This window comes from Podarcis vaucheri (genome assembly GCF_965113315.1).
Source record: "Podarcis vaucheri genome assembly, chromosome: 6".
Lineage (NCBI taxonomy): Eukaryota > Metazoa > Chordata > Lepidosauria > Squamata > Lacertidae > Podarcis > Podarcis vaucheri.
The window spans coordinates 56107834-56177507 of record NC_138764.1 but is presented as its reverse complement, the minus strand read 5'-3'; the positions used below and the strand labels follow the sequence as shown (position 1 = coordinate 56177507).

Genomic DNA, 69674 nt, shown 5'->3' with positions numbered 1-69674 from the left:
GAACTGCAAACAAAGATGTTCAGTTCTTTCCCCCTGATTGGCTCTGATTAATTTAGGACCCAGTGATGCACATGAGTAATTCTTATTATGTTCTCCAATGTGCATTTACTCTGTATTAGTTGACACTGATTTGCATTTGTCAGCATACAACTCATTCCCTGAGCTTGTTTAGGTCCCTCTGAAATATATCTCTCACAGAAGTTGCACCCCTGCTTTATCCATCTCAGCTCATTTCCATCATCTGCCTAGCTCAGTCACACTGCTTTCTGATTTGTGGTGGCTGCTGCAAAAATAGAAAAGAAAGGAAACTTCTGGCTTTTCTTACCCAGGAAAATGGGTAATGCTCCATTGCAACAGAATGGGATCTGTGTGAAAAGGCAGACACAGTTCCTGCACCTTCAAAAGTTGTGTAGCAGAGGAAATTTCTCCTACAGGCTACCATCCGCTGAAATGTCTGCACAATTAAAGGTGAAGGAGCCCTAGTCCCCTTTCTTAGACCTAGCCACCCTAGAGCTGTGTGATCATATTTCTCCCAGCCTCCCTAGCTCTTTGGGAATGTTTCTGTACAGGTGAGATCCTAGGTTTGCCTCCCACTTAATATTTGTGAACACAGAGCCAGGAATTCTAGTGCTCCACCAATCAAAATGCTTTGTGCAGAGACCATAGTGGCTGGTGCCCATCACCCCAACCTGATCAGAAATCAGATAGGCTGATTTCTACTTTTGGAACTACAGTAGTTCCTAAATGGAGGCTTTGTGAGATGCAGCTCTCAGGCATGCCCACAGTAAACAGTTACTACAAAAAGCAAAATTCATGCTGAGGCAACAGCCAGTTTGAATGAAATTACATAATTTTAGTTCTTTTTAAAGTCTCAGACCACTCAATCCTTTTAATGGTCTCTCATGTAGAGACTTGAGGCTTTCTTAATTGGAGTACAGGCATGCAGAACAGGACAGAACTTCCCCTTCTGGACTGGGCATAGTCATGCTCCCCCCCCCCCCCAGTCTACTTTACGGCTTCCCTACAGAATTACCAGCTTTCATTCTTTTGGGAGCCCCCCCCTTGTGGATTGTTAAACTACTGGTTTTAATAGAAATGTCAAGTTGTGGTGTGTGTGTTTTTTACTGTAACAGATTTTTGCGCTCTTCTCTCTCTGCTTGCAGCTGTGACTGATAACTATCGCCAGAAATATGGAATGCCAGTAGTGATTGCTTAATTCTGTCAGGGGCCCAGAAGTATCTATAAATCAGTCAGGAAGCAGGAAGTTACCCAAGACTGGGGATAGGGAAAACACAGCCCTCCATATGTTGCTGGACTCTAAATCCCATCAGCCCCAGCCAGCATAGCCAATGATCAAGAATGATGGGAATTGTAGCTCAGCATCTTCTGGAGGGCTTCCCATCCCTGCTCAAGAGCATGGCCAGGAGACTTACAGCACAATCCCATACACATCTAAGTCCCATTGAGTTCAGTGGGACTTACTTCCTGTTCCAGGTAAATAAGGATGCTAGGATTGCAGCCTTGGTATCATAAGAAGTTCAAGGGAGGTACAGACTCCAGAGTGGGTGATGGAGGCAAAAATCCTATACACACTTACACAGGGAGTAAGCCTGATTAATCTCACTGGCGTTTACTTAGGAGTAGATGTGCATAGGATTGTGCTGTGAAGCACTGGGTAAAAGTGGAGGCAAGCAAGGTCTAAGTACTTGCAAGCCAAGTAGACTTCTTTAGGCTACGTGCAAATAGAGAGTCATGAGACCTGGTCTAACAAAGGTGCCTGTAGACTCAAGCAAAATGAAACCAGTCATTTAGGTGAGGTGACTAAGGTGTATAGGAGTAGGAATCTGGGCAGCATGATTTAACATGGCCTCATGAGAGGAGCAGAAAGCTCCATTGCCCCAGTGGACATAGACTAGTTGTTGAGCAATTCAAGCTCTGTTCCTACTGGAGATACCAGAATAGTGTAACTCAGGCTCAATAAGATCTAAGCCGAAGAAAACATCAATCCCAACTCACAAGCTCATATATGAGCAGCAGATTGGCTTTGTTTCCTTCTACTACTCTTGCAATATGCCAGACAAATATTTCCCAATAATAAAAGAAGTAACACTGTTATGCTGTGTGCTCAGTACACTTCCTCTCCCCCAGCCCTTTCCTTTCATCAGGGACAGGGACAGAGACTGCAGCAGCACTGTGAGACTCTTTGGAGGAAGAGCCGTGAGAAGGAGCAGAGAAGTTTGTTTATCCAGCTAGCATAGACATCTGGAGAAGAGGAAGGGAGCCAACATGGTGCCCTGCAGATATTGCGGGCGATTCACTCCCATCATCCCTAATCCTGCTGGCTGAGGCTGATGAGTGTTGGAGGACAGTACATTGGCCATCCCAGGGCTAGATTAGCCAGGGGCAAGCAGACTTCCCTGATTTCATTGTTATTGGAGCCCTTCCGAACCCAGCAAATGCAAAGCATTTCCCCATATGTTGAATAGTGAGATTGCTACCTCTTTTCTGATGGACCTTTAAGTGCTGCATGTTGTGCAGAAATATAACATGTGCAGTTTCCCCCTCTGTCCTGTCTCTGTGCCTAGGGGAGATGCCCCCTGCTGTATTTCTTCCTACCAGGCAGCTGATAAAGGCACAGGAGCCTGTCCTGGTGGTATACTATTTCATCACTGAACAAGGCTCTGTTTTGTAAGCTGCTGAGATACACATGCACACATTATTATAATCCTGGTGCTGGAGTAAAGATATGCATGTGGTCACAGGACAAACATAACTGTATTTTGTCAGCATGGTGAAGGCACATGGCTATGGGAAGTTTGAACAAAATCTGTATCCCAACCAAAAATCGTCCAGTATTACTTGCTCAAGCTTTTTTGCAAGCACCAATGGCCATAACGCCTACTCTATTTACCCCATGATCTCAGGTAGAGGCTCAATTGTAGCTTGATGTTCTTTGCTGCCCTCTGCTGGCAAAGTGAATAGAATTATTGACTCAGAAAGCGGAAGATAAGCACTCTGCATGGGGGTCACCATTGGGAGCTTCCAGTTGGGAACCATCATTCAAGAGGATCCACCATACCCTCATTTTCAAGCAAGGCAGCCATATGCTAAGTGTCATATTCAGAGCCATAATAAATAACAAGATGAATGATTTAAAAAAAATATTAAAAGATGATCCAAAAAGAACTCCCTTAAGAGAATCAAGTCTTTTTGTCTTAGGACAGTCTTTAAAAGAATCTTTCAAAATAATCTTAAGACTTGTTATTTTGTTATTTATTTATAAGACTTATTTTGTTATTTATTTGTAAGACTTGTTATCTTGTTATTTATTACGACTACAAGTGACCAACACGGCTACCTACCTGAATCGATAATCAGAGCCAGTCCATTTTTCACCGAATGGACAGTTATGAAGGGGCATCACACATGATGCCTTGTCTTGTCTAGAACTGTCTTTTTAGATTTCTACAAGGTCCTGCAGCTACTAATAGGTATACAACAAACACAAAATCAACAAGTGTAGCTAGCTTAGCTACTGCTTCCTCAGCAGTCACAGCAGCACCTCATGGAAAGCTCTATCTGTTAAGCTGTTTCCCTTGTGTCTGTTAAAAATGTATTAGACTTGTGTTTGTGTAGCAAGACTTAAAATTGAAACCCTCCCCCCCTTTTGCTTGTAGCAGTTTTCTATTCCCATCAAATGGATTGGCTTTTTTCATGTACTATGAGCACATAGTCCTTTCCAGTTTGTAGAGCACCTCTTAAATGTGGATTGAATAGGTAGCCAGCTGACTAGTGTTCAGCAGAAGCAGGGAGCTACGCTACCACAGAGGAAAAATTGAACACCATGTGCAGGATGATTGTGTGCTCTGGTGCTGAAGTGAATGACAAGATCTGTCATCCTACAAGCGCTAAGAAGGCAGTGTGAGAGATCTTGCACTTACCAGGAACATGCCCAGCGCCAATAAGAACAAGTGAAACTGTCCCTCTCTATGGTGATTCCACATCGAGAGCAGCTTTGCCTCCTGAATCCTGCAGTTCTGCAGCTATTAGAACAGGGTTGGGGAATCTGTGGCCTATCAGATGTTGGAGATCACCATTAGTCATGCTGGCAGGGGATGAAATCCAACAATACCTAGAGGACCAACACAGGTTCTCCAGCCCTGTATTAAAGGCATAAGGAGCTTGCCAGAAAGAAAAATGGCTAACAGGTCTAATGGAGATCAGAAGCAACCAGATCAAATATTTCCCTCCCCCTTCAGTTCCGCGGTTGTGTTAGCAGAAATGCATCCCATCTCTTGCCTTTCTGTAGACTGATTTGATGAGTCCCAGGCAGTAACTGCAGCAGCCTCAAGTGTGATGTGAAGTGGAGTTATTCTGGAGGCAGGAAGGCTGGGTGCCATTTGTTGGGCAAGGAGATGAACACACACAGGAATGTTCCATACATCTGGAAAGAGATATGTGGGGTGCTGCTGCTCATATGGGGGACTGACTCATGAGCACAGCAATGATGCACATCATCCACACCGTTCACATGGGGAGATGGTATGACTGGGGTGTCCTTGGTTCCATTTTAGACACTAAATCACTAGGGAGCCTTACACAGCAATTCTATACTGTACTGACTTACCCGGGAGTAACTCAATGAGAGCTCACTGAAGCTTATTTCTAAGTATCTAAAGGGCTGTCACATGGAAGATGGAGCAAGCTTTCTGCTGCTCCAGAGGGTAGGACCAGAACCGATGGATTCAAATTATAAGAAAGGTGATTCCAAGTAGACATTGGGAATTTTTTTCTGACAGTCAGAGCTGTTTGAGAGTGGAATAGACTACTTTGGAAGGTGATGGGTTCTCCTTCATTAGAAGTTTTTAAATAAGGTGGATCTGTCAGGGTTTTTTTTTTTTTAATAGCTGTGATCTTTCATTGCAGGGGGTTGGACTAGATGACCCATTGGGTCTCTTCCAACTCTATAGTTCTAATATTCTAAATAAACATGTATAGGATTCTGCTGTTAGGCAGATTCTTGTTCATTTCAGTCACCCACCACCGTTATGAGGAAAATAACATTGGCCTACTTGGAGGTTGTAAGAATTACAGAGATTATGTCATACAAGATCGGGGGGGGGGGGGGCTGAAACCACCATGTTATCTGAGCAATTGCATTCACTGAAATATTGCATAATATTTGTATTGAGCTGGCAGTTTCCTTTTCCAGAGATACATACAGATTATCCTTGTATTGTTTTCTTCTTGATAGTCAGTCCTTCATTATTCTAGGCACTGTCATTCTAGCAGCTTCAAAACACTAGCTTTAGAGCACTGGATAAGTGCTGTGATTTCTATAGCAATTCCAAGGAGCCCGTGGGTGAAGGCACAGAGCCTAACCCCCTCTGCTCCTGGATGGCTTTGCTCATCCTTTGCAACCCCTTCCCATTACGATGGGCACAATATGAAGAGCTTCCAGTCAAGAGGTTCTTGCTCTGCTTGCAGTGGGGAAGCTCAACAGCTGAGCTGTCTGCAGCTGCTCAAAATAACCTCCAACCAGTGAGGCACTATCATGTGACTGGGCCTCAAAAGGGGCCTCAGCAGCTGGGGTGAAGGCATCTGAGCTGGGCTGGCAGCTGGCACCAATTACTTTGAAGGATTTATGGAGTCCACGGGGCTAAGTATAGGGAGGGGGTCTCCACCCATGCAAGGAGGCCCGGTGGGTAGACCTGCCGCTGGATCATCCTGGGTCTCTCTTGGGCGGTTCTTTTGTATCAGAATAAACAACCCGGAATAAGGCCGTGTACACACTGCCAGTTTCAAATGCTGCTAGGTTGTTCCTTTCCTCAATTTGCATTGAAGGTGGTTCACAGAAAAGTGCACCCAAATGCAGAATTTCATAAGAAATGATGGGATGGATACAGGATAGATATAGATTGTGGTTAATATGATGTGTGTACACCACTGCCCAAACCAGCAGGGGGAGCACACAAGATGCAGAGTAAACAGGATTGCCTCCACCACCCAAATCCACTCTCTGGTTCTCTTCTTGCTGACATGGGTTTTTATTATAACACCCGCACATTTAAGGACCTGCTCTCAAGATAATTCAACATACACTGCATGTTTTTAAGGGTTTTTAATGATCTAGTTAGGATGGTTTAAATTACAGGGGTGAGCAAACTTTTTCAGCAGGGGGTCGGTCCACTGCCCCTCAGACCTTGTAGGGGGCCGGACTATTTTTTTTTTTTGGGGGGGGAGAATGAATTTATATGCCCCACAAATAACCCAGAAATGCATTTTAAATAAAAGGACACATTCTACTCATGTAACAACACGCCAATTCACGGTCTGTCCGTGGGCCGGATTTAGAAGGTGATTGGGCCGGATCCGGCCCCTGGGCCTTAGTTTGCCTACCCATGGTTTAAAAAAAGATGACTCCGCTGCTTCAAGGAGAAGTTAAGGGATAATTGTCCAAAATCTATATAGTTCAGGATTCATGAACTATCTTGAAGACACTAGTATGCTCCTGAAAGCAACAGTTTGAAACTACTCTCCCATCCTTTAAGTACTTCAAAACCAGTGTCTTACTATTCTAACTGTGCAAACAGAAAGGCAATCAAAATATACTTGTGATGATTAATACTTATAAAATCCTTGCAGGTTCTTTCTCTCTCTCTCTCTCTCTCTCTCTCTCTCTCACACACACACACACACACACACACACACACACACATATGGTACATACAGGTATCTTACACCTGTATATCAGATCAGGGTGGATCTCTGAAATATCACTGCTCTCCAATAGGGGGAGGTATCTCCACACGCCGCAACAGAGATAGCAGGCTACAAACCTTTCCCTGCAGAACAAATGGCTGACAGATTGCAAATGAGGACAAAATAACTGTGATTTTGTGATAGCTGTGTTGAAGGGGGAAGTTTGGAATGTTCAGCTTGTCATGGAGGGATAAGAAAAGCACCATCAGTCTACACAACTCTCCTTTGCTGCCCAGTATGCTTGGAACTGCCTTCCATATTATCTCTGCGATGCCACCTCTCCCTTCCATCAAATTCCTCTTCAAAACACACTTTTGCTGTGAAGCCTTTTGCATAACCAACAGGCTCCCAGGCCCTCCTGAAACTCAGCCTAGTACACAGAGAACTGGAACCACTGCTTGCCTGAGTACATCTGTCTCCATTTCCTCCCTCTGTTGGCTTCACCTGTGTCAGATTTTAGACTATAAGGTCTTTGGGGCAGGGACCTGTTCCCTTGCACTCTGTAAAGCACTATGCACACCGAGGGCACTCTCTTAAATTAGTTTTGAATCCAAGATGGGCAGCTGTGCTAGCCTGCTACAGTCAGAAGAAAAACAGGAATATTGTGCCTCAGACTAACACATTTATTGTGGCACAAGCTTTTGTCTACAGGAGCCCACTTCACCAGATGCTACGTGTGCACACTCACACATATATATAGGGGTGAGGGGAGAATCTTGTAAACCATGGAGCCAAAAGGCCATGGAATAAAAAATATAAAGTGCGTAACATTTCTGTGCAAAACACAAATAGCAGTGTGATTATTTACAACAGCAGTTACAGAGGTACCTCGGGTTAAAGACGCTTCAGGTTACAGACGCTTCGGGTTACAGACTCCGATAACCCAGAAATAGTACCTTGGGTTAAGAACTTTGCTTCAGGATGAGAACAGAAATTGTGTGACGGCGGTGTGGCAGCAGCAGGAGGCCCCATTAGCTAAAGTGGTACCTCAGGTTAAGAACAGTTTCAGGTTAAGAACAGACCTCCAGAACAAATTAAGTTCTTAACCTGAGGTACCACTGTATAGTGTTCCTTGCATTTTGCAGTCTTTTGGTTCCATAGTTTGTTAATTTCCCCCCATGTTCCCCATGGGTACACTACTGAGGAACCATGCATCTGATGAAGTCGGTTTAGGACACAAGACCTTTGCCACGATAAATCTGCTAGTCTCTAAGCTGCTATAAGAATCTTTGTTGTTACATCTATTAATGGCACAGGAGCCTTGTCCTTGGGATTTGGTTACCCTCATAGTACCTGCCTGCTCAGGAAGACCTCATAGGAACTTGGCTGGAAGCCAGAAGAGTTGGGTGCCTCAAGGACTCTTTCATTCGGCACAGAGAAGCAAATACAAAAACTGTCTGTGAAATACAGACAGGTTAATTTTAGGAATATCCTGGTTTCTTTTAAAATGGAGGCTGCTTTAATCATCTGGCACAACAGGCCCTGAGATGGGAGGGATTCTGAGTTTTGAAGTCTCCACGTTCCCATGCCTTGTCTCTGTAACAGGAGAAGCACAAGTGCAGTTGGCTGTGCAAAAGTGGGCCTCATCCAGCAGTGCTAACCAGAAAGGACATGAATTGTAAGAAGCTGTCATATTATCAGGTCAGATCACATTTAGCTCAGAATTGTCATCACGATGGCAGTAAAGCTTCATACTACATGCAACCTTGTCCTTTTTACAGGAGATGGCCAGGAATCGGACTCGGACTGCCAGCATGGTGTAGTGATTTGAGCATGGGTAGGCAAACTAAGGCCCGGGGGCTGGGTGCAGCCCAATCACCTTCTAAATCCGGCCTGTGGATGGCCCAGGAATCCGTGTGTTTTTACACGAGTAGAATGTGTCCTTTTATTTAAAATGCATCTCTGGGTTATTTGTGGGGCCTCCCTGGTGTTTTCACATGAGCAGAATGTGCCCTTTTTATTTGTGGGGCGTAGGAATTCGTGGTTATTTGTGGGGCGTAGGAATTCGTTCATTTTCCCCCCTCCCAAAATATAGTCCAGCCCCCCACAAGGTCTGAGGGACAGTGGACTGGCCCCCTGCTGAAAAGGTTTGCTGACCCCTGGATTAGAGTGTCACCCAACTAGGACTAAGGGGAGTTGGGTTCAAATCCCCCTGAGCCATGTGTTTGGTTTTTTGTATGGTTGAAATGTTCTGAATTTATATGAATTGTATTGTTTGTATTTGCATCATTTTGTATTGACATTGTTGTATTTGTATGTATCTGTTGATCCGTGAGCAGTGCCTCCCTGGACAAGGGTCCCTCTGCCTTATCTTAGTTCCTAACTTAAACGGCTCAGGACTGCAATACCTCAAGGGCCACCTCTTTCCATATGAACCTACCTAGACCCTGAGATCATCTTCTGAGGCCTTCCTTTGTGTGCATTCTCCTCGAGAGGTCCGGCGGGTGGCAACACGAGAATGGGCCTTATCTGCAGTGGCTCCCTGTCTGTGGAATGCTCTCCCCAGGGAAGTTCACCTGGCGCCTTCATTGCACACCTATAGGCACCAGGCAAAAATGTTCCTTTTTAACCAGGCCTTTGGTTGATCTGTTTAACATCCTATACCCTTTTAAAATGTGGCTGTTTTCTGCGGGGTTTTTATTGGGTCGTTGTTTTTATTCTGATTATATATGCTGTGGTCTTTTCTGTGAACCACCCTGAGACCTCCAGGTATAGGGCGGTATATAAACTCAATAAATAACTGCTACTACTACTTTCTCCTCCTCTGACTGCCTATGAAATCAGCAGTTCAAAAAGGCCGCCTCCACCTTCTACTCTGCTTGAATAACTTTCCTCATCCTCCAACTTCTTTCTTTTTGCAGATTGGTATGATTTGGCAATGGCGGGATTAACCCACAGGACTAAAGGGAAGTCTTCTTTCTGCACATAACTGTTAGTCTCTTTCTGCACAAAACTGCTCCATTTTTCATTTCTACACAGGACAATGTGTTTCCAGCTTTCTCCTGGGCTGGCATCCGTCCCCTCCCCCTGGCTCTGTTCCCAAGGGGTGAACTGCACATGCTGCAGCTGTGCTTTTAGAACATACACGCTGTGGCCCAAGCAGAGGAGGCTCCTGCAGCAGGAAGAGTGAAGGATGCCTGGCTTCACTGTCCATATCTGTGGCACATTCCCTAAGCTCTTTAATTCCTGACTCTTTTGATCCAGGAGATCCTAGCAACCCTTGCAATGTGTATCTTCTCTCCTGGCAGTCCTCCAGTGTTGGGGAAGGACCATAGCTCATTGGTAGAGCATCTGTTTGGCAGGCAGGAATTTCCAGGTTCAATTCCTAGCATCTCCACGTTGAGCTGTCCCCTGCCTGAAATCCTGGAGAGCTGCTGCCAGTCCGTGTAGACAGCCCTGAGCTAGATGGCCCAGTGGTCTGACTCATAAAAAGGCAGCTTCCTTTGTTCCTAGCATCTTCCGTGATCCTCACATCCAGGATCCACACCACTGAGTATTAAAGCCAGATCAGCCCCTCACTCAAATGCTGTTTTCCCTCTCTGCTCTCAGCAGGACTATTTAGGACAGGGCTTGTGGAACAATTGCCCAAGCTTCTCGCATTATTCAGGGCTTTTCCAGATGATCGGACTGCTGCACAATATATTCACAGTAGTTAGCTGCTTTGCTGTGCATGGTCCAGACATCTTGCCTCAAGGTAATACTTCTGTTGTGGGAGAAATACCACATTTTCAAAGCATCCGAACAGCAGCATTTTGTTCTTAGCGAAACACGTTTGTTTTCCAGCTTTTCCATCCATGGCCATTGTGAATGCTGAGTGTGATGTGGGTTGCACAGGAATTTGGGGTGGGGGCGGAGGTGTCACCTACAGGATGATACCCCCCACCCACCCATCCCAGATGGTACTGCTACAGGATGGTACCAAGAGCCAGCCAGGAGGTGAAACACAGCCTTTTCCCTCATACCTTTCTATCAAATTGGGCCAATGTAAGGCAGAGTTTCAACAAATGTTGAGTTGGTTACCCCAAACTCCCAGGGAAAATCGGGGTGGGTGGGCAGAAGACATCCAACTGGAAAAAAGTGACTATGGCCAACATTTCAAGGGAGAGAATGAATCAGGGTGGGGTGGGCAGAGAAAGTTTCTACCACTGCAAGGCTAGTATTTGAGGCTTGCAAGTATTGTAGTGCCTAAAATAATTAAGGACTAAGTGTCCTTGTGCTCACTGCAAGATGAAGAACTCGAACTCCCAGCTCTGTGTTGTTGTTTTTTGCCACAGGTTTTAATTTGTAAATCAGAATGGGTATGCAGGCCAGACACAGGTTACAAAGTGTGGCAGGTACACAAGAGGTGGCTAAGTGCAAAGTAAGACATTGATCCAACAAGCAACACACTCTGTCTGCACCTTCCGCTTGAAGAGCAGGACAGGCCCAGCTCTTAGGGTGGCAAGCAGCCAGAGCCCCAGAACTGGTCAAGGGAACAGGCACGCTTTGAGTGGGTTGGATCTGTGAGCTTGTTCATGCCATCACTGGCGTCTCTGTGTCCCTGGAGGCAGAGGGGTGTCAGCAACTGATTTATTCTGTCACCTCTTTGAACACATAGACTGCCTATGTTAATCTGTATGTTTAAGTTAGGATTGATGCAATGCTTTTAATTGCTATCGTCAGTGTTTATTTGCCCCCTGTTATATTTGCAAAAACAAAGTGTGTAAGACAGAGCTTGATAGTAGCTGCTAGTTTGTTTACCTGTGAGATGCTGATTTGGGAATAGCTTCTGATTGTATAACTCAAGTGATCACACCACACGGTGCATGCACACCATTTGAATGGCAACGTTCATTGACTTTGGGGGCAGTGGCCCCCTCAAATATTTTCGGGGGTGAGCGAAGGGACCTCCGCCCCAAGGAGCTGGCCCCTATGTTTGGGGCTATACAGCACTGGGAAAACCCAGCCCGTCCAACCTGGCCAGAGTGGATGATATCCAGGGTGGAAGTAACAGCTCATGAAATGTGACTTGTAGTCGAATTAGATCGCTTGTAATAAAACATGGAGCAGTTTCTTATAACTTTGAGTAAGGGACGTTTTCACTTAAATGTCTGTGTCTCCCAGCACCTGTGAAAAATAACCACTACAGTTTGACTGTAACACTGTGTCAAAGCACGGAGCAAAGGTTTGCAGGAGGCCAGAGCTGGGATTTTATTTTATTTTGTACGCTTGCATTGTCGCAGGATTGAAAACCAATAAAAATATATGCTTTAAAAAACTGAACTGGAATGGACGGAGCTGCAAAGCATAAGGGGAGGGGGGTTGACCAGAAGCCTGCGCCAGCTGGCATTCCCTAGCAAGCGCTGAAAGCCACGCGGAGCGCAGTGCGAGCTCCCGGGTTACGTAACTCCGCGCTCCGGCAGCCTTACCAGCCGCGTCGACTCAAAAGGAGCACAGTGCCCTCTGGTGGTTGCTCTGGATAACTGAGCATTTAGCAAGAGGCTGCGCTCCTTTGGTGCTCCTCCACATTCCTCTCTGCCCGACCGTTTCTGTACATTACTAGAACTAGATACTCAACGGGCCATGTAGCCAGATCTGACGCTGGTGAGAGCAAGGCGGGGTAATGTAAGTGTCAGGACCCCGTGGAGCCTTAATGCAGGCAGAGGCTCATGTTGACAAAGAGCTCGTTGCAGGAATCCTCAGGCTCCTGGGAATCCAAGGAGAGGTGTCAACAGGGCCCCTTCAGCCAAGCACTTCTGGTTGTCAGTTCTTGGAAAATCAAGACAAATATTGATTGATTGATTGATTGATTGATTTGATTGAATTTAACTTCTTCCCTCTCAAAGGAGCCCAGGGTGGCCAATACATCAGTGTTAAAACCGTACATTTTTAAAAATAATTTTAAAAATAATTAAATAATAAACATCTAAAACAATTGCATACTTCCACAGCAACTGTTTCAAGGTTGCAAGGAACAGAAAATGTTGACCTTCCCGTTCCCCCTTATGTAGCCTACGATACCAAGGTCCCTAATTCCCAGACAACTGTATATGGAAATTCATTTCTCAATGCAAACCTCTGTAGGACAAACATGCCAGTTGCGCAATCTGAGCGTGTGGCCATGTTTTTCCTTTGCTATTTGCCCAGTGTTACAGCTCTGATCAGATTACAAATTGAAGGCTGAGATCATTAAGCCATGGGTATCACACTCGTACGCACGCACATGGAGATGCAGGCCGGCCTCACCCTTAGGAAACATTTGCCTTTGGGCACCAGAGTCCACAGGGCAGTGATAATTCCCAGCTCTCCCTTGCTGCCTGATGTTCACATTTGGTGCTATCAGATCTTAGCTGCACTCAAATAAAGATTGCCTTGTGGATGGTCACATCATAGCCTTCCTCTGCCTTGCTAGCATCACATCACAATTTGCACCCAGTCTGCTCTGCTAGCAGGGCAGAGGTCTCAACTTGGGGAGGCATGTTAAAGACCCCAGCAGAGAAAGAAGATACTTTGAGCCCAGTGAGGGTAGCTAGTGCAACACCCCAAGAAGAAGAAGAAGAGTTTGGATTTGATATCCCGCTTTATCACTACCCGAAGGAGTCTCAAAGCGGCTAACATTCTCCTTTCCCTTCCTCCCCCACAACAAACACTCTGTGAGGTGAGTGGAGCTGAGAGACTTCAGAGAAGTGTGACTAGCCCATGGTCACCCAGCAGCTGCATGTGGAGGAGCAGGGACATGCTTGTGTTTTCAGCCTGCTTGTGTTTTCAGTATCCCAAATAATGTGAAAATTGAGAGGCCACAGATGAAACTGTGTGGCCAGATGACTCATGGAATTTGGAAGTTAGGGCTATCATGCTGTCTATGTATTACCTCCAGGACCAGAGTCCGTAAGCCTCTGAATCCGCAGTGTTGCTGGGGAACACAAGCAGGAGATGGCTGTGGTGTGCTCATGCCCTGCTTGTGGACTTCTCAGAGGCACCTGGTTGACCTTTGGAGGACCAGAATGCTGATGGAGATGGGCCTTTGGCCTGACCCAGCCCAACCTTGTTGATTATGTCCCTTTACTCCCATACCTGGGGTGTATGGAGTGTTCGGGCAAGGGTAGTACCTCTGGTGGGGGACATGTCATGTTCCTTTTGGGGTAGTTTGTCCACCTTTGGTTCCCATCCAACGCAGCTCTCACCTTCTGGGTTCTGGAAACTGTCAGCAAGTGACAGCAGCCACACCCTGGTAAACGGTTTTGACTGGCTGGCTAAACCGGGTAACAGTAGCCAATGCTTAAACCCTCAGTGAGTAAGGGACTTACCCCTGCATGTGAAGACAGGCTCCAGCAGATTGAGTGGACAAGACCAACAGTGGGCCCAACACTCAAGAAGGTGGTTTCTGCATGTGCCGTAGAGGGAAGCGGGAGGCAGAGGGGGCTCATCAACCTCGGAACATAACCCATCTAAGAGGAGGAAAACTCTGATCCTCTGCCTTGTGGGATATCGTCGGGAGAAGAAAAGGCTAAGGAGTAAACCCTATACAAATCCGAAGCGGAGTCCCTAAGAGGGTTGGATGGTGCCTTGTATGCCTCCTTCCAGCAACTCTTGCAGCCAAGCTGATGCCAAACATACTGCTCTGCTTTCTTTTGGACCACATCAGCGAGACTGAGGGGGGTGGGTCTTGTCATCTGTGCAGCCCAGGACCTCCATGTATACCGCTCAGGCTTGTGCCCCAGGGAGGCCACCGGTGCTTCTAATGCAGTGGTTTGACCAGAGGTGCACTCCAAGGTCTCTTGAGACAGGCGGGTGCCAACAAACTCCCCTATGTGAATTTCTTATTCCATCTCAGGACAGTTATTTACAGTGCAATCCTATACATGACTACTCAGAAGAACTAAGGCTGTCAGAATTAAATAGGGCTTGCTCCCAGGCAACTGGGGTAATGCACTGCCGACTTGTTTTTGGAAAGAAGAAATACATACAATTCTAGCATTCTTATCGAGCTGTGTTGATAGTACACTATACAAAGTCTTCACAAGGGGGCATAATTCTACTTTGGAAATGTAACTGAAGTTAGGACAAGATACAGTACAGCCTCTTCGCATCAAGACCTGCCAGGGACTGAGTTCTTCTGAGAACTCTGACTCTAGCTTTTGTTCTACAAGTGCTGCTCCCTGGAGGCTACCTGGCATGCAGGCATACAGAACTGCTACACTAACTCCACCCAAAGCAGCTCATGTTTGTGATTTTTACAAAGCTAACACAGAGAACACCAGCCACTTCATGATTTGCACTAAGGGCCTCATTCACTTCCAATGGTTGGACCATCACGTAACGTATGCAAGCAGGCAGGATGAGCTGGTTCCACTCGAATTACACACCCCCAGCAGTTCAGTGAGCAACACCTCAGAGGCCAAGTATTGTGATTCTTTCTGCCCTGTTTATAGGATCAAGGCCTCATCACAATATCCAGGTGATTCATGTTTTCTGTCATCTTAGGGCATTGCCGTGCTAGTTGCGTTTTCATTTTCCCTTACCCCACAGAACAGGAGCTTATATTATCACCAAAGATGGTGGAGATGAGGAGCCTGTAGGCCCTTCCTCTTGGTACCGTCTTCTTTCCCCTCCATCTTTCACATCTTGCATAGCTGGACTCAGTCCACCCCCCCTCCATCCGAACACATAACATTCCCATTAGTACTGCTTTTTCTTTAGATAGTATCATGCCATCTGAGCATTAGACTTGTATCCTATTTCCAGGTGTTGAATGGTCTCTTTAAATGTGAAGGTTCATTATTGTTCCACAAGATGTGTATGTCTTTAAGGGCCAGAGCAAATAACGAGACCCAGTTTTACAGCTGTGAAACAGTATAGCAGGTGCTGCTAAGTTGTGTTAATTAAGCTGTGTCAGCAATTGGTTATAGTATATAAAGAGCAGCACCTAGCTCTCTCAGTACCCTGGGGGATGGGCTGGTGGTTGGGTCATGCTTGTTGATATATTTAGTGTAAAAGGAGTTTTTATTTTTATTATTAAAACCTTCTTAAAGTTATTTCTGAGTTCCTTGTAATGCGTGGTCGCCCCAGCAAGCTTTCTGCAGTGCAACTAAACTGCAAATAGCAATAGCAGCCTAGGGGTTGGCAAAACCAGCCCCAACCAGGGACTCAAGCCAGGGGTGGGACAAGAATCACTTATCAGATCATGGAGTGTATGATGTATATGTGCAAGATCAAATGCGAGAGAAGTTTCCCGTCCTTGTTGCACCATGGCACAAAGGTGTGCATTTTATTTATTTATTTATTTACCCTTTCTACTCCCCTCGCCCTCACTCTGAATGCTTTGAGTACTTGAATCACGTAAAATGTAGTAATTTCTACAGTAGCTATTGTGGTAAAGTGTTTTTTTCTGGCACCAGTGCAGATACAGCTCCTTGCCAAAGGTGCAAAGGACCCTAGGTAAACCGCTGCCTATTTCAGTTTTAGAAGCTGTATAAGGAGTTTCAGAACAATAGACGCTCCAGCAGCTGAAGCTTAGGGAGTTTTCACCTGACCATCTTGCCTAAAGCAGTAAATATTTGTATCCCACTCATTTTCGGTTTTGTTTGGTACACCACCTTCTCTCTAGTAAGCTATAAACACTATGTGAACAAATGCTTTATTCCCTCTTGCAAAATATATGAACAGAGCAATACACCCCAAAGATCTAAGTAACAGTGCTGTGGAAAGTAGGGTGTTGTACTCATCTTCAAAAAGGGGGGAAATTAAAGCTCATTTAACTACCAACTGGTAAGCTTGACACTGATACCAGGAAAGGTCCTAGAACAGTTAATTCAACAGTTGGTCTGTGCACACTTAGAAAAGGATGCTGTGATTATAAAGACCCAATGTGGGTTTCTCAAAAACAACTCATGCCAGATCATGGGTGTAGTCAAGCTGGGGCAGGGAGGGGCAGCTGCCCTCCCCCCAAATCAATAAAAAATACATAGGAAAGGTTCTTCCCTGCTCCCCTACGAAAAGGCTTGCTTCCCCCAACAAAAATCCTGACTATGCCCCTGTGCCAGATGAATCTCATTTCTTTTTTTTATAGTTACAAGCTTGGTAGATCAGGAGAATGCTGTAGACATGGTATATCTTGATTTCAGTAAGGCTTTTTGCAAGGGCCCCCATGATAGTCTTGTGGAGAAGCTGGTAAATGTGGAATAAACAAGGTAATTGTTAGGTGGATTTGTAGCTGATTGACTGACCAAACCCAAACAGTGCTCAGTAATGGTTCCTCATCATCCTGGGGGGGGGGGGAAGTGACAAGTGGGGTGCCACAAGGTTGTCCTGGGCCTGTTGTTGTTCAACATCTTAATAAATGACTTAGATGAAGGTATTCAAGGGATGCTTATCAAATCTGCAGTTGACACCAAACTGGGAGGGGTAGTCAATGCCGCTGAAGACAGAATCAGGATTCAAGATTACCTTAACAGATGGGAGAACTGAACCAAAACTAAGAAAAAGAATTTCAACAGGGACAAATGTAAGGTTCTACACTTAGGCAGGAAGAACGAGCTCCACAAATTATAAGATGGGGAACACTTGGCTAGCCAGTAGTAGATGTGAAAAGGATCTAGGGATCATAGTAGACCACTAGCTTAACAATGTGATGCAGAAACAAACAAACAAACAAAGCTAATGTTATTTTAGGCTTCATCAACAGAACTATAGTGTCCAGATCAAGGGAAGTAATAGTTCCGTTCTATTCTGCCTTGGTCAGACCACACCTGGAATACTGGGTCCAATTCTGGGCACAATTTCAGAAGGAGAGCAACCAAGATGATCAAGGGTCTAGAACAGTGTTTCCCAACCTTTTTTGGGCAAAGGCACACTTGTTTCATGAAAAAAATCTCGAGGCACACCACCATGCCAGATGGGGAAAGGTCACTTTTTACTTATGTAAAAAAAAATAAAAAAATAGTAACAGCATAGAAGGTAATGGTTAGGCTAGCATCCCTCTTCCAAATATGCTAGGTTTTTATTTGCAGGGACTGTTCTACATGGGAAAGCATTCAGCACTGTCATTCTCCCATCTGCCATCTGAGTTGGTACTATTCTGGGTCAACTTACTCTGCTGCATGTGTAGATGAAAATGGCACCAAGTGTGGGGGAGGGGGCAAAACAGGTTTCAGATACAGGATATTAAGCATACACGTACTTCAGATTGAACTGGTTGCTTGCTTTGCAAGTTTTCATTTCCCAAATGACTGCCTTGGCAAGCGCAATACCTACCAGGCTCAACGCCAGTCTCGCACTGCCGCTTCCTGCGCTCTCAAGGACCCGGGAGGAGGAAGGCGTGAAGGGAATCCCGAAGGCGCGAAAACCTCGCGCATGCGCAGGCCTTCCGCCTGCGACAGCCCAGTAGGCCGGCCGATCGAGCGGCGATGGGATGTGGGAGGGAGCTCGCTCGCCGCCCCGCGTGTGCCTATGTGGGGCACGTTACAGCCCCGTGACGTCAGCGCCACGCAGGCAGCCAGGCAGGCAGACGGCGAGAGCCCTGCGCTGGGCGGCCTCTCCTCGCTGCCGCCGCCCCGCCTCTCACCGCCCGACTCGCCCTCCTCCCTCCCACGGCACACCAGGCAACGTCTCGCGGCACACTAGTGTGCCACGGAACACCGGTTGGGAAACACTGGTCTAGAAACCAAGCCTTGTGAGTAGTGGCTGAAGGAGCTAGGGATGTTTAGCCTGGAAAAGAGGAGACTGAGAGGAAGTATGATAGCCATCTTCAAGCATCTGAAGGGCTGTCACATGGAAGATGGAGGAAGCTTGTTTTCTCCTGCTCTGGAAGGTAGGACTTGAACCAGTAGCTTCAAGTAACAAAAAAGGGTATTTCGACTAAACATCAGGAAGAACTTTCCGACAGTAAGAGCTGTTAGACATTGGAGTGGTCTCCGTTAGGAGGTTGTAGACGCTTCATTTGAGGCTTTAAAGCAGAGATTGGATGGTCATCTGTCATGGATGCTTTAGATGAGGTTCCTGCATTGCAGGGGGTTGGACTATATGACCCTTGGGGTCCCTTCCAACCCTAAGATTTTATTATTCTATTATCTGTCATTCCACATAATTTCCTCCCCACAATAATCGCAGGCCGTGGATATTTGCTGAGAGCAGGGGAGGTAAACTCTGAATCCAGCTTTTCCAGTGTTACAGGATGTTTGTAGGAACTAAGAGGCTTAACTATATCAAGAGCAGTGGTGCTCTCTCTCTCTCTCTTTCTTTCACAAACACACACATACATACATACACTTGCCTGATTAATCAGGTATTCAGCTTATCTCACACCTCTTTCTCTGGTCTGTAAACAAAGACACTCCTTAGAGAAGTATCACACACACAAACCTGGATCTATTAGAAAATCTAATTTGAGGCCAAGATCATCTTCCATTTATCCAGCCAGACAAGCATATTTCAAAATTCAAGCAGAGGCAGCCAAGCTTCACACAAGGGACCAAATTAGTTTATCAACACACAAGTATAAAACCCAGCCATCTGCACACCAAATTAGCTAGTTTGAAATCAGGTTATGCGCTAGCGATTAACCAAATCCAAAATCATGTCAGCACTAGATTTAGTGAGTCACAACTAGTTCAAAGGCTTCCAGCAGGGCGAAATAAGATTTACACCGTCAGCATGAGCAGAATCTAGCTCTCTGTTACAGCAAATAAGTGAATAAAAGTTATCCTTTCTGGTAAGATGCACACAACTAACTGCATGCTTTCTTCAGATTTCGCTACCAACCAGCGACCCTAGAATACCCCCCACAGGATAGCTGCCCTGCCATTTTAAACCCCTTAATAAGTCTGCAAAGTTCTCAGATCGCTATGTACACCCTCCCACTCTGCACCTAGCTAAGTAATCTACAACAGAAAAGCTCCCTCCACCAGATGACTGAGTGGATGGCCAGAGCCCATCATCCCTACAGATTCCTCTGTTCAGATGTAGCCTCCAGTTCCAGCCCCAGCTCATGAAACCCATCTTGTTTGGGACAGTCATTTTGCCTGTGCCAATAGCTCCGCATCAAGTTTGCACAAGCCCAGCCCTTAAAATGAGTATGAGTGCCTGTGGGAGGGAGGGAGAAAGACCTGCTTGTTGGGCTTGGGACCTGCCAGAACTTAGTCACCCTTATTAATTTAAAGAGGAAGCCTTCGTGCCTAGCAAGGAGTGAAACTACCAGTAGATCCAGTGCGGGAGCTCAGCTGAGCCAGAGGGATGGGTCATGCCCAGCCTTGATAGAATTTGTGGAGGAACCTGTCCTCTAGCCACCTGGCATCACAGAGACTCAGAAGTCCTTGCTTCCTTTTAATACAGCTGCAAACACAATCCTGGTTCCTGAGTAGGGTGGCCAGCTACAGACAATGATGGGACTCCTGCGCCTTTAACAAGTGTGTAAAAGTGGGGATTTTAGCAGGTACATAAACACCACTTACTTCCACACAACTATTAATGGCATAGGACCCCTATCCCTCTTTGCACCTGGCCATCTCATACCTGAATTTCCGTCTGTGTTAGGCACCCAAGCAAAATGGGGAGGAAACTGAAACTGGCACATCTGCAGGTTTCGTTAGTCCAAGTGTTACTGAACTCCCAACGCGTATCAGCCACAAGGGATTGGGAATGACAAGAGTTGCACTCCAACCACTACTTGTTTTTAAACCTAACTTGTGAAACAAAGAGCAGTTTCCTATTTTAAAAGATGTCTACCTCGCCATTTCAGATGCCGTCCTCCTGCCCACATTTTCTTTTGCAATTAAATTAGAAATAAACTACTTTAGTTCAGATTTTTTATTATTTATCTGCATCAGATCAACAATCTTTAAAAGGTATGCATATAGAGAAAACTAACATTTTGCACGGTAGATTGCTCGATGGGCCCAAGCCAAACACACACACAATATTAACAATATAATACAGACAGGTGCAGTGCACATACCAGGGCTGAGGTCATTTACCCAGCCTATAAAAAAACAACAACAAAAAACAACAACAATACATTTACAGCATTTTTAAAAAGAATTACAACTTGTTTGCAGGAGCTACATATTGAGAGGGTCCTTTTCTCTTCGGAAAGAAAGTTTCAAGTATAGCAGAAATGGACAAAAATGCCCTTTACAAAAAAATGAAAAGTAAAAAAGCTGCCATGGCAGTTGTAGGAGAGGGGTTGCAGCTGCAGCAGTACCTGGCTTCATGATCATCCTTTGGAAGGAGACACCAAAACATATTTTTAAAGGTTATCAGTTAATCAACCAAATCGTTAGCCTTGTAGAACAGATTGCTTTCATGATCCAAACAGCATCTTTGCTTTGAGCAAAGGAATAGGCAGTTCAGGACAAATGATTGCAAGAACAGAACCATAGTTTTCAGTTGTACTTTTACAAAAATGTCGCTAGTTAAATTCATAAATCTACAAGAGTCTTGGAGCATTCGTTGCCTTACACATTTGTGTAAGAAGCAAGCAAAGATGGCTTTCTTTCCCATTTACGAAGACAATAGGTTGAAAATCATGTTACATTCTCACAAAGCACCTAGAGGTATTGCAACTAAGCAGATGTACAGACATCTTCTTGTCAGTTAAAAGCTAAGACAGTTTGGTTGCAGTACTATGCACACTTATCTGCGAGTAAGCCCTGCTGAAGAAAAGTGGGATTTATTTTTCAGTAAACATATAGGATTGTACAGTTAGCCAGCCAAAGCACAATTCTATATAAACTTATTTAAAAGTAGCTCCCACTGCATTCAGTGTGACTTGTTCCCTTAAAAGCAAAGATTGCATCCACAGGAATTTTAGCTGGTTGACAGCACCAAAGTAGTACACATTTATACGGCAACTTTTTAAAGGTTTCGCCTATAAATATGCGGTATCTCAATTTTGCAGGAAAAAAGTGTATTTGAATGTTAAGGCATTTTTGGCAATGCTTTAGCAGCATCCCTGAGCAGGACAAGGGTGGGGGGAATTAACATTGCAACTCTAGGCATACTTTGGGGTTAATGGCTGAAAAAAAAGACAGAATTCCTCTGCTTAATAGAAGTTGTGTAGAAGATGTAAGCCTGCGTGACAACTTACAACTATTAAACTATACAACTAATTAAAAGTGTCGGAGTCTTGTCCTCATTTTCAGCTTGGCCACCTTAGAACACTTGCTTAACTCAATGGTGCTTTTATTGAATGTATGGATTGTGCTGTTAGTCCCATTAAACTCAAATGGGACTTGCTTCTGAGTTAAGGATCAGCAGGATTGTCCTGCACTACATTGGTCCTTGAAACCCTTCAGCTCACACAATCTTCCAGAGTAAGTTTTGCCTTTTGTTCAGGGTTTATATTTTGGTTTTGCAACCTGTTCCAGAAGTGACCGTTTTAGAAAAAAGAAAAAAGTTGACTTCCCCCTAGTCCCTTCCCTGGTCATTATATACATTGGCAAAACATGAGGTAACCCCCCCCCCATCTATCTTTGATTTAAAAAAATTGGTATGAGATGCAGATGTTTTAATTCACTGGGTTAACTTATTTCAAGCCAACCTTTTTGGATCTGTCCCTTTGAACAAAAGGAGCCAGCAAGTTTAAATTTGTCCCTCTTTTCCTCAAGGATACCTACTATAAAAAGGTAGTTCGACAAGAGTAAGCATTTTACATTACAAGATAAAAAATAAAGACCATTGTACAGAGCAAAACATTAAAAAGTTAAACTCGCTTGAGGCAATTGACATAGTCTTTGAACTATGGCTGTGTGCGCACTGAAGATTTGGAATGGGAATGGCAGAGATATGCTGCCACAATTATAGTGCCCACACACAAATATTTCCAGTGCAATTTTTCATATACTCTGCTGCAGTTAGATCTGTGTAACTATTCACTCTTAAATACACAAACATTTTCCATATTGCCATGGAAGAACCAACTGGGTTTCCTCTTTAAATATTAAAATGTTTTACTAATATATACATAATTTACCTCTTCCAATAAGAAAATATTCCATCCCTTCATAAATAGAGTTCAGAGTCTCTTTGCGTCCCTGTCCCATCCCCCTCTTCTTCATCCCTACCACATCCCACCCCGGTGCCCCAGCAGGCCATGCTTCACACATGCCTCTTCATGTGCAGGGCCAGGTGATCTGATCGGGAGAAGGCACGGTCACAGAGGTGGCACTGGAAGGGCCGGACACCAGTGTGTTTGCGGTAATGGCGTGTTAGTTCATCTGACCGTGCAAATTTCCAGCCGCAGCCTTCCCAGTTACAGTGATAAGGCTTCTCACCTGGAAAAACAGAAAAGGAGAGAAACGTGAACTTTCTAGCCTGGTGAAAAGGAGTGCAAATGGCTCTGTCTCCACCCACCCTGGGGCAAACACTTGCCCAAATAAAAGATCAAGTGAGTCTATTCCAGGGAATGTGCTCTCAACTGATCTCACAACCCTGGTGAAAACTGGCCCCAACGATGTCCTACATTGGACGTAACCGCTTTTACATCAAATTCGCATTAGTTCAACCTAGTCAGCGGTCTGAACTGGAGAGTTCTGTAAACAAACTTCCGGGCAAACAACATGCACAGGATTGTACTGCATGCGCCTTTCCAGAAACGATTTAATTCGCGGAATAAAGCAACAAGGCGCACTGGCGCTGTCCTGCCAAGCTCTGCTCCTGCAGCGTCCCCTGTACACAACCGGCACATTCCCGGGAAGACATGATTGGCCAAAGCACGCCCAGGTGTCATATAAGATCAGCCTGGCAGAGTTTGCTGCCAGTTTTCGCACAGTCGGCGAGTCTGCCCTGCGTCCAATTCTCCACATTGCTACACCCTGTGCGCCCACGGGGGGGGGCTTCCCCCGCCCCGCTCCTCCTCTTGGGGAGCCCTTCTCCGCGAACCCGCTTCCCCACATCCACCCACCCGAGGTATCCGCGTCCCTCCCACCCCCAGCGACCCTTAACTCCACTCCCAGCCCCGCGCCCTCCTGCCCGGGCCCCGCGCCCTCCTTACCCGTGTGGGTCCGCATGTGCGCCTTGAGATGTGAGCTCTTCGTGTAGGTCTTGCCGCAGCCGGCGAACTCGCAGTTGTGGGTGGCCGTGCGCTTGCGCGCCCAGGACCTGCGGCCCCTCTTCGGCTTGCACTCCTCCGGGGGCCCCATCGGGGCGTAGTAATCCAAGACGGGCGAGTTGGGCGGCGTTACCAGCAGCCCGTGCAGGCCCTGGGCGTGCGCGTTCAAGGACTCCCGGAAGACGCTGAAGTGTCCACGGAACTGGGGCTGCATCTGCCCGGCGAAGTTGGGCGGGAAGAGGTGGGCGCCCCGGGGGTAATGCTGGGGGGCTCCCATCTGCGCGTGCATGTCGCCGGCCACCTGGCACTGGGCCGCGGGGCTCATCTGCTCGCTGGGGAAGCCGGAGGGCGCGTGCTGCGGGAGGGGCGGCTGCTGGTGCTGCTGCTGCTGCATCATGGCCTGCATCAGGAGGGGCTTGTGGTCCAGAGGAGCGGGCCCCAGGCAATCGGGGCTGCCGCTCATCATGCACGGCTGCCCGTCCATCGGCTCCTGCTTGACGCGCAAGTGCTCCATGGATAGGCCCCGAGCTAAGCCTGGGGGAGCGTGGGCCAGGCCAGGGGCGCGCAGCTCCGTGTATTCCCGCCGCTGCAGCTCGCAAGGGCCCGGCCCTGCTGCCGGGTGCTGTTGCATGTCCTGCGTGAAGAGCTCGGCCATGTAGCTGTGGCCGGGGCTGGGCATGTAGGACGCGGCGAACTTGTTGGAGGGCTGCTGGTAGTTGGAGCTGTCGCTGTCGTAGGTGGTGCCGCAGCTCTCGGGAGTCTCGGGCAACGGGTAGTTGGGGTTGGGGTGCGGGGGCGCCGCCACCCCCGTGGGCTGCCCGTTCGTGGTGTGCGCCAGGATGAACTCCAGGTCGACGAAGTTCCCTAGCTCGTCCGCTTCCCTCTTGATGGTCGCGGCGCCCTCCACGTGGGTGGGGATCCTCTGCTGCTGCTGCTGCTGCGTGGATAGGAGCAGCGGGGTTATGGCGGGGAAAGAGTTAAGGTGCCAGGCGCAAACATGCTACTGGGGAGCCAAATCCAGACACTATTTATAGCACCCCCTAACCTGAAAAACGGGTTGCGCGCACCTTCCCTCTCCGATGAGTTTAAGGGCAGGGTGCGCCTGGCACTCAAATCACTTCGAATTAATACCAATCTGCTAGGCTCCACTGGATCCCACCCGGTCCCCTCGTTATGGTTTGGAGGAGCGGATCCTGCGTCTACACAGCCTACTAGTACGCCAGCCAGGAATGAGCCGGGATCGCTTCCTGATCTCTCCAAAATGTACCCATCTCCTCTTGGAATGTAGTTAATTATGGAGGAGTTAATTGACTTGACCCCCCCCCACTAGCCCCGCCCTCTCTCCGCCCCCGCCCCAATATTTGATTGGTTCCGCTCAGCGAGAAGCCCCTCGCGCTGGAATATGACTGGTACGCTCCGTCCTTTGCAGATTACGGCGGTCTTTACCAAAACGTCCCGCGGAGAGTTAAGTTAAAATTTCTCGGCCGTCAAAAAAACTTCATCCCTGCATCCTTTCCAAGTCCCACAAAAATATGTTCAAGGTGTTTTTGTTTCTAGCTAGCCTTTAAATTGTTAGATCGCCCAGAAATTTTCGTGGGGACAAAAATACATTTTACACGCAAATGCGTATAAGGGAGCCGTGACGACCTTTAAGAAGAAAAGGGAGATTTTAAGTGGGGGGGGTGTGGTGTGAGAGAGCAATGCTCAACTACCTTCCTCCTCCACTACCACGCTTTTCTGCTCAAAATCGCTTTCCCTAAGAGCCTTTTTCGTAGGGACACCCATTCCGGCTTCAAAATGCCCCTCTCCCAAAGTTTCCTTATTAAAGGACCAGAGCTTGCACGCGCCGCCACTGCCCCTCGGGGTGCCCAACGCAGCGCAGGATCGGGACGCAAATCAGGTAGGAATTTCAGTAACTGTGAGGGGCTAACTTTGCTACCGAACAATTCGGGCATCAATTCAGCCTGATCAGGAACTCCACCCTTACTCTCTGCACGTACTCCTGGACCAGGATAAAACTCTCGCTTATATACATTCTAGTATCCTGCCCGCGCTCCAAGAGGCTGAGTGCGGTATTTTAGCCTCACAGCTGTGAGCTGAATTTAAGGCATGTGTCACTCCAGAATTCTTAAGATAATTTCGAAAGTTTTTTTCTTTTTTTTAAAGCGAAAACCTCAATAACGTTGGTGCCCCCAAACAGCTCAGGCAAGAGTTTTAAATTAACATCGTTGAAAAATCGTATTGCTCGCAGCCGATCCTGACCTCTGTCATTTTTATATGATCCAAGGTAGTTTATTCTCCTACGAGTGCAAAGACCAGGAACCTCCCCAGCAAAGCCAGGCAGGTTAGAAGTGGGGTGCAGCCTCAAGGCGCCGTCGCGCAGTTTCTAACACCCTTCCCCAAAATACACATCTGGATCCTGGCGGCGGGAAGGGGCGCAACGGAGGGCGATTAAGAACAGGAAAACTGTCCCCGGGGGCCCAGGGCCCCTGCCCCGCAACCCCTCCAAATAGTCTCGGAGCGCCATTCCGTTAATATTAGTTTTAAAGGGCGAGAGGGTCTTCCTTGCGCCTCGCCCCTCCGGCGCTTTCCCAAACAGTTCCGTGCGCCCTCACCTGTACCATGTCGGGCTGCCGGTCTTCCAGCGGCACCAATCCGGCAAAGGTGGAGATAGACGGCAAGACAGCTTCCTCCACGGCTGCGCTCATCTTGCACGGTGGCTTGAGCGGGAAAGAGCTAGGAAACTGCCCCGAGTCCGGCAGCTCCCCTCCAGGCACTGAACGAGCGCTGAACTTCTGCAAGCGCCAAAAAAAAAAAAAAAAAAAAAAGGTTCCTTGCGTTCCAGTAGTAAAACAGCTGAGCTCCCGTGCGCTCTGATTGGCCGAGGCGAACTACATATTCAGGAGGCTCATCTTTGGAATTTATTACAAAGGAAACGGCCACGCCCACTACAAAGGTCTCGGCTGTAGTCGAAGCTCGTTGACAAGCAAATGGAAATGAGCAAGAAAATCCCATTCTTGGTAAAGGAAGGGGCACCTTCCCACTTTTTTTTAGATCCAGAAGCAGACCTACTAAGCAAGCGGTCTTTACTCTGGAGCAATTGCCACGGAATGCTTCCGGTAGGCACTTCGTAGGAAATCGATTTGGAGAGAGCAGCCTACTCTTCGAGATCCACGGTGCTAGTGATTAGTTAGTGTCCGCCTGGGTTTGCGGAGAGGCAGGTTTAAATCCCCACTCCGGCCAACTGGCGATGGCTAAGAGACCACGCAGGAGGGGTTGTCGTATGCGAGGATAAAATTGCAGTGTGTGTATGAGAGACAGAGAACATCAAATACTGTACCCTGCTTTTCCTAGAAGGAGAGGTAGTGTGTGTGGTCGATAAATATAAGATACAATTTATAACTAAAGTCAGGATCCAGCTTCTAGGGGAAGCTATGAACCTATGCATGGAAGCTTGGAAGTCATTCTGCACGCTTCATGCATAATTGCAAAAAACAGAAGTGCAAGTGGTGGTTGCCCAGTTAACTGTAACAGCAATGTCAGAGAGTTGTGTTTTGCTTCTGAACATCTCATGAAGCAGAGAAGAAAACAGCTACAATGAAGGACTGTAAGAAGATCTTACATGCCCCCAGCCCAATGTCCACAGCTGAAAATGGCATAGTTGGGGCTACTGCTAAAGTTCCAAAGAACATACACCCATTAAAGCCCACTGTTAGGTCTTATGCAGTTATGCTGCTTTATACTTTGTTACATTGTATGTCTAATTTAAATTGTTTTCTTCCTTTCTATAAGGTGTCCTGATTTTTCTTTTTAAACTGGACATCCTATCAGTATTGTTCATAAATTTTAAAAAGGGCATGAAATAGGAAAGGCAGATCAGGTGGCTGAACAGGCATGTTTATCTTAATTAGAGAGTGAGAAGGAATATTGAAAGTCATGTACAGTACTTCAACAACCTATACCTAATCAAAATGTTTCACAGCAGACTGAAATCCTCCATAAAATCTTCACAGAAAGGCATCCCATAACTGCCCTTGGACTCAGTTCAGAAATTCAGAGATGCCCATTGTAAAGGGATATTAGGGGTCTATAGAAATACAGTTCTGCTATTCCTCTTCAGTAATTTGCTGTGGAAGTAGCATCTATAGCAAATGAGTTCTGGTTCTGATGCATGATTTTCCCTCTACGGAAGAAGGTAAGTGGAGAAACACACAGGGTGATAGACATAATGTTTAGCACACAATGTGTTTCATGGGTATCTCCACAAAAAGAATGATTTTTGTGAATGAAATAATTTAAGAGAAAGGTCTGACTTCCAAGTTTAGAAACCAAACGGGGCAAATTCTTAGCCCCACCTCCCAAAAGACAGCAGAAGGGAGATGTCACAATAGTGAATGAAACTCAAAATCATAATGAGATCAATCCTCTGCATGATTACTCAGAAGTAAGCCCTTGAAGCCTGTCAATGAGTTCTAAGCATAATGTGCATTAATCATCCTTTATATGCAAAACCAAAGTCGGTAAAAGTTCTGGGTAAAACTGGGACTTTAATCTATATGTGTGATGGTGTGTAGAAATCAAAGGTTGAACATTTTTGAGCAAAAATGATGTGTGGTATCCAACTAGGCCATACTCAGAGTAGACTCATTTAAATTAATGGACTTGAGTCCATTGTGATTTTGTATGCTATGTACATATTAACAGGGTTCTGCAGACAGCTCAGCTGGTAGAGCAGGCAACCCAGCGTCCTTGGGAAAAGGATTCCTGCAGCGCAAGACCCTCCTGGTCCCTTCCAACTCTACAATTCCATGATTTCCTAGAGCTATAGAAAACAAGCTGTTGAAATTAAACAATTAAAATCATTTTTAAAAATAGACAGTCTGCTGTTTCTTCAAATTATTCCTTCCTTTCTTCCTTGCCTCCTCTTATGTATGAAACTGCTACTCATATCACTTGAATGATGCTCTGTCTTAAATCTCAAACCTATTTTTTCCTGTGAAGCCTTTGACACAGTCTCTATTTCCTATTGCAATTAAGCCTAAATATGTGTAAACTATTGTAATGCATATTCTTCCCTTATTTACCCCGGCTTCAAGTTACAAAGAAAGGAGATTCTAAAGAAACACCAGAAGAAACTTTCAGATAGTAAGAGCTGCACGACAGGGGAATAATCTCCCTCTGAAAGTTGTGGACTTCCAAGGAAGGATCCTTGGAGGTTTTTAAGCAGAAGCTGGATAGTCATCTGTCATGGATGCTTTAGCTGAGATTCCTCCATTGAAGGGGGTTGGGCTAGATGACCTTTGGGGTCCCTTCCAGCTCTATGATTCTATGATTCTACATTCCCCTCTCCTTTCTCTGTTGTCTCCCTGTGATAGATTATAGGTTATAAACCCTATGGGCAGAGACTTATCCCTTTGTACTCGATAAAGCCTCGTACACGCTGGTATTTATATAAATCTTCAACAGAATGTTGCATCGGGAAGTGTTCTAGGCAGACAACCTTGGGTTTTAAAAGCCAGGATATTATAGATTTTTAAAAGTTTCTATATCATTGCTATTGAAAACAGTTGCTTTTTGTTTTATGCTCAGTGGATAATATGTTGTCCATTTATCTTCTAAGATATTTAAAAAATATTTGCAAACTCTTCAACATATCTGCCCTAACTTTATTTCCCCTAAGATGGACTTGTTGCCCAGTTTCGTTAGCCTTTCGAGCTAGGAGTACTTCTAGACTCTGCCACCTTTGTTGTTTTCTTGCGAACCCCTTTGTTGCCTGTTAGCAATTTTTCTGAACTGCAAGTGCCTAAATGAATGCAATACTCCACCTTCAGCTAGACCTGGGTGAGTACCATGTGAGTCTTAATGACAAAGAACACTTACTTCACTTCTTCTTAGTCTTAGAAGTGATGCTTCTGCTGATAACAGAAAAAGACATTCACCATTATTTGTCACAGAATTGTATTGCTGACTCATGCTTGGTTTGTTATCCGCGCTAACACTGATACCAACATTTTCAGCACTCTTGCTGCCTGCCTGGTTGTTCTCCTATCTTATTCCCAAACATTTGTATCTTCTTTGCCACTTCTAACACATATCCCATATCTAACAGTTCTGCCTTCATGTTTGTTGCTGTCTTCTCATTTTGGTAGTTTATTAGCTGGGTTTTGAATTTTGAGCTTGAGCAATTGATAAGGCTTACATTTCTCTTACACTTTAGGATTGAATCAGACTGCAGAGTCAAATTGATTGGATTAGGGTTTTAGAGCAATATTAGCATCCCAATACTGAAATTACTGTACATCCATTAGCAGCATGAGATTGCCTGAGGCCACAATGCTAACCAAAATGGAAGTAGGGAGTAGAAAGGTGTGATTGGTAGACTATGGAGTAAATAATGGGTTATTCTAGGCCTACAGATCTCGCATGTCAAGCTTCTTGAAGACCTAGCTCAAACGGGCTGAAGGAGAAAGTTCACAGATTTGTCGTGATGATCACATGAGGAGAGGGATAACCATCCTTGAGCCCTTTGGAGGAAAGGTGGGATATAATAATAATAATAATAATAATAATACCTCTGGATACGAACGGGATCCATTCCAGAGCCCCGTTCGCATCCTGAAGTAAACGCAACCCACGGGTTGCAATTCACCGATTCCATGCATGCACATGACGTCATATTGACTGCACATGCGCGAGCGGCGGAACCTGGAAGTAATGTGTTCTGTTATTTCTGGGTCACAGCGGAGCACAGCCCGAAAGTGTTCAACCTGAAGCAGCTTCAACCCGAGGTATGACTGTATAACTATAGCCCAGGTTCATATCAGAATACTCTAGCATGCAGTTCCTCCAGATGTAGTATCATCCACAAATTTTATAAAGTTAAATGTACTAGACCCAGCAGTACTTCTATGAAATGCCAGTGGCTGTTTATTTTCAGAATCATATTAATCAATTTGTAACTACCAATACAGTCGTACCTTGGATCCTGAACGCCTTGGCTCCCAAACAAATTGGCTCCTGAACAATCAAAACCCAGAAGTGAGTGTTCCAGTTTTTGAATGATTTTTGGAAGCCAAACGCAGCTTCCTGTAGCCAATCAGAAGCCACGCTTTGGTTTCCGAACGTACGACTGTATTGAAGAGTTGGAAGGAACCCCAAGGATCATCTAGTCCAGCCCCTTGTAATGCAGGGATATGCAGCTGTCTCATCTAGGGATTGAACCTTCAACCTTGGCATTATAAGCAACACACTCTAACTAAGCTATCCCAGTTACTCAACCCATCCATTCCTACCTCTTCAATAAAGTAGCAGAAGACAATAGGAATGTAGTTTGGATTCATCAAGGCTTTGGATGTAAGAAAGCTTGAGGAAAGTGACATAAAAGAGTAATATAAATTCTACTTTTTCTGCTGCTTGTTTAGCATGTCCAGAGCTGAGCCCACCTACAAGAGGATGCGTGCACATCAAGTTGTAGAAACAACACGTGCATTTCCCTATGTGAGGAGATGCACAGGCTTAGTTTTAGGTGTCAAAACCCAAATGTTTTGCTTGTTCTTTCCCACCCCCTGAACAATAGTTTTAAATGTCTGAAGCAACTCAGACAATATAGCAAGAAATGAAATAGGGAGGCAGGTGGTTGCTGCTGCTTCCAGGACTAGAACACGGCCTCCCATCAATTATCTCTGACTTTCTGTTCATGTGTAAACTCTTATCTAGTAATAGGAAATGCAAATATGCCCCTCCCCTCCGTGATAAAAGGTGCAAAAAGCAACATGTACTACACATATATTCAATAAGAGAGGAAATGTGAAAAGGTAAATTGTTCTATTTGCTTACTACACAAGTGTGGGCACATGACTTCCCTATGCATATTATTTCCATTCTCTGTGTTAGGGCATCCCCACACATGACTTCATAATTTGAAGTATTGTATGAATGCCTCTGTAGTTCATGAATGGATCCTATCCTCTCTTGGTTTCTTGACTGATGGGGGAAGTTACGAGAATATCCCCTGATTTCACTATGGGGATGCCCAAGGGAAAGTACCTGCTTATTCTAATTACCTCCTCTGTTTCTGCACTGTAGCACCAGACTGGCAGTGCAAGCGCTGCTGCATGAATATGGCCTTACCTGCCAATCTGAAGCACATTTTCTTGGAAGAAGCCTAACAAGTGTCAGCTGCTACAAAATATTGCACTGTATGTATGCATACACCATACAAGAGATACTGACTTCATTTGCATACATGTGTGTGTGTTAACCTAACGCTCATGTCACAATAAACCAATTAGCCCTTAAACTGCCATAGCACCCTTGGTCTTATTAATTTTAATTACACGAGAATGCCTCGGAAATTCTCTGCATTGGAATGTTTATGTTTCAGTCCTGATCTGGTCTTCAGAGTTCCCTTCTTTTTTTAAAAAAACAACAACAACAGCAACAGACCATTCACTTCCAAGTATGGATTTTTTTTTTCCTAGATAACTTGAGTGTCTGCTGGTGATGTTCGTTGTATATTCCAAGCAGTGATAGTTTTATCACTGAGTACGGGGTCTCAGCTGCTGCCTTTTCCGTGAGGTACAGTAGCTGTATATATGTGTGGCAGGAGAGAGATAATTGGTTTTTTTATGATAGAGAGAAGTTTGCAAAAATGTTAAATAAACAGCATTGTGAGTGGGAGAACCCTAACAGTGGGAGAACCTTTTGTGATCCATTTGAACATGCAGCAAGCACATCCCAAATGCAGACAGGGTTAAATGTTGTACAGAGTCCCTGTGACCAGTTAGACAGCTACTACTGATCTCAGAATATCAACATTAATTATTTCAGCTCTTCTGGCATGGGGTGTATTCCTTTTGACAAGCTGGGGCTTTCCATACCCTGGGCATGAAAGGCATCCTTCTCATATGAGCTCTGCTTCACCTGCCAATGTGCAGGATAGTTGGAAGAGTGACTGTCGCTGGGGATATCTTGGCAGATTCCCAAACAGGGCATGGGCTGGCACACAGGGTGGTCTTCAGGCCCTTGAAGAACTACACAGGACTGTGCCAAGTAGCGAAGCAAAGTGTCTTCTGCTTTCCCTCTTTAGCTGGGATCTGGCTTCCAGCCACTCAGTACCGAGAAGCTCCTTAGCTGTTGAGTTTGTCGAGGAGAGATAGGTCTTATCTCCCCAAGCCTCTTGCCAACACAGGGTTTCCCATACCCAGTTACCTTTCTAAGAACTTTGGGTTGATTCTGCTGTTTGGAAAGTGCACAAGACAATTCTAAGTAAAGTGGATGCACTAATAACCATCAGGAGAGAGGCACACTGGATTCTCGAGCCTGAATCAAAAAGCTACTCTTCCAGTTACTCTCCTTACCAGACCATAATTATCCGGGTGGAGCAGGAAAATAAATGGTTGCCTTAATCCAGAAAAGCAACAACTATGCAAATCTCTCCCCAAGAGATGCAGCACTCCTTCTCAAGGCACATGCCGGTCTCTACAAGGAAATTGGCTCCACACTATCCCTGTTGCTCATCTTTGTTTCAAGCTCAGAATTAATTCACTGACAGTGGCAGTGCAAGACCTTGAAGGCTCTTCTGCCTTCAGGGCAAATTCAAAAGAAAACAGGTCTCTAACCTGGTGAGCAGCAAGCTGCTTTGCTTTTGCTAAACCTAATTTTTGCGTATTAAAGTGACTCATTCAGCCAGTGAGCAAGGCACAAGCCTTAAGCATATTTCTGTCCCAAGAGTCAAGGATGTGGGGAAATGGTGTAAACAGCACAAAAGGAGCACAAAGCTTTGGCATCAGTTTGGAGGGGATCCAAAATTTCAGGGTTACACATTATTGAAGCTGGTTTGTTACCTACAGTCATTCATAGAAAATGGAAGCTACAGCACATCTCCTCTTAAATTATGCAACGGACAACCAAAAATCTCCAGTTTAACCAGATGCTTCAATAAAAGTGCCATCTATAGAAGAGTACCTTGATGTATGGTGTCATTGGGGGTGGAAAAAAGTGAATTTGGATAGTGGATATTAAAGAGAATTTGATATATGTGGTTTGGGGAATGAGATGTTGAGGTAGAAAATGTGAGCCAGTGCGGCGTAGTGGTAGGAACGCAAAGGCTTGGATTCAAATCCTTACGCAGACAGTGGTGAAGGTCACTGGGTGACTTTGGACTGATCTCTCTCTCTCTCTCTCTCTCAGCCTAATCTGTCTCACTGGGTATTGAGAGAACAAAATCGGAGGAGAAAACTATGTACAGTGCCCTGAAATTTTTGGAAAGACATAAATGTAATGAATTAGTTTTAAATATAAAAGTGGTGTCACCACTGCAAAAGCTTAGAATGCAGTTCTAAGCATAATTACCTTAAAGTAAGTCCCTCTGAAATCAACTGGATATTTTTTGAGTATGTAAAGTTGGTTAGGATGAAGCTGAAACTGGGAGCAGGGAAGTATGGTAAGCCTTACCTCAGCCCCTGGTTTGAGCCTTACCTCAGTCCCTTCGGCCACCCACTATCTCTTAGCTTCAGCACCATCGCCTCCCCTCTGCAATATGGGGATAATACATAATATTCATTGACTCTGCAGAGCTCTTGTTATGAGGATTACTGAGATGCTATTGTGAAGCATGCTTGGTTTTTAAAACACACACCCTGCCACTAAGTTAAAAATGTGCAAGGCAGCTTACAGTGATTTCAAGGAGACTCACACTGATAAGTTTAGCAATACTGAAATGCTAAGTGTGTTTCTTGCGGTGGTGGCCTCTTCTAAAAGGGCATGTACACACACAAAAAGAAGGTCCAGAGGCAGAGCAGAGGTCTCAGGTTCAGTGTCTAGCATCTCCAGGTAGGGCTGGGAATATCCACTGTCTGAAACCCTGGAGAGCATAGGTACAGTCTGACTCAGTATAAAGCAGCTTCTTAACTTCCTGTGAGATGAGATGGGCTGAGGAGCAACAAGAGAGAGTGAGGCCTTCTGAGTGTAAAAGGTAAAAATGTTTTTGGTTGTGTGTGTTTTTAAAAAAATCCAAAGCAAATTAAATTTTGCTGGATTTTTTTTATTCTGCTTTCATCAGCTGCTTATGTCTCCCCACCCACAATTTAATTTCTGCTTACATATTGTGTTTTGTTTTTGTGTATTGTCAAAGCCAACCCAAAGGGATATAAGCTGTGCTTACAAGTATATCTGAACCAATAAGCTCGGTTTGGACAAAATACTAAGCTGAACCATAGCTTGGCTCTGGCTAGCATGGTGGCAGCAGGACCAGGAAAGGAGAGCTGCAGCTGCAGCTGCAGTATTCAGTCAATGAACTCACAAGCTTGCTCATTTGTTCTCAGCTGTGGTTTGGTTTAGCATCACATGCAAGCTGGACAAGCAACAAGAAAAATGCAGAGAGCAAAACCAAACCCTGTATATGGCATTTGTTGAGCTGACTAAGGCCTTTGACACTGTAAATTGTAACATCCTGTGGACTGTCCTTCTGAAAATTGGCTGCCCAGATAAATTTGTGAACATCCTTCAGCTCCTCTGTGATAATATGATAGCAACTATCACAGATAACAATGGCTCTCAAAGTGAACCATTCACGGTGGTATCAGGTGTTAAACAGGGTTTACCTCTATTCATTATTTTCATTCCCATTGTCAAAGGGAAACTCCCCATTGGGTAGAAATCATATATCGAACAGATGGAAAGCTCTTTAACTTGAGTAGGCTGAAAGCAAAGAGTAAGATTACCATAACTTCCGTCATGGAGCTTCAGTATGCTGATGACAACGTAGTGTGTGCACACCCAGAGGATGACCTCCAAACCATCCTAAATATTTTCGCAGAAGCTTACAAAAAGCTTGGCCTATCACTCAACATCCCAAAAAAACCAAAGTGCTGCACCAACAAGCACAAACAAACCCTCTGCAGTGCCACAAATCCAACTCAATGGTGTAATGTTGGAAAGTGTCAATCACTTCTCCTACCTGGACAGTTATCTTTCCACAAGGGCTGACACTGATGCCGAAATCCAGCATCGCCTGAGCTCTGCGAGTGCAGCTTTCTCCCGATTGAAGCACAGGGTGTTTGAGGACCTGGATATTCGCAGGGAAACCAAAATGTTTGTTTACAAAACTATTGTACTACCAACCTTACTGTATGATTGTGAAATATGGACCACTTACAAACACCATCTCCAACTCCTTGAAGGATTCCATCATTGGTGTCTCCGTAAAAATTTACATATCACTTGGGAAGACAGGTGAACTAATGCCATTGTACTGGAAGAAACAAAGATCACCAGTGTCAAAGCAATGATTCTTCAACATCAACTTCACTGGACCGGTCATGTTGTTCGGATGCCTGAATACTGTCTCCCAAAGCAACTACACTATTCTGAACTTTAAAATTGAAAGCGTCATGCTGGTGGTCAACAAAAGAGGTTTAAAGACTCTCTCAAGGCGAATCTTAAAAAGTGTAGTATAAACACCAACACCTGGGAAACACTGGCCTGCGAGTGCTTCAATTGGAGAACAGCCTTTACCAAAGGTATCAGGGGCTTTGAAGACGCTCGAACTCAGGATGAAAAGGAGAAATGTGCTAAGAGGAAGGCACGCTTGGCAAACCCTCACCATAATCAGCTCCCACCCGGAAACCTATGTTCCCACTGTGGAAGGACGTGTGGATTGGCCTCCAAAGTCACTTACAGACTCACTGTTAAAACCATGTTTATGGAAGACAATCTTACTTGGCTACGAGTGATCGCCAAAGAAGAAAGAAGACACAGTTGGCATGTGGCCCGTGACTGATTATCGTTGAAGGAATGCAGCCCTGAGTAGAAAGAAAATAGCCTGTTGGTGGTCTATTTGAAAGAGGTTTCATAGGGGCCAAGGTATAAATTTACAGAATCCAAAATAAGGTGTGTTTTTCAATTATGATCTCTGGTTTATGTGTTCCGTAAAACTAGAGTACCTTTGAAATAAGAAATGCCTATCATGTTCCATGAAGTTGGATTGTTGCAGAATAGGAGACATAATTAAAGGACATTATTTAATTATTTGATGCCTAGAAGCAGTTGAGCACAGAGGTGTGCATTTCTATGGGCTGTGCCTTCCAATCAGCTCTTGCACCAGAGTTTTTAGACTTCTATGAAAAAGAATGTGTAATTATTCCTCGTTTCCCAGACCAGGAAACAAGGAAAGGATGTGAACAGATCCAAGTCACTACCAGTAAGGAGTAGTCAGCCCCTAGATTTTTTGCTTGCCATGAAACAAACTGGGTGACCTTGGCCCATTCACTCACTTTCTCAACCTAAACTACTTCACCAAGGCTAGAATAAACTGGGAAAATTTACATCCATGTATTATGTGGAATTATGTGGAGACAAGAAAGTGCTTATTTGTAAAATATTTTCCTAACAGAGCAACCCCGACTTCTCAGATGAACAGTGTGACGTTTGCCCATGGGTGCCTCCCCAGCAGCAGAGATGAGTTCCACCAGTGGAAAAGGTGCATGTCTAGAGCCAGCCATGTTCCCAGTGGCAGTGGCTGCCATTAGGCCCCCAAACAGGACATTCCCTGGGGTTGAGACTATGGCAGGATAGCCTATGGCCAGCCTGGAGCTACTGTAAACAATTCCACCAATTAGAACCAATGGAGGAGGGAAGAAGAAGAAGAGGAGGAAGAGGAGGAGGAGGAGGAGGAGGCAGCTGCAGGGAGGGGGTGAAGGCTAAATAGGCCCACCTTCCATCTCCTCAAACAATCCTGGCTAGCAGGAGTCTGCAGAGCTTTGGAAGTGGTGATAGAGCTGCCGTTTCATACACATACAGCAGCTCTGCTTAGGGTTGCACTCAAATTCAAGGAATTTGCTGCCACAATAAGCAGTAATAGGCACTAGCTTAAATGGCTTTCAAAAGAGGATTAGCCAAATTCTATCAACAGCTATTCCCCATGATAGCTAAAGGGAGCGTCCAGGGTCTGAGGCAGTCTACCTGCTGGAGGAAAGATGGAATTTAAAAAAATATATGAATAGTATTATTAGCATTCACAGCAGTAGAACCTGAGCTTACATATCCTACTTGGGACTTGCATACACCAGAAGCTGCTCCTCCCCAGAAGCATTGGGCTCTAGGAGTTTGATTGTAGGGAATGGGTCACTTTGGGGGCGGGGGAGGCCCAGTCTCAAGCACTCCACCTCCATGACTTTGGGTTTCACACACATACAAAAGATTTCTACATAGCAACCATTTCTCTTTGCTTGACTCACAAGTCCTTCTTATCTTTGAAATGGGTTGGGTACTTAGCATTACTGGTGATACATAACCTTTCAAAACACCCTCTGAAACAAAAGAGAATACTTGGGTTCATCTACTACCATTATAGCCCCCTCAGAACAGCAATGAACTGTCTCTATGCCGTTGTTTTAAGCCAGCGTTGCCAGCTTAAACTTTGTGCTCTGAAAGAACAGCAGGGCCTTTTGTGAGCATTGTCTAATTGTCACCTTTGAGTCAGTATAACCAAACCACATGTAAAGGCGGGCGGGTGTTCACATTATAAATGTGTCTCTTAAAAACAAAGCAAAGAAAAAACTATTGTCACTTAATATTGCACTCCCCAAACAGAACTGCGTGAACTAACCATTTATCAGGTGTAGATTAATACAGCCACAAATGCTGTGCCCAGGCAGTGGGGTCAAAATGAAAGTAAAAACAACTAGAAGAAAATGAAATTCAACCTAGAGTGGCCTCAGATTAAAGGGAGATTCACTTATCAAGGCTTGGCAGGTCCTTCCCTTGGATGGAAAGAAAACAATCTTATCAGGAGTAGCATTCATTTTCATTTGTAAGGAGTTTCAGAGGTGGTGGGGGAACTCCAAACTTTGCTCCAACCCAGGGTGGTAACACTCCTTTAGGGGGAGAAACAGATTGAAGTCCTGAAAATCAAATTATGTATGCAACTAGCTTTTCTGGAGGCTATTTGATTAAATCATTACTTGATTAAATCAAGTAATTGTTCTGATGGAATTTACCTGCAAGTTCAGTCATTGTCGTTGAGAACCATCACTATATAAGAGGCTAATTAATCTCTTTCCTCAGCCTATTCCAAAGCTATCTCATAAGTGTCTTTAGGATTACAGTCCTGCAGTTGGTTCAGTCTAGAACTATTTAAATAAACAGGAAAATAAATGGGGACTTCAGTTGGACTCATGTGACTGTAATGTGATTGGACCTGGGGGCTTCCAATAAAAATATTTGTGTGAAAATTCTGGGCACATGCTTATCAGAAATTAAACCAAATTGGAACTAATTTTGTACTTATTCAGTTTGTTTCTGTCAATTTGTATTCAAATGGAACAATAACAGAGGCTAAATAAGAGTGTCATTCTCTCCTGGGGACTAGAGAGAAGCAACTTAGTGAATGGGTCCTCCCAACACTTGTGCCCTTCTGAAAGCAGTTGCTCAGTTATCCTGCACGGTATGTATACAAATTAAAAATATAGTATTTCATAAAGACATTTTTTTAAAAAAAATCAGCATCCAGCATCCGGGTGGAAAATATGCCTCTTTAGAAACCTTTTTCTCCCCCCCCCCACTTTCTTATTTGTATTAATTCATAAAACTGAAGTTAGAATGATAGTTAATATTGACTATTCACCCTGCTAAAGAGAGTTGTATCATCTACACCTATTATAGTCATGAATCTCCTTTGAAACCTTTAATGGTTACGGACATACAAAATATCAATTAAAAATTTCCATACTAGAAAATTACAGCCCCACCTATTATTAGGAAGAAGATTTATTATTATGGTTATTTTCCAGGACTATAAAAGGCAAACAGACTGAAATGGCTGGAAGGGCACGAACTCTCCTTGTGTCTGTGTATTAGCGTGCACACACACACATGTTCAACTGCAGTGTAATCAGACCTCTTGGCATTATGAACTGAACAGACATTACCAAACATATAATTAAGGCTACAGTCTCAAGTAAACCTACAAGGAGTTCAGACATTAAGCTGTATGAGACTTACTTCCAAGTAAACAAGGTTATGATTTGATTATAAGGGTACAGTCCAGATTCCACTGAAATCAACTGGAAAACTGCTATTGATATCAATATGGTTGCAATATGGTGCAATATGGTTTCCTTTTTTGTCTCTGCTGCCTACCCAGGCATGCACACACTTTCATGCAGAAGCATACTACAGTTACTTGGACTATTCTATGTTGGAACATTTTCACTTTGATCATGTTCCTTGATGCAGTGGTAGTTCTGCCACTTCACTGCGCATCCCTTCGACTCTTTGTTATAGAATTCACTGGCCCTGTTCATTTCTCTTTATATACCCCTGTTATTTTTAACTCTGCCTACGCAAATCCCAGATCCGGAATGAGCTGCGGCTCAGGGCCAAGGGGAAATGGACACGGCACAAATTTCCTGCCCTTTTTACCTCTCTTCCTCTATAACATGCTAAGAACAACTTTATTTTCTCCTACTCTTAACTTTCACTGTTCCAGGAAAGCTTGCTGGCAGCCCAAATGAGTGTAAGAAGGAAGAGCCCCCAGGGTCTGAGTCCTTCAGATGGAGAACAGCTTAGCCCAGCCAGGCCCTGTCATTGTAGTGTCTTCAAGGGATGTTGAACACCTATTGGATAAGGGATCTGTCAGGACAAAAGGTCAGCCTGTGAAGTAACAGGTACAACCTGCATATGCACTGTCTCCAGACCAGGCAAGCCGCAGGAGGAAAGCACAAAAGAATAGACAGACAGATGTGCACACATCTAAGGGGGCAGGTGCATTTCAACCTGTCCAAACATATGACCCTGCCTAGGGTCACTTGCCATCCCAGCTGCTTCCCCAGTTGGGTGGAAGGTGAACCCATAGGAGCAAGCTAGCTTTTGTCTTCCCAGGTTAGGCTATCTCTTCATCACATTGAGATAATCGCTGTTAATGGCATATTAACAGATATGTCCATGGTTTGCAAGTAGTCAAATTTGCAAGTAGAGGCAATATGTAGAAAGCTCAAAAGAGGCCATAGCAGATGTTATCTCTTCATTCAAGCACTCCCATTACCAACCCAGATATCAAAGTTTTGCTACTAATACTGTTCTATAGTACATTTCAAGAGCTCTGAGTACTTTTTATATCTCATCTTAGTAATTCTTGCAACCACCCTGGAGGGTAGGCCAAGTATTGTATTGTTACTTTCATATTACGCTGACTAGAGTAGTGTCTTTGTGCTACTGCATAATTTGCCATGCTTTTGTCAAATCCACTGCATTGTTATCCTGAACCATGAAGTCTTCCTAGTTGTCACACTCACATCAGTGGGTGTTATATATGTACACATTTGCCTGCTTGTGATACGTTAAGCCAGTGGTTTTCAACCAGTGTAACATGGGACCCTGGGGTGCCTTGAATGATGGTCGGGGTACTGCGGGCAACACTCACCTCTGTCCCTTCCCTTCCTCCTCTGATGCCCTCTCGTGTCTCGACCTCCCAAAGGCTTGTGTGGCTGTTTGTTGCAGCAGCCCTGGCTATAAGCACCCAGGCAAATGGTGCCTCTGGGAGGCACCCCTCTTTTTTGCAGCTCAGAGACCAGGGGTGGCTGTGGCGGCTGCCCAGGGGACTCCCAAGGAGAGAGGAGAGGAGGCTGAGGGAACAGGGGCGACATAATTGGGCTTCTGAGCCCCGCAGGGCTGACACAGAAAGAATGTAGTTGGTCAAGGGAGCCATGGACTCAAAAAGGTTGAAAACTTTTGCCTTAAGCCTTTAAGATAATAAGGGGAGCCTTGTGAATCAGGCCAAAGATACATCTAGTCTAGCATCCTGTTTTCTCAGTGGCCAGACAGATGCTTATGGGAAGCACTTGATAATACACAGAGGTGAGCCCTACTTAAAATCCAAATTTTAAATTAAAAATTAAAAATTAAATTAAAAATTTTAATTAATCACATTCATTACTTGATTAATGTCTGCCACCCAAATTGAGTGCAAATATACATATGATATCTGTAGAACAAGAGTGGTAACCTTTTCCAGACTATGCAGACGAGAGTGTGTGAACTGGCTATTTCATTGTAGCCAATTGCTCACATCAACTGAAGGCCCCCCACTAATGTCACTGTTCATGTGAGTGTTTCCAATACATTATGTCATGCAGTCTTGAGCTGCATTAAATCACATAGCTCAAAACTAAGTATGTTTACTCACCACTGAATTCTGTCCATATCAAAAGTAAATGGGCATAGGATTGCAACCTTATCAACGGGTGTGTGTGTATTTCACTCCAAATCACACTGTTACAGGTGTATCACGCCTGCTAAAACAGCATTTGATGAGATTACCAGAGATGGCAAAATAATTATCATGACACTATAGAGTTGTTGGAGGATAGGTCAACCATTGCTACAAGCCACAGAGGTTTGGTTCCAGCTCCACCGTCAGAAGCAGTAGGCTTCTGAATATTGGTTGCTGGGAATGGACAGTGCATGAGAAGGAAGAGATTGAGATAGAGATGCATTCTGCTATAATGCCTGTTTCTCCAGGGAGCTTCAACAGCTCAAGCTGGGAGCTTTTATAGGAGCTGAAGAATCCACCCATTCCTGGATCTCAGCCAGACCCTAATCTGGACAGGTTTCTCCCTCCTTTCAAGTAGCCTCATGTGCAGCTAGTGGTAGCTCTGGAACTTCTGTCTAGCTCCCTGTCTCTTCTGCTGTTGGGGGAGGTGGGCAGTGGTGGGTCTGAGAGCCAGCAAGAAATCCAGGTAGCTGGTATGAGGACCTCCAGTCCTTGGGTAGGATTGTCCAGTTCTGATGGCTCCTCTGAGCCATTGGCAGTATGGAGATATGCTAGGGTTCTGTTGTCCCTGTTCCTCATCCAATGAGATCTCTGGTTCCAGGGCTGGGCAAAGATGGCCCCTTCCAATCCAGAAAGCATGGAAGCAGAGTATCTCCTACATTTTTTTTGAATTCTAAATGCCTTCTGTTTGGGCCCGTTGGGAGAAAGCAAGAAATCAGCATAGTGCACGTTTACCACACCATGATGACCGCCTAGTCCAGATTCAGTTACTGAAACAATGAGCAGAAGGCATTAAAATCCTCAAAAGGAGACTTGACTGGCAGACATTATTTCTGAATCTATTGCCTTCTCCTCCAACTCACCTCTGTGTATTTTGGTAACACTGGAATGCAGTTTCCCAGCCATCTTTTAATTAATAATGAATTATTATCTTATGGTATCTGGGGCATGGATGATTCTTACATCTTTGCCGTTAAGGTGGCAGATCAATATTTAAATAAGAAGAACATTGTGGAGTTTTCCCATGGGATTCCTTTATAAACATGGATCTTTTCCATGGGTACCTGTGAGTAGCTAGAAGATAATTTGTTCTATGGAATTGCTGAGTCTCTTAGGCAGTTATGTGGCAGTAGTGTGCTCTATACTGCAAGCCATAAAACAAGGCACACCTGGCTTTCAAACTCAGTAGCCTCTTCTTACTCACCTGCTAGAGATGGAGGCTGTGCTGAACTGCAACAAACAAACAGAAGCTGAATGAAACACATGTATATCCCTGAACATCAGGGATGGCTAACCTGTGACCCTCCTAGTGTTGGACTACAGTTCCCATCATGCCTGAGAATTAGCTATGCTGTCTGGGACTGATAGGTGCTGGAGTCCAACTACAACTGGAGGGCCAACTGGTTAGCAACCTCTGCCATACATTTTTAGTTTTTCTACTGTTTTCCAGTTGTATGAACCCAATAGTTGCTGTGAAAGTTCATTCAGCACACAGAGAGTTAAACAATCACACAATATTAACTGCTCAGCTTATAATACTCCTACAGGGCAAGTTATCCAAGCACACACCCACACTATATGTAAAAAAGTTCTTTTAGATAACGAGTAAGAAAAACAACAACCCCAACTTAATATCAGACATGTAACATATGCTCGGGCATTCTATTTGCCCTTCGCAGCAGCACCACACACACACACACACACACACACACACACACACACGAGTAGACAGCCTTGGTCAGGCACAAAAGTCTAGAAGGAACAATATCCTTCTCCTGATCAGGGAGCAAGCCGCTTTCATGTTGCATTACGTAAAGCTTCCTCCCTCTGTTCCAGGAAGTGTCATTTAATTATCCAGCTTTCATATTGGTAAATAGGTTTGCTACACATCACAAAAGGGTTGCAATTTTTGGAAGCAGGTTTGTTCACTGTTCAGATTAGCTAATCTCTTGGGGCTCAGGTTCCAAAACAGTTTCGGTTGCTAATAAGCAAGGAAAAAAATTAGGGACATGTTTTTCGTCTTCTTTCTTTTAAGAGATCCATTGCTGTTTTCCTCACTCTCTTCCCACTTTCAAGTGCTTAGCAGGGAACTTTGGAGTCTTCATCTTCATCTTCATCACCTTCTGCCCATACTAAAAAAAATTGCACAAATATATGTCACTGAGTTCATTACCTGAGATCAGTCCCTTTCTTCAGTTTGGGCCATTTTATTTAGTTCTACATGTGTGATTGGCAATAAAATGTGGTTGTATGGAGGGCTCCCATTCAGATTTCTAGCCAGCCAGGCATGCTATTTTCTAGCATACTCTATTTAATTTTGTTTCCCTAGTTTTCTATCCCCCCCCCCCACCATTCATCATTATCTGGGCACTGAGCATTGGGCTGTTTTGGGGTTATAATTTCCCCAAGATGCCCCCTCAAAAAAAAAAAAAGTTGTTGTGCTTCTGCAAGTTATGAGATTTCCCCAAGCTTGCTGAGTTCTCTTATGCATGCACTATGCCATTTTTTAGCTACCGTATATAATGCTCAACATTTGGAGAATAAGTTCACTTGCCCTAAAATAAAGCATCTTATTCTCTCAAGTAGTGTGTTTCTCCTTAAAATATGATAGGTGTTGTTAATATATGATTATTTATTAAATTTATATACCCCCCTTCATCCGAAGATCATGGGCGGTTTACAGTATAAAAACACAAAAATACATAACATAATAACAAATAAAACAATAACAGAGCGGTGAGATGGCATGCAGTTTGTTTAATCATTCACTGTTAGTTGGCTGCAAGAATGCTGCTGAGATGTTATGTTGCTATTTGCTTTTGCTTTCTTGTCAGTTTGATTTCCAGCATCCGGTTTGCATTCTTTGAGCTAGACTTTTATAGCAGGCAATTGCTGCACATGTAGCCTGTCCCAGAAGAGGACAACCATTCAAAACCTGTAGTCCTGCTTTAATTCCAAACATGATACTCAGGCACTTATTGTAAAAGGGATGCAGTGACAGAAAACTTGCTGGGGATCATGAATGGGAGAGTGCTGTTGCACTCATGCCATACCTGTGGGTTTCCAATTAACATCTGGTTATCCACTGGCAGAGCACTGGGAGGCTCTCTGAAAGAGTGTCTCCTCCCATGTCAAGATCAGCAAGGGGTTTTGTGACTTCTCCCAGTCAAGGATATATGAAGTAAGGGGCCCAATAGCAGGGCCTTTTCAGTGGTAGCTACAAAACTCTGGAATTACCTCCTGGTGGAAAAACATCTTGCTTTGTGGTTGCTTTAATTGAGGAGACAGGTAAAGATGCAACTTTTCCACCAGGCGAGGAAGTACGATATAAAGTATAGGCATTGCAGAATGATGTAATTGTTGGAACTGCTGAATGTTTGCTGATGTTACTTTAGTTTGCTGTTTAAATCACTTTAATGCTTTATATTAGGTATTTATGAAGTCCTTAATTTGTAAACTGCCCTGTGTCCATTTGGTAAAGGGTGGTATAAAAATCTGTAAATGAATAAACAGAGTGCTGGACTGGTTGGTCCTTTGGTCTGTTCTTAACTGGTATATCCCATGAGCCAAACACAATTGATAATGACAAATTCATATTACGACTCACTTCTGGCCTTCTGGCATTTTTAGCTTGAGCCAGTCTTCCAAATACTAACATTACAAGAAGTGGGAAACTAGCAATATACAAATTCCATGGCCCACAGGTTCCTTTCCAGTCTTTATCCTGGTCCAGAAAAAAGCACCAGTCAATCTAGCTAGTAATATGCAGAAAACCCAGCAGTGACAGCATTATCTATTCCACTAAAGTTTTTTTGCAGGGTTACATTAAGGCTAAATCACTGAGGCAGGGTCACAGAGATAGGAGGAGCAAGTGGGAACTACAACAAAATGTTGTAGTAGTGAATGCTCTTCAGGTTTCCAGCCAGACATACCTTCCTTCAGGGTACTTCACTGTGTTCCACATGAAGGCGTGTGCACACAAACACACACAGGATTCCAAATGACACAATATTCTATTGTCAGTCCTCACTGGTCTGTTTTTAAGGGAGTTTGTTTCATAAAATTTATATGCCGCTTGTTTGGGGAGGGAAACCCCTCAAAGTGGTTTACAAAAGATAAGTTGGCCACTTAGGTTTTTTTGGTTTTTTAATTACTTCTGCACACCTTGAGGTACTTCCTTCCTCAGCAATGCTGATGTCTCCCTCTTGTTTCTCAGTGCCTTCCTTTGGGCTGTCAGTTATCATCATCTGAGGTGGCTGTTAAAAGGAGAGCGTATCTGCTATCTGGAAGGGCATCTTAGAACTGCCTCTTGAGCCAGACAAGTCATGCACCTGATATTCTCCTCATCCCCCTGCACAGCACAGAAGGAGAAAAAGATGGTTGGGAGTCTGAAGCTTTCATAGAAGGCAACAACTAGATGACTAGAAACATGTGAGGAAAGCAGCCAACAAATATTTACTTTCACAGGGGCCTGATGCTCTTAAGAAACATTTTCTTAAGAGAAGTCTCTCAAAATTCAAATACTTTCCTTCTCACAGTTTGCTTTCTCAGAACATTTTCCATCATCCCTCATGGTCAGGTTGAATGGATATGTTGTGTGTGTGTTTTATATGTATCTTAAAGCCACAACAAATATTGCATTAGGGGGTTTTTTATATGTATAAAAAAATCCTTGGCTGTTGAATAGCAGGTGTGGTCCTCACTCCATGCCAAAACCAACAGTCACTGTGTAGCAAATAACCCTATGAGCACAACACACACACACACACACACACACACACACACACCAGAGAGATGTCAGTCAGAGAGAAGAAAGCAGGCAGGCTTCCTAGATAGGACTCATAGGCTGTGTACACATTACTGTTTACTCTGGTTCAAATGCACTCCCACAGCTGGCTTTTGAATCCGTGTACACACGACGATACTCATGATACTCACAGCTATCCTGTAGTTTCTTGAAAAATACTGATGTTTGACATGTTTCCCTTCAAATTAGCTTCAAAAGGAAAACTTAAGCCAAATTCACTTCACAGTTAAGCTGAGGTGTGTACATTTGTGTGTGTACAGATAACAGCACATGTATAGATAGCTGACACGTGCATGAATAGGAGTTTAGAGATGGTTTGCAGGGACAGGGTAACTGAACAGGAAATGTGCATTGGGTGAAGACATCTGGTGTGCACAGCAATGTGCAAATGTGACTTGAAATGCAATGGGGTGGGGGATGGATAACCTACCTGTATCTTAATTTGCTTAATGTGTGTACATGTTACCAGATTAACGTGCAACAAGGCTGTTTTTCCCTGCTGCATTCCAAGTTGCATTTGCATGTCACTGAGCACATCAGAGAGGGGGTGGGGATGTCTTCACATGATGCATATGACCTGATTGGTTTCCTTGCCCCTGCAACCCCCTCCCCCGGAATGCCTATTCATGAAGCTGTGCATACACAATAGCTATCTCAAATATACACACCTCTGTTTAACTGCGAAGTGAATGTGGCTTAAGTTTTCCCTTTAGATTGAAGGTGATTTGAAGGAAAACACATCAAACAGCAGCATTTCTCAAGGAGACACAGGATAATTCTGCATCATGGGTAATAATGTAGGTACACAGATTCAAAAGCCAGCAGTGGGAGCACACTGGAACCAGAGTAAACAGTAATGTGCACACAGCCCACAGTCAGTTTGGAGATGGTTTGGGGAGAGTTATGGACTAAAGGTAGAAGCACAAGCTGGTAAAAGCTGTCTTGGAAAACTGCTTTGTGAAGTCTTTCAGGAAATCGCTTGTATTTTTGTGTTTTAAAGTATGTAGGTGAGATGGAGAAAATGGAAGTGCCATGCCAGAAAGCTCAGTTCCGCTTTTCCTCAGAATCAGCCTTCAATTTATATCAGTATCAACAGTTCATAGAGGCATCCAGGATGTTGTCGGTGCTTTCCAAGCATATGGGGACAACCCTTGCTGTTATCACCTGCAAACGATCACATCCATGTATGTGCTGTCCAAACAAAACTAAGAGTCAATACCACCCCAACCTTTGCCAACCTGATGCCCTCCAAATGTTTTCACAGCAGGGTGGTTCTGTGCTGGCTGGGTCTGATGGGAGTTGTAGTCCTAAACAATTGGTTGGTGAAGGCTGCCTAAATTCTAGTAGTAACATAGATTTGGTTCCCCATTTCACTCACCAACCTGCAAGCAGTAGGGAAAGTATAAATTTGTTTGTGCAAGAGAATGTGTGTGTGTGTGTGTGTGTGTGAGAGAGAGAGAGAGAGAGAGAGAGAGAGAGAGAGAATAAATTAACTCACTGACTGAGAGTGTGATGGGTGATTAAGTGCTCAGCAGCTAATTAAGGCTAAAATCTTATGCACTGGGAGTAAGTTTAATCGGACACAGTGGGACTTCCTTCAGTGTAATCATGTTTAAGAGTGTGTTACCTTCTTCAGAGAGGATAATGCTGTTATAGTACAGTCATTAACATGTCTAATCATTGTAAAATCTCAATGTATTCCATTGGGCTTATTCTCAAGTAAGAGTGCATAGGATTGTAACTAAAATCTGCTGCAGCAAAAGTGGCTGTATTATCATCAGTTGCAGCTGCTGCGAATGGACACCTTGCTAATTTCTACAGTTCAAACTGCTGTCAGACAGATAGCTACCAGGGCCAATTTAAAGTTAGAAGCTTCACAGCTATTGTGTTGTACGCAACTATATTTTACTCAGAGTAGACCCGTTAAAATTAAAGGAGCTAAGTTAGTCATGGTCATAAATTTCAATAGATCTACTCTGACTAAATGTTAGTTGAATACAACTCATTATCAGCAGCTCACCAGATGGTAGTAACTTTCCGTTTCAAACTGTTGCAAACTGAGCAGGGTTCAGCTACAAGCATTTGAAAGTAGAGTGGCGGGCTTTGGGAATGGTGCGGTAAGTACTAGGCATTTGCACTGCTGATGAAAATCCAGAAGAAAAGCACACACACCAAACACTCAAGGCAGATTAAAGTACATTTAATTGGTTTTGGTTTCCACTTCTATGGAAATGTGTCTAGGACTGGAGGCAGGTGAATGAATGTTGCTTTGTGCTTCTTCAAAAGCAATACATATGAATCCTCATCTAAGTAGGCTTGTATCCTCCTGCTTGCACTTACATAATTTTAGATTCCTGGGTGCACTGTTGTAGATTTCTTGGAAAGATGGTGGGAGGGAATTGCTCTTTAAGAAGAGACTGCCACTGTCAGAAATGCTCATGGCAAAGGGGTGTACAGAAAGCCCTGAGAAGATTATTTATAAACACAGCCCTGACTACTCCTCTCCAGGTATTTGCCGGAGGAATTGCACACCCTGCTGCAAACAAGCAAATATTAAATCTGGGGAGTACCAGGCATGTAAACACAGTCCTCTGGTGGGGCAAGCTGCCAGCCAGTCTCAGTAGCAGGCAGGACATTTCCTGCGTAAAATGAATTGAGTCCTGAGGCACTGGGATTTTGCTGAAAATGTGTGAGGGGGAGGAAGCAGATTGTCTTTGCTCTGTGTTGAAGGGGTCAAGCCTAGTTTAGGGTACAACTTATGCATTGCCAGAAAAGAGGAACTGCATCGCCCACCTCATAGAAAACAATGGAGAACACAGACTTGTATAAAATTTGCATATGCTAATGTATATGCATAAAGGGGACGCGGGTGGCACTGTGGGTAAACCCTCAGCGCCTAGGACTTGCCAATCGTCAGGTCGGCGGTTCGAATCCCCGCGGCGGGGTGCGCTCCCGTTGCTCGGTCCCAGCACCTGCCAACCTAGCAGTTCGAAAGCACCCCCGGGTGCAAGTAGATAAATAGGGACCACTTACTAGCGGGAAGGTAAACGGTGTTTCCGTGTGCGGCTCTGGCTCGCCAGAGCAGCTTTGTCACACTGGCCACGTGACCCGGAAGTGTCTGCGGACAGCACTGGCTCCCGGCCTCTAGAGTGAGATGAGCGCACAACCCTAGAGTCTGGCAAGACTGACCCATACGGGCAGGGGTACCTTTACCTTAATGTATTTGCATATGTGCACATTTAACAGCATTTCCTGTCATTTAAACAGAAATGCAACCATCTTACCATAGTAAGGACTGGGATCAGGGGACCTGTGTTCAGTCAGCTGTCTATTGGATGTTGATCGCCGGCTTCAAGGCCTCTGTGCTCACTTCAGTTCTTTATATTTAAACCTGACTTGGACTGGGCAGCTCTTCCAAGAGGACGCCTTAAAATAGAGGACTGTGCTCTTGCCAGTCCGTCAAATAGAGGACTATCCTCCATATTGTAGGACACAGGGCTACCATAAGCCTGCCTAGTTGACAAGGCTACATTTCAAAGTGCTGGCCTTAACATCTGAAATCTCTGTGTGGCCTGGAATCAGTGCACCTCAAGAACCAGCTGCTCCCACCTAAATCAAGCCAGATTTTGGATCCTATTCAGAGGCCCTTCTTTGGGTCCACCTGCCTTCAGAGACAGGACTTTTTTGTAGCGGTGTCCTGGCTTTGGAATGCTGGCCTTATGGCATTCCATAATGATAACTTTATTACCTTTTCAGCATCAGATAATGACCTTTTAATTTGCCCAGTCCTTTTAGATGCTGCTTTAACTCATTTAATCATACTCAGGCCTATATTTTTATTATCTCAACAAACATGAATTCAGTCTCACAACAATCCAAAGGGGATACTTATAAACTTTCTAAAGCAACTTGTTCAGTTCCCAACCCAATAGAATATTCTTTCCAATATTTTGTTCCACTGGAACAGAGAAAACTACCTTCTTAAAATCATTGATCCATTTAGTTCAGTGTTGTCTATCTGGCAGTGACTATCAAAGGCTTCAGAGAGGAATCATCCCAGACCTACCTGGAGATGCCAGGGACTGAACCTGTGGCTTTCTGCATGCAAAACCTGCCCTCTACCCATGAGCCATTGCCTCTCTACTAAAAATGGTATTCCTAGGCACTGGCAGTCACTCCTATAAATACTAACCAGACCTGACACGATTTGGCTTCTGAGATCAGAAGAGATGGAACTTGGATAGCTGCTTTATATTGAATCAGACCATTGGTTTAGCTAGCTCAGCGCTGTCAACCCTGACCAACAGTGTATTTTCTGGGTTTCATTCAGGGAGTCTTTCTCATCTCTTCCTGGAGATACCAGCAATTTAACCTGGGACTTCTGCCTAAGCATTATTTCATGCTCATGGGTGTGGTGAACAGTTCTCCAGTCTCTCTATAGCCGCCTGCTGCATTTGAAACTGCTTTCAGTCATCTTTCACTTTTAGTTTCTTTCCTCTAAATAAAGCATGCTGCCTGGTTTCTTCCACCTGTTTCTTTTGCAGCCTTTCTTAAAGCATGAAAGGGCCAGTCACTTGCTAATACGATGCTCCTTTCAGATGAGATGCTGCTCTCTCTGCTAGAGGTCTAGCACCGAGGGCCTTCTGGTGGTTCCCTTGCTGCGAGAAGCCAAGTTACAGGGAACCAGGCAGAGGGCCTTCTTGGTAGTGGCGCCCGCCCTGTGGAACGCCCTCCCACCAAATGTCAAAGAGAAAAATAACTACCAAACTTTTAGAAGACATCTGAAGGCAGCCCTGTTTAGGGAAGCTTTTAATATTTAATAGGTTATTGTATTTTAGTGTTTTGTTGGAAGCCGCCCAGAGTGGCTGGGGGGACCCAGCCAGAGGGGCGGGGTATAAATAATTTATTATTATTATTATTATTATTATTATTATTATTATTATTATTATCCTGAAGTTGTTTATTTTCTATGGGGGCTGGGGAGATATTAACTTTTGGTTTTTGCAGCTTTCTAGCAGCAAATTACTGAGAAGCTACTTGGTCAACATCTTCCATTCCATTCAAGCATCATTTATATGCAGTCATACCCAGAAACATAAAACCTGCCTCCATACTGATGCAAAACACTACAAGTCGTGGCACACAGCCAGGGTATGGGAGGGGGGTAGTTCCCAGGTTCTGGTATAAGTAGGGCAGTGCTACCTTATGGCCATACTCCTAGAATCATTCAGAGGTGAGTCTCGTGCTGTAGCACACCCAGGGGTGTGTGGCAGGCAGACGGTGCACTCTGTAACTCTGCCAGTCTCAAAAGACTGGTGAACTAGAGCAGGGCACACACCCTGCATACAGCATTGTCTGACCAGGGAGGCCCCATGTCTTATTAATGCGGGAAGGCCCTTAGTAGCAAGAGATGCTATATTAAAAGTCTTCCTTATCTGGGGATTCCTGGAGCAAGTCAAGGCAACCTAGCTAACTTTGAATCTTGCTATATTCTTTGTGATTCAGTTGAATGTATAGAAATTTAATTAATAGCAATAATAATAATGTGAGAAAGTTCAGTTTCTGTCATGAGAGAACCATATTCCACCAAGCACATTGACTGGACTAGATGTCACTAGATTTTAATTTGTACACTGCTTTTCCACAGAAGGGATTGCATTGAAAGCGTCTCACATAAACAAGAATGTCAAGACTACATGATAAAACATGTTAGCAAACACCCGTAAGCATTTCAATGACATTTCATTTCAAAACAAAATACTGACATTTCAGTTATATGGCAGTAAGTCATAGGGGAAAAAAATCAAAGAATTACCTGTCATCTCTGATAACTCTGAAAAGAGATTTTGTATGTGAAAACCTGTATTTGTGTTTGGCAAATGCTGGTAGGGGAAGGGTTGTGGCTCAGCTTTAGAGCACATGCTTTTTCATTCAGAAGGGCCAAGTTCAATCCCTGGCAGCTCCAGGAACGGCTGGTAATAACCTCTGTCACACTCTGGTGAGCAGCCGCCAATCAGATAATTCTAAGCAAGATGGACCAATTGTCTGACTCAGTATAAGGCAGCTTGCTTAAGTTCCTGTTGCTGTTCTCTAATAGAAACAAACAAACAATTTATTTGCATATGGGGTTTTAATCCCTCGTTTATCCTCCCCACCACTGTTCCCTAAAAAAAACAACAACAACAACAACAAAAACCTAAGGCTAGTTCTTCAGTTATCTGTATTATGTAAATCTACATCCCGCCCCCCCTCCCAACTCTGTAAGTTATTTACAAATGCTTGAATGGCTTGTAATCTTTTCCTCCCTTGTTCAAAAATAAATAAAAATGATTTATAAAAAGGAGAGGGGGGAAATCCTTCAAATGAAGTACAGTAGTCAACAACAACAACAACACCTCAATACAGTGGATACATACACTTCAGGTTACATACGCTTCAGGTTACAGACTCCGCTAACCCAGAAATATTACCTCAGGTTAAGAACTTTGCTTCAGGATGAGAACAGAAATCGTGCTCCAGCAGCACGGCGGCAGCAGGAGGCCCCATTAGCTAAAGTGGTGCTTCAGGTTAAGAACAGTTTCAGGTTAAGAAGGGACCTCCGGAACGAATTAAGTACTTAACCCAAGGTACCACTGTATAAAGAAGTGCCACAACATCAGAGAGGGCCTCAACTGGAGTTTGCAAAAACACAATAATGAAGAGGTTTGTAAACCAGCTTCCAGCTCCCTTTTTATTTTTACCTTTGACACTGTGGCTACCCCTTAGACAAGGGACATTTTCAGTATCTTAATCAATTATCCCTCTCGTCTCATGATGGGACATGGGATTATACCTTCATTTTCTATAGGAAGACAACTTCAGTGTACCACGGGTCATACAAGAGAAGACAGAGAGAGAAAAAGAGAAAATTACAAAGAGGCTGGGATTTTTTTGTTTATTTATTGGATTACTTATCTGCCCCTCACCATAAGGTCCAAGGATGGGTTGCAACAATAAAATAGTATGTACAAAATTAAAAACAGTTAAAACAATTTACATCAGGTTAACTATCAAAACCAGTTAAAAGTGGTTTTATATCAGGAGAGTAGGTCCTAAAATGTATACTATATGTCAGATACAGTTTAAGACTAGCAAGTCCTGCTATTTCTAGGGGTTGAACTATGAAAGATCTTGAGTCCATTATTCTTGTCAGGGGTGAGAGAAATTTAATGTACACCATAGCAAGTCAGTGGTTCTGCCATTAAAACACTATGAAAAGTGCCCCAAAGTAGCAAGAAACTCTTCAAATGTTTCTCAATTTAAGTTAAGGCCTGAAATGTGTTAATTTAGAAAAGTACTGCTAGAGTTGTCTGATGTCCTATTTTTAAAGGACAGCTCCTGATTTTAGAATATCGCACCCTCCTACTCAAGATGCAGTGAGGGGAATAAATCACCCTCTAGTCTCATACAGAAGCTGTCTTTATCCTCGTCTCAATTTAGTAGGAATAGGTTTCTGTGGCATTCCAGCAAGGGGGAAACAAAACAACCTCTAATGTTGCCTCTCCAGCTGGGAAGGCAACATCTTTCTATCAGAATATAATGGAGATTTCCACCTCTCTTCAGTCGAAAATGATATAGGACTGAAACACTAGCTTAGCCAGCCAGGCAAAAAGAGGATTTTTCCACCAATATTTTAAATAAATCAGAACACCACGAGGTATTTTGCCTGGACGTCTGCCCTCCTCATGCCTCATTGTTTTGGAACAATATGAGCAGTTTATCACATGTTGTCCTCTAGCCATACAATTCCACTTGTCCATTAAAAACTGCATTGTTTGGAGGGAAAAATTATAATCACAGCCAGCAAGGCTGGGGAAGACAGATATTGTGTGGCATTTCAGCTGTTGCACTTTCAAATGGAATCAGGGGGTCCTGCAGATGTTTTCCATTCTACAATGCTGGTGATCTAAAAGGAATCCCTCCCTCCAGTGTTGTAAAAACAAGGGATTTGAACATCAAAGAGTATGGAAATGAAAGGTCACATGAAGAATCAAGGGCAGTTCTGGGATCCAAATACCTTCCCCCTTCTTCAGAGGTGGTTTGGCTTCATAGCAATACCACTTTCCTCACCTGATACCTCTAGAGGAGGGGCATATCATAGCAATGGCTGGGCTGAGCCAGAACAAGTGCCCATACCACAGAGAAATCTTTCTCCAGATCTAAAGCACTCCTGAAAAAATGAGTAAGGAATAGGGGAGTGCAGTGATTTGTTCCAAGCTCTCATATTCTGCTGTGACGCTGCACCCTAACTTAATGACTAATAATTTTAGGAGGGGGAATCATAGCTCTGTGATGGGGCACACAGAATCATAGAACTGTAGTGTTGAAAGGGACCCTGAGGTTCAACCCATTCAGTGCAGTGCTTTGATGCCGAAGGTGCCACGTCCAGTCTTTATCATCACCAGTTTAAAAAGGATCAGGTAAGGGTTGCTTCCAATCAGAGCAGATTATTATAGGCTAGATGGACAAAAAGCCTGACCTGGTAAGAGATAGTTTCCTGTGTTCCGTTAAAATAAACATTTGTTCTGTTAATTTTAATCTTGGTTATAGTGTTACATGGCACCCCAGTCTCTAGCAGTGCAAGATTCCAGGTGTTCCAGACCCTTACCTAAGGTTCATGTTTCCTTTTGGAATGTGGTGTCTTTATGATATATGCTTTATTTACACATCTATACAACCTGAGCCTGCGATGGAGGGGTTCACAGCATCAACACCCCAAAAAGTTATTGTTTCTCCCATAACCACAGCCTTGGATTCAAATAGAATCCAAACATTTCTCTCATACTTTGCCCCAACTTTCTCTCCAACTTGTTGCTTTCCTTCTAGGTCACATCACTGCTACTTTCAACTCGAAACTCTAGCTTTGTCTTCTAACTAACCATGAGCAGCCCCCACCCATTTTCTGTCTCACACAGAGCCCTTTCCTCTGTTTCCGTTAATGGCCCATCACCCAGGCTGTCACCTCTACACAGGAAGCTAGTGGCTTATATGTCAACACTTGCTGGATCCAAGGGACAGGAGAATCTCACATATAGCCTTCTTCTTTGGCAATCACTTGTAAGTGATTATCTTCTATAAACACAGTTTTAACAGTGAGTCAGTAAGTGACTGTGAAGGCCAATTCTGGATCCACATGTCCTTCCACAGTGGGGACATAGATTTATGAGCAGGAGTTGATCATGGTGAGGGTTTGCCAAACGTGCCTTCCTCTTAGCTCGTTTCTCCCTTTCGTCCTGAGTTTTGAGCGTCTTCAAAACCCATGACACCTTTGGTAAAGGCTGTTCTCCAATTGGAGTGCTCGCGGGCCAGTGTTTCCCAGCACATAGCCTACTTCCTCCCCCACAAACTCATAACAATATTATTATCCATTGCTGGATCAATGAATTTCATGGGAATAGTTGGACTCACCTATTTAAAAAGTCATTTTATACATCCTAAAGTGGCTACCTGGCTTTTTAATTTGTTGTTGTTTTCTATTTTGTTGTTGGTAATTAATTAATTAATTGCATGCATGTAAAGCACACAGACTAGAGCACAGCTGCTCTAGTGCTGTGCCTAAGAGACATGAGCTGCAAAGTCCTTCCCTACTTTGACTCACATCCTTGCCTTGAACTTTCTCCCAAGCCTTAGGCTAACCCCTCTCTCTTTCAGTTACAGACAGTCCCACTCCCATCTACAATGTATGTGGATTCATTATATCCCTGCCCAATCAATGAGGTCTTTGAGAAAGTCAATTTTAGCTGTCTCCCCATGACTTGTATGCACCAGGAGTCCTGCATTCTATATTGTGGGCCCAGGTTTATGGAACTCACTTCCAGGTGAGGTTCCAGACAGACCCTCCCTGTTGAACTTCCAGTACCTATTGAAGATTTTCTACTCACACAGGCATTTTAACAGTATTCTGATTTTATAGTTTTCACTAATTTTTTATCTTTAGTGTATTGAGCGAGTTGTTACACCACTTAGAGATGATTGTAATGAAACAGTATATAAATTGTCAAAATGAATCAAATCATCATCATCCTTACAGGGTTCATCAAGATAATGTATGCAAAGTGCTTTGAACAGTCAAGTACTATATTGCATCAGTAGTAGAAGCACTAGAAGTAGGAAAGAAATTTCTCAAACTTTGTGAGCTTCTTACTGAGCTTCCCTAAATTATATAAAATTTGCTTGATGTGTCCTAAATGTATGTACTCAAAAAATATTGGCTATTATTCAAACTAACATTTGATAGTATTCAAGCCAAATATTAGAAAAAGGAATATCAAGGGGATGCAATTTCCAAAGAATTTTTTTTTAAAAGTAAAGGAAAGTAACACCAGTGGAATAACTCTGTTAGGGCCAAATGAAATGTCAGAAATGGTGAGCAGGTTTTCAAATTTCCCAAAACTCTTTTTCAGGCTAGGAAATAGACACATTAACAAAAAAACAACAACAACAGTAGGGGGAGATAAAACTGGAGCGATGGAAAATCCTCTGTCTGCATTTTGCCAAAGTCTCAAAGATAGAAGATTGGTGCTTTGCAGACTTAATTAGGTTAGACCTCTCCTTCTGAAAGCAGAAAAGCCAAGCTATCAATTGTGCAGATCTGTCTCTAATCTGTTATTCAGATTAAGATCAGACCAGTTAGTAGCTCATGGCAGAGTCTCTTTGTGTGCAACAGAGGACTGGCTAATGATGGCAGTACTTTGTGATCAACCTGAATGTTAAGTCAAAACATGTGAGGAGGTGTTAATGGGGAAATTCTAAACAGCAACTGAGTAGTGACTCAGCCCAGTAGGAATGCTTTGTATGGATGCTGTTGGGAACAGTGCTGGAGGCCCAGGGGAATCTCATAAAGTGCAACCCTAAACAATATGCTCATAATTAAGTCCCATTGATTTCAATGAGGCTTACTCTCAGATAGATGTTTATAAAATGTTTGCAAGTTATACAGTATCATAGGTTCCCTGTGTGGCATGTGTGATGTCACTGATCTTAGTAACTGGGCAAGTTGTTAAGGAAGAAGGCACTATTTTAGATATTTTAACTCTTTCGTGTATATGTAGTATAAGCATCTTGAGTTGGGCTAAAAAGCAAATTGGCAAGCTGAACAGAATACAGTACTTAATAGCCAGATAGGTCACCTGTTCACAGTCTTTCCCAATATGCTGAGATATATTGCATTATTCAAATTACAGTATTTTTAAAAAAACTAGCACATATACATATAAATTATAAATTAGCATATGCAAAATTTATGTATATTATTATTATTATTATTATTATTATTATTATTATTAATGAATCACTTTCCATGAGGCATTTCCCCCCGCAAAGGCCCACTCTTTCATTATCTCCTGAGACAGACACATGCCAGCAACAATGAGGCATCCCAAAGTGTTTTAAAATATCTATGTTCTCTTTTCTTCTTTTTTCATTTTTTTATGATGCATTTTGTCTTCTTTTTTGGTAGTGTGGAAGTGGCCACTGGGTTCAGCTGATCATTTACATGTGATAAATACTGCAGCAATGCTTCCAGAATGTATTTTCTTTTTTGTTGTCTTCTTCCAAGAGAGACAGGCTTTTACATGTCATAGGCATGTGGGAAATCGGTACTCATTGAGTTCCATCTCACTCATTTTGCCTACTATGATATGAAGCTGATCAGCTTAGCGTGGTTTAGCATCCCAAGCAGGCTGATTTATATCTCCAAAATGAAAGTGCTGATTATGTCAGCAGGGCTAGCAAAATACATTGTGCTACTTGAAGAAGAAGAAGAAGAGTTTGGATTTGATATCCCACTTTATCACTACCCGAAGGTGTCTCAAAGTGGCTAACATTCTCCTTTCCCTTCCTCCCCCACAACAAACACTCTGTGAGGTGAGTGGGACTGAGAGACTTCAGAGAAGTGTGACTAGCCCAAGGTCACCCAGCAGCTGCATGTAGAAGAGCGGAGATGCAAACCCGGTTCCCCAGATTACAAGCCCACCGCTCGTAACCACTACACCACACTGGCTCTCGAGGCAGGTATATCAGCCTCCTCCTCCTCCTCCTTTGAGAGGTGCTACTTACATATATGTGCTGGTGCATTAGCAGTGGTGGCACAGGCATTCAATACTTCAAACAATATTTGCAGAAGTATTCCACCTACATTGTCAGAGACAGGCCAGTTGCTGGGCCCAAAAATGGGGAGAGCACTGTTACATTCAGATCCTGCCAATGGGCTTCCATTAGGCATCCGGCTGGCCACTGTGAAAACAGAATGCTGGACTAGAAGGGGCTTTGGTCTGATCCAGCTGGGCACTTCTTATATTTTTAATGGCAAATGAAGTTTCACTGTAGCAAATAGTGAGATTTTAAACAGCTATTCTCTAGGACACCCTTTCGCACAATTGCATTCCTTGGCTTGCAAATAAAATGGCAGCCTATTGGCCAAATGTTGCATAGGCAACTTTCCATAGAGCACTTTAAGAGCACTGCTGCCGTTTGCTGCAGCAGCCAAGTGGTGGCTCTCCTAGAGGCCACTCCATAATGGATTGGTGGTGGAGGCAGCAATAGGCAGCAAGCCAACAGCAGTTGCAGCTCACAGCCTCATGGGCAAAGCAACAGCAGACGGGCTGGGGGGCACTGATCCATCACCTCCCACATTGCTTAATGAGGGACCCACCCTATATGCCAGTCTTTAGATATTTCTATAGTAGAATGCCTAAGTACTTAGTTTCTATGTACTTAGTATAATGCCTATATGCTTAGTTTCTCCTTTATGATGGTTATGTAGCATTTTGCCCTATGGGGCTGTTTAGGTCTTGGTGTGATTAATGTATGTGATGCCAGATTGTATTTTCTTTATTCTGTGCTTTTATGTACAGCTCTTTTATTGCATTGATTTTAGTGTTTTGTATCTGTTTTATTGTATGGTTCCATCTTTTTTGGAGGTGCAAGGCCTGTGAGAAAACCTCTTCTGTAATGGCCCCCAAACTTAGAATTCCTTTCTTATACAGGTGCATCAGGCACCATCTCTTTGCAGCTTTAGCTGGTGGCTGGAGATGCACCTGTTCTCCTTGACCTTTCTCTGTTGAAATGTTATTGTCAGTGCCTCTCTAGTATGTAATGGCATCACACTGCAGTTCACTTGGCCACAGACAGGTGCTTTTTGCGAAATATGGTGTGACCACAAACTGGGCTCTCAGAGCTGCTGGGTCATCGCATCAGAGTTGGAGGGCGAGACAGAGGCAGTTGGGCAGGTGGCCCCTAGAGGGTTGCAGAGGTTTGGCAAGTGGGAGGTGTTTCTTTGGCAAATTATATTGGGAGGGAAGAGGCTTTGGCAAGGAGTAAAGACTGGGGGCAGGTCGCTTTGTAGAGTGGGGTTGATGGGGGCATGCAGAGTTGGGGAACAAAGGAAAGAGGGGCCACATCCCCTAGTATGTATGTGTGTACAGAGAGACAGATAGACAAACAGACAGAGAAAATGTTATGCTTTTGAGGGTGGGGTTATTTGATTTGTTTTGTTGAACTGTGCTATATTTTGTATTCTCCTTCCATGACGAGTTTGACCTGCTACATTGGAGTGTGTCAGGCTGCTGTTAAAGCTATAGGAGCAGAACTAAGAAGAAACGAAAAGAAAAAGTGGCAACCTTCCTTGGATGGGGAAAACCCAGCAAGCATCCACGTGAGAGGCCCTCCCCAGGTGAGTGATGCATCATCAACATAAACACCAAATTAGAGGCCTGAGCCTGTGGCTGAGACAGCCCTAATTACAAGTGGAAATGAGCCTTATAAAAAAAATAAGAACATGACAGGGTTTCACAATCCCTGCAGCAAAGAAACCAGGAAGAAAAGACAAAGGGTTGCAGGTCCACATTTTTGTCTAGCAGGAGCTTCTTTCAGATATTTCATTGTGCTATATTTAACAATGAATAGTAGATTTCAGTTACTATCAAGGGTAATTTATATAACCCTTTGGAAACGTGCAAAGAATTTTACCATATTTATTTTGCACTGCCCTCAAAGTAACTTTATGAAGTAGGTTGCTCTTCCCTTTTCACAGGTAGGAATAGGTTCTTTCATTCACTGTATAAATCCTAAATTAAATTGCCGCTGTCATCAGTTGCAATTCATTTAAGGATCTCTTCTTAGGTGTAGTAGATAAGCTCTTGGTGAAACATTTTGTGTGAAAAAATAACCCGATAAATAGAAAGTAAAACTAGACGAGCAGATTTTAAAGAATAAATGATCTAATGTTATTTGGTAGTCTAATGCCAAAATAAGAAGGGCTTGCAAGACAAATGAGCAAGGAACCTGCTTTCTACATAGCAAAATCTTTAGGCCATCTTTTTTTAACTTCTGCTCTCTATTTGGAAATCAGACTGTCTGCTGAATACAGGAAAGTTGCCTTATAGAAAATCAAACTGCTGGTCCATCTAGCTCAGTATTGGCTACACTGATTGGCATCAACTCTCCAGAGTTTAATTCAGACCTATTACATTGTTTAGCCACATAAGGAGACAAAAGACCTTTCCAAATATCTGTTTTATTTAACAATAAATCCATTGTCACTTTTTACAGGGGTCCAAAAAATAGCAAATTTATTTTGGGGCAAACTGCATTTTTACCAACAATAAGCTGCCGGCACATGCTGTTTCTGGGCAAATTTCCCACAACCATTTTTCTCTATTACAGACTAGAACATCATGTGAAATGTGGTTGTATCTGTCATAGGAGCCTTTCGGTGCGTGCCAGTGACATCATGACTGACCAGAGACATACTCCTTCATGGCTCCGATTCACTTCATTTTCAGAACTTTTAAAAAAGGTTGTGTAGAATTGAAAATAACTTTCCAGAACATTCCAGAAGAAGTACTAATGTAACTCTTCAATAGTTTGGAAATGTAAAAGCAAACGAGAAGTCTAGCTTCACCCCACTGTACCCTGTAATTTTGCTATATGTTCCTCTGCTTTTGCATAACTAGGGGATGCGCTCCCCACTTTTCAGTGCTGGAATCAGTGTGTATCTACTGAGGGTGAATGTTTTAAAAGCCCCAAGGAACAGACTTACTCTACTTGTTCTACCACGTAGCTATCTTTACTGCTGCAAGGCTATTCAGTACCCCCTTCAAAAATACTTGTGTGTATAGGTTATTGTGCCACTTTACTGGAGCTAAGAAAATATAATCCATTTTCTACCATCTGTAATGACCAAATACAAAGCAGAAATGGGAGCAAAGTGTAGTATGCTATGCAGCTGAAGTTGGAACTGTAAGATTATGTGAAAACATCACAGACTTCATGTGTATCTGATGAAGTGGGCTCTAGTCCACTAGCATTTATGCCACAATAAATTCATCAAGTCTTTCAGGTGCCTAAGACTCTTTGAGGTTTTGCTGCAACAGGAATTAGTATGGCTACCCTTCTGGGAAATATTATGTGTTTGGCTCATAAACACAAATAGGTAAAGGTAAAGGTAAAGGTACCCCTGCCCGAACGGGCCAGTCTTGCCAGACTCTGGGGTTTGTGCGCCCATCTCACATCTATTGGCCGGGGGCCAGCGCTGTCCGGAGACACAAATAGCAGTTTACAAATGCTGTTCTTTGCTTTGAAGCTGATAAAAGTTCAGTATCTCACTGCTTCACTTTAGCCAATACAATGAGAAGCTAATTGCCCACATGCCTCTTTCACACGCCCCTCTTCAGGCAGCTAAGTCTCACAAGAGACAATCATGTTGGTCAATGCTGTAATTAGAAAATTATTGTGCTATGACTAGGCCTATGTTCTGGACAATCAGGGCCCTCCCTAAAATAAAGAGAATGGATCGTGCCAGTCGCAAAAGAAATGGACTTTCACCTATTGTCTGATTACACCTCTTAAATATGACGGTGATGACGTGTAACTTTTGTGTGGGACTCTTTCCCCCCTTTCCATTCCAGGGATGGGTTGGGCTACACAAGCAAGCATCTTGTTCACAGACATATCTATACAGAGTTGAAGGATTAACTTCCAGTAACATCCCCTGCTCCTATATTCGTTACCACCTGCTGCTGAAGAGCCTTGACTATACTTAGGTAAAGCTGTAGGGGGTTTAAACTTGAAAACTGTACATATATCTTTAACTAAAAGTGAGAAATCAATAACTGCATCTCCTACCCCATTTTTTTTGTTGGGGTAGGTGAACAGGGAGACAGAAGAACCAGCTAGGGTACACAGTGGCTTTCATCCTTTTTTGCCCTAGGATGTGTAAAGGTATGTACCATATCTCTGGCATAAACTCACCAGTCTCACCTGAACAAACTGGAGATAAGATTGGGTCAAGAAACAAACGTGTCAAGCAGGGCAAATGTGGCTTGTAACACAATGCTTCAGCAGCATGGAGTTTTTCAGCCAGCAAGCCAGCCAGCCATGTCCTCCTTCATCATACTCTGTTGAATAGGATCTCTTCCATTCCCCCTCCCATTCAGTCTTATCTCTCCACCCCAAGTCAGTATTTTATGGCCACTGAGCATGTTCAGCCTTTTCCCCTAATAATTTTATACTTCTGCAAACCTTGGGGCCAGTGTGGTGTAGTGGTTGAGAGCAGTAGATTCGTAATCTGGGGAACCAGGTTCGTGTCTCCGCTCCTCCACATGCAGCTGCTTGGGCCAGTCACATTTCTCTGAAGTCTCTCAGCCCCACTCACCTCACAGAGTGTTTGTTGTGGGGGAGGAAGGGAAAGGAGACTGTTAGCCGCTTTGAGACTCCTTCGGGTAGTGATAAAGCGGGATATCAAATCCAAACTCTTCTTCTTCTTCAGAAAGTGTCTTGATACCTCCCCCTTGTACATGGATGGTGCAATTTCTACTACACAAGAGATCCACACTCCTAGATTTTGGAAACAGAGGGATTCATGACCCATTAAGCAACCTATGAATATTGTCGATAAATATAATTTTAGTGGCAGAAACACTAAAGGGCACTGCGGTATGTCTGGTTTGTGTCACCTGTGCCCCATTATTCTACTCTGTTCTTGGCACAGCATCTACCATGATTTATTGTTATCTTTCTTTCTCTCTGCCTCATTTAATATGTTCTTTTGGCTTGAGCCATTTGGCTACTCAAGCTGTTTCCTAGAATATGCTCCCTGTCTTGCATCAGCAGTCTCTTGGATGAAAGGATACCAAGGAAAGGAAGTAAAGTGTTCAGCAATAAAGATGCTGCTGAGGAATGTTCCTTCATTACCATCTAATTGAACGGATAGATGCTGAGGTCAATGAATACTTTACCTGAGAACTGGTGTGTGTGTGTGTGTGTGTGTATACACCTTTTTCTGGGGAATTCTGTAGGCTGTCTATGTGGTGCTTACAAACAGGTTCTATTTGTTTGTTTAGCAGTTACCATTGCTGTGTGAGCCACTTAGTTTGTTCTAGTGATAGCACTTAAATGACCCTTCATTCTGCAGAATTAGAACCTGAACTTCCTGGTGCACAGCAGTCAAATAAGCCCTGGCCTGAGGACTTTGCAGGATTCACTCCTGTAATAGTTGTATGTTTTGTTTTATTTTCATCCCTCCTGGATTTCTGTGAATCTTTCTTTTCATTTTGGTTTCCAGCTGTTGCAGGAAATGCAGAAAGCTTCTGGCGGATACACCGTCAACATGAGCTGTTCCTTGTTGTTTTATTTCAATTCTGATAAACTCAGTTAACCTTATCCTACTTGCATCATGAACTATGGGCACTTCCTTCTCTCTGGACCATGGCATCCACGTAGCTGTATATAAGTGCCAGTGGGGCAGAACATCAAAGGGCATGCTTGGATCTGCATACTCATGGGCAAGAGACAAGGGCAAAGAAAAGAGCTGTCAACCTGCCACAGAGCTGTAAACAACCTCCAGTGACACCTGCCCATTAGTGAAGGAGACAGTGTGGGAGCTGAAAACCGGAGTAAGGCTGCTCCCACACAGCTGCATGAGTAACATACCTGAGTAATAACAGCATCCGAAAGGAAACTCACTGCAGCAGGTGTGGCTCAAATCCCAGGAGGAAAGGAGAACCTTGCACCACATGCCTCCTGCAAAGCCCCCCTAGAGAGAATAACTACAGGGAAGACCTAGACCAGGGGTGGGCAACCTAAGGCCCATGAGCCACAAGCGGCCCACGGTGGTCATTTAACCGGCCCACGAGCTGCCCCCGAACCGGGCTGTCTGCTCGGTGAGTCCCTGCCTGCTGCCCTAAACCGGCTCAGCGTGGTGCGGGGACTCACTTCTGTGGCACCTGAAATTGCGTCTGCACATACACAGATGCCGGAAATTGCAGACGCGTGCACTTACACGTGCGCACAATCCGGCCCACAGAGGGATCTCCACTGGAGTGAACTGGCCCAGGCAAGTTAAACCTTGCCGACCCCTGACCTAGACAGTCACAAGGAGAACTATGTGTCTTGGGAGCGGGGACTTAGTAACTGTTGCAGCAAAAGGGTGACCCAGAAAAATGTGAGGGAGAGGATTTTTAAAAATTTCCCACATTGACATATCAGATATATTAGGAGTACCCTCAGCAAAAGCACACAACCTTTCCAGCTCAAAAGAGAGAGAAGCCTTTAACCCTTCTTCAATAACAGGCTTCCTGCATCCTCCATGTGACTGGGTGTGGAGACTAAGGGACATGGCAGGGGGTGCCACAACTATGATGTAGAAAGGAAGGCGAGAGGTGGTGGTGGGGTGCTTAATTTTGGCATTCGATAGGGCGCCACTGGAATTTGAGACCCAAAGGTCCGCCGCTGTTTCCAGCCCCCAATAAATGCTGCTGAATGTGTGTGAGTCACAGTTATTCTGTAACAATAACAACAAGATCCATTGAGAGATTAAGCATTCTAATAAACATCCTTATGTTTTTTTTAAAAGGAAACTATTACAGTTAGTTTACTAACACACCCTGTTTTGGAAGCCAGCGCAAGACAGGTTAACTATTGTGGAATAAATTAGAACAGTGTAGAGGTGGTGGAGAAGAGCCTTCAGAAATGTGCAATGGAAAGAGGGTTTATGGCCAGTGACCCCAAACTTGCAGCAATCTATGGTCTACCTCACAGGACTGTTGAGTGTGAAATCTGATTACCTAGAAGCAAGTGCACAATCGTAAGTTAAATTAACTTGTCTGGAAAGGCCTGTAGGCATCTCTGATGACAGCTCTAGAGGTATAAAAGAGAATTAAATTAAAGGATGTGGAATGCTCACTTTAGGGAAGGCACTTTAGTTCAGTGGTGGTCATATGCTTTAGATTGCAGGAAATTTCTGGTTCAGTCCTGGAATCTCCATAATAAGTGATGAGGAAAACCTCTGGCTGGAGAAGAATGGCTAGATGAAAAAGAAGACAGGACTTCTGCACTTTTAATACTTGGGTATAAGAGAGAATTTCAACAGGTGCAGGTTTTTCACGCAAGTTTAAAGGTAAAGGTAAAGATACCCCTGGCCGTTAGGTTTAGTCGTGAACAACTCTGGGGTTGTGACGCTCATCTCGCTCTATAGGCCAAGGGAGCCGGCGTTTGTCTGCAGACAGCTTCTGGGTCATGTGGCCAGCATGACTAAGCCGCTTCTGGCGAACCAGAGCAGCACACGGAAATGCCATTTACCTTCCCACTGGAGCACTTGATGTGCTTCGAACTGCTTGGTGGGCAGGATCTGCGACTAAACAACGGGAGCTCACACCATCGTGGGGATTCGAACCACCAACCTTCCAATCGGCAAGCCCTAGGCTTAGTGGTTTAGACCACAGCGCCACCCGCGCTTTACATCTCCTGAAATTCGGTCTTACATACAACTATTAAAAGTGCAGGAGCCCTGTACTCTTTTCCACCTGTCTCACCCCGCCTCCCAGCTACTGATCACAGTAGACAATGCTGGGCTAGGCAGAGAAAGCATGACCTGGTATAAGGTAACTTCTTGCACTCCTTGGTAGGAGAACAGGGGTATTACCAGAGAGTGTTCATTTTCATTTGTGAAATAGTGAAGGGTAGGTTTTGTTAGATTCAGCAATCCCAAATATGAATACTCGCACTGCTTAACTCAGAGGAACCTTATTCTGTGTAAATGTGCTTGGGATTATTTTGTAAGTGTGAGCTGCTCTGAGTCAGGAAGTCCTCAGCTCAGCTACAAACATGTTAAGGCTGCAATCCTACAAACACTCTGTGGAACAATAGGATTTATTTCTGAGTAAGCATAGGATTTTCCTATTTACAGTGCATAGGATTACATTGTAAGTGGTTGCAGGCAAGATCCTGTTTTAGTTCCTACACCCGCAATATAAGGGGAAGGGATATGGTAGTAGTCTAAACCTTATAGGGCTGTTGTATGTGAAGTTTCTGACTACCTAGAAACAACTGTGCAATATCATATTCAAGTAACTTGTTTGGAAAGGTCTGTACGCTTCTGTCATGGTAGTTCTAAAGGTCTAATAAAAGAAGGTTTATGATATAGAAAGACATCTCACACAGAAAATTATATTTACACCCCAAAAAGGACAATGTTGATAATAGACTCATAGAGTTGGAAGGGACCCCAAGAGTCATCTAGTCCAACGGCCTGCAATGCAGGAATCTCTAAAGCATACATGACAGATCTGAAAAGGATTCAGAAAAGGGCCATCCCAATGGTAAAGGGATTGGAGCAACTCCCCTATGAAATAAATTATAGCATTTGGGGCTTTTCAGTTTAGAAAAAATGTGAGACAAAGGAGACATGATAGAGGTGTATAACTTTTTTTGTGGCATGGAGAAAGTGGATAGGATAAAAAAAATGTGAATAGGGAAAAGATAATATTAGTAGGACTGGTCCAATACATTTTGGCACCTGAGGCACAAAATGGTGTGCCCCACCCGGCCAGGGAATAAAGAAAGAGTGAAGAGCTACACCAGCAACCAGAGGGAAAATCAAATCAGCCTTACCCAATGGTTGAACTGGGACCCAAAGGCCATGGGAGGTGGCGGGGGGACCACTCTGAACCATGCAGGGTAAGTGCAGAGCCTGAGATCCCAGAAGGCAGCCCCAACCATTTCCCCCTTAGGGGTGGGGGGAGACCAGCAATGCCTCCTATTGCCAACACGCCACGTTGGAAGCGGCCTGGCAGAGGGCTGCTGAGGAGGCGGCAGATGCAGCCTCCAAGGAGTGTGCTGCCGCCCCCCTTGGTGGATCCTGCCACCTGAGGTGGCTGCCTCACCTGGCCGCCCTGAATATTAGAACCCAGTTGCTGGGAATCACAAGTGGGGAGATGGCTGTTGCACACAGGCCTCCCATAGGTATCTGGTTGGCTCCTGTGAAAACAGATGCTGGACTCAGTGAACCTTTGGTCTGATCCGGTAGAGCTCTTATTATGTGTTTAGAAAAGACACACAAGTAACATAGGCAACATACTTTTGTTTCTTGCTCCATTTTGTTTCCATAACCTTCATGTGCTTTCATATAATGGCCTCAGCCTTAGCCTTAGACCAGGGGTCAGCAAGGTTTATCTTGCCTGGGCCAGATCGGTCCCACAGAGATCCCTCTGTGGGCAGGATTGTGAGTGCACGCGCCCATTATTTTCGGCGTCTGCACTTGTGCAGATGTGATTTTCGGTGTCTGTGCATGCACAGACGCAATTTTCAGCACCATGGAAGCAAGTCCCCACGCCGCGCTGCACAGGTTTAGAGCAGCGCAAGAGCAGGCGGCTCAGTTCAGAGGCAGCTCTTGGGCTGGTCAAACAACCTCTGTGGGCCGCTTCCGGCCCATGGGCCTTAGGTTGCTGACTCCTGCCTTAGACTATCCAGGGCTTCTGCACTTTTATGCAGAAGAGAAAAATGCATTTCAGTAGATGTAGCTTACCATGCAAACTTACATTTAATTAAAGTTGATTAAAGTGAAGTATTGTGGAAGTAGGATCATCTTTTTCATCTTTCACCTGGCCACCTAGCAACCAAACAGCCAGCAGTCCAGAAGCTACTAGCTGAACTCAGATCAGATGCATTTAGCCTACCTATCAAACTAGATTGGTTTATTGTGCTCTGTTGTACTTAGGATGTTGAGTGATCCCCACTGCTATGTGTGCATAAGGTCTGACTAGGAGGATGTGAACCAGCCCTTTGCTTCCATCATTGTTTCTTTCTCTGACTTCCAGACCAGACCTTAGCAGGTTCGTTCATACCACAGAACACCGATCTAGAATGGTAAGGTGTTTATATTAGGCAGTCCTCTATCTGAAAGATGAAGAACCATAAAAAGGTAGAGCAGGGACACTGAAGTTGCCCATGGACATTAGCACCTAATGTCAGCAGACTAAGCAGGCACCCAGGTGACTTGGTCAAATTCTTCTCTGCTATAGCAAAATGTATTACATTTTAATTCAAATTATAGCAATTATTTATAAAATGTCCATCTCTACCTGTAAAGTATATATGTGTGTGTGTGTGTCCTTCTTTTAGGTGATTCATTTGCTTTTTTCAGTGATGTGTATGTGGCTGCCATACATTCCTCTATACCTATCTGTCAACAGAAGCTATTTAGATTCTATTTGCCTTTCTTTCCTGTGTTGCTTCTGGACCAAAGGTGAGATGTCAGTGCCCTGGACAGAACAGTTCCTAGTTGCAAGATAGAGAATCTGCAGTACAGTATGGGAGCTAGTTCAAGTTTGGTGGCACCTTTTTCACGCTGTCCCTCTGTTGCAACTCCTGCTTTCCAGAATTTGTCAGCTGTGGCTGTAAAGTTGAGTATAACAACAGACCTAGTTAAAGAAAGGTTGCTAGGCTATGTGATGACTCAAACCTGAGCTGGCAGAACAGGTCTTGGGCTGGTACCG

The 69674-nt window shown here is 44.2% G+C and overlaps 1 protein-coding gene and 1 long non-coding RNA gene across 4 annotated transcripts; one reads left to right on the top strand and one right to left on the bottom strand.

Moving 5' to 3' along the window:
• Positions 1-20529: 20529 nt before the first annotated feature.
• KLF17 (KLF transcription factor 17) lies at positions 20530-27133 on the bottom strand. 2 transcript variants are annotated; one of them, XM_082227050.1, is made up of 3 exons: positions 26401-27133; positions 23729-24716; positions 20530-23009 (listed from the first exon to the last, which is right to left on the bottom strand). In XM_082227050.1, exons 1-3 carry the CDS (start codon positions 26491-26493, stop codon positions 22834-22836), a joined length of 1257 nt encoding a protein of 418 aa, XP_082083176.1. In that variant the 5' UTR covers positions 26494-27133; the 3' UTR covers positions 20530-22833. The 2 variants fall into 2 exon arrangements, with proteins under 2 accessions (XP_082083176.1, XP_082083175.1); XM_082227049.1 differs by having other exon boundaries at positions 23729-24719; positions 26401-27129.
• A 9465-nt stretch (positions 27134-36598) lies between these two features.
• LOC309535647 lies at positions 36599-62613 on the top strand. 2 transcript variants are annotated; one of them, XR_014221324.1, is made up of 4 exons: positions 36599-36649; positions 60436-60574; positions 61567-62335; positions 62455-62613. It is a non-coding gene; the product is annotated as an uncharacterized lncRNA (long non-coding RNA). The 2 variants fall into 2 exon arrangements; XR_014221325.1 differs by lacking the exon at positions 36599-36649 and having other exon boundaries at positions 60282-60574.
• Positions 62614-69674: the final 7061 nt, after the last annotated feature.

Bases quoted from the DNA above. Each gene is read 5' to 3' on its own strand.
- KLF17 (XM_082227049.1), bottom strand. From the start codon at position 26,493: ATGAGCGCAGCCGTGGAGGAAGCTGTCTTGCCGTCTATCTCCACCTTT. The intron at 24,720-26,400 runs GTGAGGGCGCAC...TCCACGCAGCAG, and splicing joins GGCAGCCCGACATGGTACAG to CAGCAGCAGCAGAGGATCCC. The intron at 23,010-23,728 runs GTAAGGAGGGCG...CTGTTTTTCCAG, and splicing joins GCACATGCGGACCCACACGG to GTGAGAAGCCTTATCACTGT.